Genomic DNA, 71,170 nt, shown 5'->3' on the forward strand with positions numbered 1-71,170 from the left:
GAAAGGCTTTTTAGACGTATGAGGGGTTACCGTTGCTCTACTTGTGCGTGTGTGTGTGTGAGTGTGTGTGTGTGTGTATGTGAGTGTGTGTGCGTGGACAAGGCTCTGGTCTGTGCTGCCTGTTTGCTCAAGGCGGCATGAGTCAGCTTGACTCAAAAACAGGAGCCTGTTTTTGTGTGGCCCGCCAACTGCCTGTCCGTCAGCTCCCTCTCTCTCTCTCGTGCGCGCACACACGTGCACACTCACACGCACGCAAGTCCGCGTCGCTCCCCCTCCGACTCGCCACCGTCTCTGCGTTCACCTCGCAGCAGCTCTGTCATTTCTCTGAGCTCATGTTTCAACCCAAAGCAATAACAACTGCAGGCTTGTGTTTGCCTTCACATTCCTCCGTGGAAACCAAGATTCGAGTGGGCCAAAGATGTGTTGTTTTTTTAAAGAAAAAAAGAAAAAAAAGACGGTCAAAGTGTGGGTCCCTGCTGATGCTCCCTTACCCTGCTTGCTCCGGCAGAGTTTGGAAGGTGATGGGGGAGGTGGGCTGGCAGCTGAGAGTTGTTGAGCGGGAGGGGCTTCTCGCTTGGCCTCCTCCTCCAGTGAAGCCCTCAGAGCCACGTCGCTGTGGTCGTGGGCAGCCAGAGGGGTTTTGGCTGACGACCAGAAATTGCATAATTGTACCCGTAAACCAGCGGGGCGCCGTGCCTCCCTTCCCCTCGCTGTGCCTCCGTTTGCTTTTTTTTTATCACCTCAGCTTTTCATCCCTTCATCTTGGTGCAGCCCGCTCTTCCTTCTGTAGAACACAAAAATGCTTTTCTTCTCGTTCTGTTGATAAGGTGCGTATTTCTCTGGGCATCAGCCGTTGTTCAGAGCGTTGGACTGTTAACACCTCAATCATAAATATTGACTTTGATTTAGTTACCATTAAGTTGCCAAAATTATTACACCAAGCAATCCAATAATCAATAAATATGGCACTTTAAAAACAGGCTGTTTCTTGGTTGCGGTGACTGAAGTTTTATCACCAACTGTCAGAATTTTCTATCACCTTCATGTGAATTCTTTTATATTTTTTGCACACGCACACACACACACACACACACACATATGCATAAATATAAGAACAATATATTAAAAAGGATGGCTTTCATTTACAGGATCTTTTTTAAATTTTTCTTTCTTGTTATTTCCCCAGTTAACCCTCCAGGATTTAAACATTTTCAAAGGGTTTCAGTGGTTGTCTTATAAATCCTTCGAATGTAGTTTGACTTAGTTTAGAGTTGCTTATAAAACCGTCACTTGTATTAGTTTTTTGGCAATCACACATCCAAACTGAGCACCTTTGTTCCTGTGGTGAGTTGTTTGTCCAGTTGCAGGCCAGGGGCAGTTTTCCCTCAGGTTGCGTCATTGTCAACTAGAACGAAACATAAAATCACTGAAAATTTAGCTTTTTTTTTCCCCCTTGCTATAAAGTTTCACCTTTTCAGTTCCCACTTTTTCAGCTTTGCTTGTTGCACATTGGCGGATAAAAAATGTTTTAATGCACTAAAAACGCTTCTGTAACACAATACAGAACATGCATTTTTGCAACACATCAGACTCCAAAAGCCAGTTTCACAGCGTCTTCACTGTCTTTACTGCAAAAGCCCTGAGCAGCAGATTTCATTAAACCCCTGAGCTCCAGCCGTGCGAAGGTCCCATCATGTGCCACTACCTCCTCCAGCCACCAGTCTTTCCTGCTGCAGTGCTGCAGTGTGTGAGCTGCTGCCGCCCCTCCCCGCTGCAGCCCCCAGTTCTTGGAAAGCAGCTATCTCCTGCAGCAACCTGAGCAGTGCTCCTGTGTGCCTGGGTTGCATCACCCGTCTCCTCCCAAACTGCAGCAATCATGGGATTATTCTCCCCCAGACTCCCCCCAGTCAGAGCTGCAGCAGGCACACTTCTCTGCTGCTGCTGCTGCTGCTGCTGCTGCTGCTGCTCCGCCAACCCGTCGCGTCTTCATCCTTAACCTCCTGATCCCTGCTTCCCGGAAGGCATTTTGACTTCATCGCTTGTCTTTGATTTAAAAAAAAAATAAAAGTGTTTGCTTTGCTCTCCTGCTGTTTAACTGGTCGGCTGAAAAGCGTCTCCTCTCCGCTAACTGCTCCCGACACCTAATGAATCTGCTGTGACCCTGTTCCCTTCAGCCTGCCGAAACCACAGCTATTCCAGAAGAAATGCAACACCCGCTACACACACACAGGCACATGCGCACAAACTATAAAAGTTAATACTGCTATTCAGCGACACCAAAAACTGGGTTGAATTTTTTGCACTGGACACTTCATTTAATCTCCGTTTCTCAAATTAAAAAAAAGCACCAGTTGTAGAGGGCAAAAAAAGGTTGCGTTCTAATTGTTTACCCTTCTGACACATTATTGTCTTTTTATTACAAAATGTATTTGCGCACTTGGGTTTCAAACCGCTGCGTCCACAAATTGTAGTGCCAAGCCTCGCCACCATTGTGCTAAAGCGGGTTTTGTCTGACATGTAAAAGCTCCAGTTGGAGATCTGGAACAAAGCAAAGAAAATAGTCCCTATGATAAAAGCCCTCGGCGGAACATTACACATGTTTTATTTTTTTTCTCTTCATCTCTAACCCCCTCTTATTTTTATTTAGAATCAGTCGTGACCACATTCCACACCCACCACATGACTGCATCCAGAAAAAGAGCGTCCTCCTCGTGGCTCAGCGCTGTCGGCGAGCTACTTGACTCAATGTGACAACGAGCCTTGGAAATTGGTGACCGTTAATTATAAACTGTTCAAATAAACTATTAGGTCGGACACACGGGTTTTTCCTCTATTACCAAGGCCTAAATGCTTGAGAGACTCGAGGCTTCAAGCCAAACGACGGTACCGGCCAATGCTGCTGCTTAGCACTTTTTGTCGCACTGCCAGCACCGAGTATCTGGCATCGCCCACCCACACAGATGAAAGGCAGCTCTTAAGTGGCAGCGTCTGCTCTGAGCACCTCGCCTGTCGGACAAAAAGAAGCTGCGCATTTTGGGAGAGGAAAGCTGCGATGAAGCTGATTGTGCTTGCTAGCGACATTTTTTATGATGAATTCTGGCTGCGTTGACGCACAGCGACGATCCCCGCAGGATCCCTGCGTTTGCTCTGAATCTGGCGATAGAAACGAGGGCAAAGTGACTTTAAATCTTCGCAAGTCGTTGAAGGAGTTTAATATCAACCTCAAAGGCCATGTCTAGTATTCAGTGGCTTAAAAGGCGCTTTGTCCCTCCCTGCGCTGCCACTGTCTTTGTGTCACCGTCTCGTTTCTCTGAAAAGTTGTCATACAGTATTGCGATGCAGGGCAGAATATTCATGAGCCAACGTTCAGGTGGGCACGGCCAGCCGCGGTCCCATCTTTATCGGTTCTGCATATTGCCGAAGAGTCTGGCGGCCTGGTGGAACGGAAATAAAAGCAGCCTCAGCCTGCACTTCTGTGGGGAAATCTCCACAGTGACCTCAGATCAGCACCTCAGATTGATCGGTAATGCCCGCTGCATATACAGGTATGCATACCCATTAGGCCAAATGACTTTCCCACTGTCTCCGAATGAGATATTTCAGGTGATTCATTATCGCGGGGATGCTTTGGTGGCAGAGGGATCCATAGCTCACCAGATTAATCTAGCTGTCATTGTCATATAAGGGAGATTTGCACTCATTGTTCTGCCGGAGATGAATTAATGGAGCGGGCTTGTGTGTCACCACTGGGCGTAGGAGAACATGGAGTTCATGCGGGGAGGGGTCCTGGTGTCCGTGTCCTATGTAGAGCACATGTGTCGGGCTCAAGGCCAAGTCCTGTCCCCTCACGTCATTTTCTCAGAGGCTTAGGGAGGCGCGTGACTCTCTTCAAATCTAAGCCTTTAATCTGCTTTAAAGTGCACTCCGCTGGCCACAAACTGCATTTCCCACAATGCTTGTCAGTGACACTGCATAAGTGTTGGCCACTAGATTCCAGCTTTTCGAAATCGCCAATCAGACAATAGCTGCGTTTACGTGGACACAAATAATCGGAATAAAGGCCCAATCAGATTAAAAATGCTTCATGTAAATGCTCTCAGAACTATGCGCTCATATACAATGTGGGTTAGGTGAATAAAAAAATACAGCATGTTGAGGAATGATTGTATTGGTGCATTCTTCCATTGGGCAACAGACCCTTTGATTAGTTGCAAGTATTTAATTTTCCACTTTTAAACTCTTTTTTTTTTTTATTCCTCACATGCACAATCAGGTCGGGTTCTGCCACACCAATATTTCATTACCACGTAACATGATGTGACCATGAAAAGCCTTGTCTACCGCACTGCCAGTGTGGTCCTCAGTGAAAAGGAGTTTGACAGGGGAGATATAGAGGAAACATTTGGCCCAAGCTCTTGGTTTTGTGTTGCAACTATACAGAACTGCTGCTGCGATACCGCGGCTGCTGGGAGCTTTTCTCCTGCGCCGTCTGGTCGTCGTCTGGTGCGAAGCTCACACACGCAGCTGGTCATCTGTGTTCCGCCCAGCCCCGCTGCTGCTGGCTGGCTGGCTGGCTGGCTGGCTGGCCCACTGCTCCACTGCTCCTGCCGCTTCCGTGAGACCAAAGCAGAATCAAACGATCCGCGGCTGCCAGCTTGGTGTGACTGCGTGTTCCATGAGAAGGCCGGGCTGCGGTTCCCTTTCAGTAGTCCTGCAGCGGCAGCGGTAACTCGATACGCCGCGCGCATTTTTGCTCCCCGTCCAGCCTTGTCCGCTCGCCACGGCTCTGGGCTGAGTTTAACTTGTTGTAAAACACGGCGCAGTTAAACGGGGGGAGGGCATGCAATCAACAGCTAATGAACACAGCGTGATTGTTCTGAAAAATAATTACATGCACATCAACGTTGATTTGCCGCCGCGCGCTTCAGCAGCGAGACGTTTTAATGGATCCAAATCGCATTTTAATGTGGCAGAGAGGCAGCCCTCCAAATATATATATTTTTTTTCTTGCTGAAATTCAGCTCAACGCGCGACCTTTCCAGAGCGTTCCCCTTCTCTGCAGCTGCGCTCCTCACCGCGTCTGAAGGGAAAGAGGAACTTGCAACAGCTGCAGCCAAACACGGCTCTCGTCTCTGATTCACTACCTGGAGGAGTAACACGGTGTAATGTCGCACTGCTTCTCTGGTTATTTACAGGTGTCTTCTGGGAACGATGATTGTTGCTGCCTCCATTTATTGCCAAAGACGGATTTGGAGAGAAGATGAGACTGAATAAAGGTCATTATGCTGGTATGTTCAGTTTCACTTCCAGTAACTCTGGACTTGTGTAAAACGATGTGACTCGTACAGAAGAATAAGACATCAATGAATTAGCAGCACGCTAAAGAAAAGTGGCTTTTTATTGGTTATTCAATACCTGCAGGAAATCTGCAGCGCCGCTCATTTTGTCAGTTTTTCAAACGGGCCCTTTTCATAGGAAGTCCTATTAAAATAGCTGCGGTTGCACCTCAGCACCTCGCCATCTGAGCTGATGGATAACGTGAAGGTGCTCTGTGCTAAATGGCTGCGCTCTGAGCTTTAGTCCTGAGTGTGTGGGTGATATGTTGATACAAGTCCAGGCCTTGGCTGCTTAAATATTTAAGGAAGTGCGACGTCGAGCCCTATAAATCAACTTTCAAAAATCTCTCTACCACTTTTTAGCTACGGGCAGGAATTGACTGCAGAAACAGAGCCGGGGCCTCTTTAAGTGACGTGATTTTGGTGCATCATTAAGGTAAAAAAAATATGAGCATAACTCTATTCGTACATGCATTGTGGTGAAAAATCAAATCACTCTACGCTTGATTGCCTCAGCAGCAGATTTAGTAAGGATACATGGAAACTGAAGCTGTCCTATTCTAGCCATTCATGTTGCGTCCATCTTGATTTACACACACAAAAAGTATCCCGGCCTTGTTGATATGTTTAAAGAGCTTTTGGAAAAAAAACGAATAACATCTTTTTGAGGAGTGACTGCTTTATCGCTCCAGCTTGGCGCGCGAGTCGGTTGATATATCACACTGTCATACCATGCATTTTGTTTTCTGAGTGAGTGAGAACGACGCCAGCGCACTGCTGCTCGATGCAAATTTAAGTTTCCGTGACTTTTCAGCGTTGGAACGCCTATCAGTTCGTTTGGGAGTCTGACAGCCGCTGGGTGACAGAACAAAGTCGAACCGTAATCAAGTTTTGCGGCAGAATGTGGCGTTCTTTCCTTTGTGCGTGCCAAAGTCAAACTCTGGCTCGGCGGCGGCGGCGGCGGCGACCAAACAATCCCGCTCGACCACAATTGTCATTCAAAATCATCACAAAATATGTTGCCCAGAGCACTAATGAAAAAGGACACATTCCAGTGGATTACAAAGGAGGCTGAATAGAAGACAGTGTAATAGAGGTCCCCCGGGAACACTTTAACAATAACCCCTCTAAATAGCCGCGTGTGAAGGTTACCCTCTTGTTGTCTTTTACAATAGTGACATCAGAATAGTATCAGACATATTGTATGAGTTTTGCACGTGTTGTGGCCTTCCTTTGACCCAAAATTAATAATAAATTGAGTGTGTGTGTGTGTGTGTGTGTCCCCCTTACTTGTTTTTCCGACTTGGGTAAAGGAGGAGAGAGCAGTGTTTGGTGGGAGCCAAGGGCAAGCGGCTTGTCATGTCTGCGGTATTAATTTATGATTTCCATCCCAGCTTCTGACCTCATCACCTCCATTAGAATGCAGCCTTTGTAATTTCATGGTTAATATTCAATAGCCACTTGTCCCCCGTGCCCACTTTGTGTATGCAAAAATTTCTGCAGGGATTGTGCGTCAGTTTTTTTTTTTTCCCCCTCCTTTTTTTTTTTTTTTTTTTTTTTTTTGCAATTCAAGCCGAGGCCGTGCATGCTCGTCCTCCGGCTGGCGTGCTCGTGCAACCTAAGAAAAAAAAAGAAAAAAAACAGAAAAAGAAAAAGGAAACGGCGGCCGGCTCGCTCGCTGTCCCGTCTCCGCTCCCACCGAGCCGCTTGAATCGGGCCTCTGTCTGACCCGGCTTGTTTGAATTGCCTCCTTCATGCGCAGGGCTCTCGCTCTTTCGCACACACATTGCATACCCCGCATTTCGGAGCGAGGGCACACAGTTACACAAACATACAGTCGCTGACCTTCTTTGCATGCTCTCACTGCGGGGGCCCATGATCTGACCTGGCTATCAGCAGCAGGAGAAAGGGGGAAGGAAAAGAGGGGGCCGTCCCCCCTTACCTTCCACCACACACACACACACACACACACACACACACACATACGGCACTTTCAAGATGCGACCTCAGTGGAGACTGAGAAGGCGAGAGGCTCTGCAGTGCAGCAGCCGTCTGGAGGAGTGAGAGCTGCCTGTGTTTCTGCACACTGATGTCCTGGCTGCAGCCCACATTCCTGCTCAATGACTTTGGCGAGCCGTTCAAAAAAACACATTAAAGGCCTCTGTTCTGCATGAGCCCAGTTGTTGCTCGCTTTTTTTTTTTTTTTTTTTTTTTTTTCCCCACCCTCTGTATTCTCCCCCTTTCTGATTGGACTCTGTCTTCTCTCAGCTCGGAGGCAGATTGTCCAGAGAAAGCCGACGCACGGGCGGTTCACGGGCACGATGCCAGAGAAATTGGAAAATAGAAGGGAGGAGCAACACAGCTTTAACAAGTTGAATCTATACCGTTGCTAGCTTTCGTATTTTGGTTGTGCAGCTGTGCCGTACGGATAGTATTAGAGTAAAGAGAGTGCAGAATAGATGGAGGGCTAAAACCTCCAAAATTTGACATTTCTGTTTCAATTTCAATTGTTTATATTCAATTTATTTAGCCCGATGATAAACCCTAATTTGCCTCATTTTCAGATTATTTGATTTTACTCATTCTGAAAATGATAAAGATTGTGAGATTTACTCCCTGTGGAGCTCCTGTTAGCGCCTAGCGGTGAAGTCCCGTGTCGTGACCGCTCGTACATCAATAACTGACCAACTGGCATTCCCACACAGCAATGCTAATGCTGCTTGAGCAAAACTGCTCTACCTGTTAAAACAAATAGGATTTTTTTTTCATTCTCTTCATGCATGGCCAATATGATACAAAATAATTGTATCTGTTTAGCTCCAAAGACCATTGTCAATTCTAATTTAATGGGGAGTAAACTGGGACTCCAGCAACAGGCTGTCGACTTACCTCAACTGACTGGATTCTATCGACTGGTTCATGAAAAGTTTTTCTTCAGTCGGATGAACCTTTGAGAGCAAAATTTTTCCTTTGGTGTAATTTTGTTGCCAAAACTTCACAAAAGTGTTTGGGTCAGAGTGGGCGCCCTCGTGCTTTACTTGATAAGTGATTTCACTAGAAGGTGGTATTTTTTAAAAAGGGTAGTCGGACCATGTTTTCACCGTTTTATCTCGCCAGTAACAGAAATTTCAAAAAAGAACTTTGGACTTCGGCAAAGTCCTGCACTAGTGTCCTTGACAAATTTGCGTTGAGTCTCCTGTAGGTTCATATTAATCACCTCTCACAGCTCCAGTCTAGAATTCTGACGCCAACGAGGGTGACGAAAGTTTGGTCATTATCGTATCGTAAGAGTTTCTTCTCGTAGATTCAGATTTAGACGTGGACGTTGGCCGAGCAGTGAAAGTAGATCGGAATATAATTTGTGTGTGTTGAATTTCTGTTTGTTCAGCGCTGCAATGAATTAACGCTACTCTGTTGCTGTAGGATGCCATTTCACATGGCTGCCGTGTTACCAAGAGGCAAGACTGCTGCTTGACAGCCGTATTTATATGTCGCCATAATGCAATAAGCCGCTAATGTAATAATCCTAAAGCGGACGTGAAAAGGAAGAAGTGATACACGTGGCCTGGAGTTCACATTGTTTATTCAGTATTAAACAAAAGAGATTTTAATGTGAGTTCCAAGACAGCCATTCAAATTGACGTTTAATGGGGAGGGGTAGTGTAAACACCATGACATTATAGTGGACTAGTACTCTAGAAAGGTATTTTTTAGGCGGTCTAGCATAACGTTCAGACTACTAGCAGAGACAGCCAGCCCTTTAAAACAATATTCTGATTCCATATTCTGATCATAGGAAAATAAATCCACGAGAGTCAGCGCACAGACACGTCTGGGGTCAAGGTAATTCCATCCAAAATAATAACAATAATAATACCGAGTACGCAAAAACATCGAGATTAAACATGTTTCTCTTCCAGTATCGGTGACACAGTATGACGGAATGAGATGATGACTTTTTTAGCTACAGGAGCAACATTATATCCATGTTTCCAGAATCATCTGGTAAGTTCAGACAACGATTGATTGTTGGGACAGTGATCAGTGGGGACTCTCCACTCTGTGCCCAGATGATTTCTTCTTCTTTAAAAAGAAATGTACTGCTCAGATTACCCCGGAATGTTGCTTTAAACATCAAAATTTTGAGGGACCAACTAAATAAAAAAATAAGCTCTAAAATTAAATCAGCCTGAAGTGGTGCTTTGTTTCTTGAACCCAGCCCATATTAAAAATGCTGTTTCTATGGCCCAGGCTGTACTGTCAGACTTGGATTCCTGTCCTGCTGATTTTCCATCTTAAAAGTACCTTAAAAGTGAGATCAGTCTCTGCGTTGCAGAGTCAATTATCAAGTCAATGTTAAGACAGAGAGAAGTGTGAGAAGCCGGCAAGTTTCTTTTCCATCAACACACTGGATACATCCTGCATGAGGAGGCCTCTTTGGAACATGTTTAAGCTATTTGTGAGGCTGCAAGAGGTTCAAAAAAAAATCTTGAAATTCGAGCCGGACTGAAGTTGCGGTTGTGCAAAGTCATAAGTGATGGGAAACAACATGTCAATTAGGGCGGGCCATGAAACGCTGTAAACCTATTGTTTAGCATCTGAATGAGCCAGAAGGGAAATATGATAATATGTATTTTTAGTTCTGCTTCCCTGAATCAAGCAGCTGGCATGAGAGCGGCTCCTAAAGCGGTTTATTTTAAATCTTTTCCACTGACTTAATACAGAGATGGACGTCAGTTTTGAAACGTGAAGCCACAGTGTTTCTCAACTGGGTCGCCATCTTGCATTGCTTAGTTAGCTTGGAGCCTCAGTCTGTGCGGTCCAGAGCCCCGAGACGCAGTTTGGCTGTCAATCAGGACATTTTGTGCCTTGAGAAATCAGAACTGCCACTGCAATGAAAAATGTAGAAAAACATTTTTTTTTTTTCACACTTGTTTGCTTTATAATTTGCTTCTATGCCATTATTAGGGGCCTGTTTGAGGCTTTTACATGAAGGCGGCCGAGGAAACCAGCTGTGCTAACATTAGCGCTTCGCCACAGAGCTACATTTGGAGGCCAGTTGCGTGCTAATTCTTATGCAGGGGTGCAAAAAATGTTTTTGGGCTTGTGAGATTTAAGTCTGCACTGTCCAGTTTTTCTCCTGGCGGAAAGATTTGTCTGGTGTCATGAAGCTTATCCCTCCATGAAGCACACGTACCTACACTTGGAATGTGTTGAAAATCCCACACAAAACTACATTGCGACCGTATCAAAACACAACATTACATCCAGTATATCCAGTTCTCCCTTCATAAATCTCCCCGACGTTAATGGAAACTGCATCGTTTTCCAGTACCCTCCAGGATTCTTTTTTTTATTTTTTATCACAAACGTCCAATTTTGACATAAGCACAGAGGAATAGATGCGTCACTGGGCGCATGTGGGGAAAAACGTGCACTTCTTCTGCATTTCTTTGGCTTTGCTGCTATCACCATTTGCAACTTTATATTCATTAAAAAAATGTAATATATTATCCCTTAAAATAGGGTTTAATCGACCACAGCTACACAAGCAAAGAGCCTTCAGCGTAGAATTAGAAGTGTGGAAAGGTAAGGTCCAGTAAGATGAAAACTCTTTGGTACTTCCAAGGAAAAAAACCAAAAACAAAACCAAAACAGATTGCACATACAGTATTTGACCAGCGAGAGATTTGCATCAAGTCATTATAAAAATAAAAAAAAACGCACGGCTGATCGGGCTGACATCTCGAGAGGTACTGGGTTTGGCGAAGGAATGAATCGGAGCGGGCGACTGTGTGGGAGCGCTATCAAAAAGCTTGCCATTCATGCACCGATTGTAGATTTTTTTTTTTTTTTCATTCAAGGAATTAAATTAGGTGCTTAGCGATGTCTGCTTTGCATAGGGCCCAGAAAAACCTGATAACACAGAAATGTGGCTTTCACATTGGAGGAGGAATGCAAATGTCTTAATGAAAATCTAACACAACAAGGATTAGCGGGTGTGGAAGGCTGAGGACTCTACTGGAAGATTCGCACCACGAGCTAAGCTACGGCCATTTGTTCACCAGGCGAGAGGTGCAGACAAAGGGAGAGGAAGGGAAATTTAGATCTAAAGGATAAGGGAGACCATGCCTTCCCGCTCCTGTGCTGCCGCCGGGTGTCTGCCGGCTTCCGATGAGGGACAATCAGCCAGACAAAACGTAGCAACGGACACTCGAGGCGGAGTTGAAAATGCAACGGTAAAGTGAAGCGTAAAAAAACAAAACCCAGCGTCTGTCTCAGAAGCGGCTCTCGCCCTTCACAAGACGGGATCCATCGGGCCGACGCCAAAAACAAGCGTGTCAAGGGTGATCCGTCCTGACTGGAGATATTTGTCTCTATTATTGCCACAAGCCACCTTTTAATATCACTTAATTAACGTTTTTTTTCCCCACTTTGGGGGGGGGGAGGGAGAGGGGAATGGGGGCGCTGGTGCGTCGCCAAGGCCGCAGTTCGCAGTCCAAACTGGACGACAGTAACCTTGACGTGGGGGGTGGGGGGACGGGTTTCTTCACCACATCTAAGCGTCCCATTTTTCCCATTATTGCCGCCGCTCTTATCTGCAGAAACACTGAAAATCCAGTTAAACGGAGCCATTTTCTCATTTGCCTTTGAAGGTCACTTTTCATGCTCGGGGAACTCGTGTCATTCAGGCGGCGACGAGGGGGCCCTCACGCCGTAATGATGGCCTTGATCCGCGAAGGTCCGCAGGGGCCCCCCGGTGAGCCCGGTCGCAGCCACTCGCTCTCGGGCCGCAGCTGGAATTCACTCTGCTCCGGCGCTCCGGCTGTGCCGACCGACAGCGAAGACGAGGGAGGGCGGCAGATCGATGAAGGGGGGGGGCGGAGCCGAGCGGTCAGAGGCCTGAGCTCACAGCTTCGGCTCCGACGGCCCGACAAAAGCTCCTCGGGGGAAACCGGTCAGAGTTGGTCCTGAACGTGTGGGAGTGCGTGGCAGAGACAAACGTTCTATTCTATTTTTTCCTGTTCGCTTCCCCTTCCTCCCTCCCCTCCCCCCATTTCTTCTTCTCCTTCTCTGGCCGGCAGGGGTTCGGGGGGGTCCGGGGCGGGTGGTTGAGTTTCGGCGCTGGCTCAGGAGGAGAAGCAGAGGCTGCAGCACTCCATGCAGATCTCCAGGCAGTCGGCGGACTCGCAGCAGGCGTCGATGATGCCGCAGTCCATGTCGCAGGGCAGGTCGCAGTCGCCGCACTCCTCCGACACGCAGCAGCAGCAGAAGCACGAGTCGTCGCCCACGCACGAGCCGCAGGTGGCACAGTTCAGCACGATGTTGCACAGGGTGAGGAACTCGCAGAAGAGGCCGGCCAGGATACAGTGAACGCAGCAGTCTGGGGGAAGAGGTGGAGGGGCGGGGGTGGGACACACAGAGGGAGTCACTCAAAGGCTGATGTGGATGTAAAGATACTCTTGAAAACAGCATATTTAGCCCTCTGTTTACTGCCGTCAACAGAAATGATGGTGTTCTGGCCCCTGGTTGCAACTGTTGCTTTGTACAAAGGGCTAATTTCTCCCACTTCAACATTGTTGAGGTTAAGTTTAGAGAGTTTGGACCATTTTAAACTTTTGCCAATTAACAAATCCAAGTATTCAAGCGAGTATTTATAAGCACTACAGGCGGCACTAATTGACAATTTGATCGAACTGTCATAATATTGCCGTGATCGCCCCAATTTTTGGCCATAACAGCATACGATGGTTCAAAGACATGGACTAAAAACTTTCTAATATAATCAGTTTGGGGCGACCAATGACTGCAAGGTTGGCGGTTCAAATCCCGGTCCATCCCAGTCTGTCGTTGTGTCCTTGGGCAAGACACTTAACCCACATTGCCTGCTATGAATGTGAGTGGATGTTGGGTGGTGGTCGTAGTTGCCGTCAGACAGAAAACATGCAGCGTGAATGAATAATGGGTTCAATGTAAAGCACTTTGGGTGCCTTGAAAAGCGCTATATAAATCCAATCCATTATCATTAGTAGTAAATATGTCCAATCCTGTGTCTAAAATCCCATTTATAACGTAGGACCTTCCCAGTGATATACTGGTATCTGGCTGCCCCTCTCTCCTCCCCCCTCCTCACCGTCTTGCGCCTCGGTGGGGATCTGCGAGCTGTTGCTCTTGGAGCTGCTCTTGCTCCTCTTGCTGCTCTGGGAGGTGATGGACGGGTTGGACTGCAGCTTCTTGCTGTGCCTGGGCCCAGCCGAGGACGACGACGAGGTGGACGAGCCGCCCTTCGGCAGGGCGCCCAGCTTCGGGTGCGGGCCCCCATTCCTCACGCCGTTGGACTGCGGGCCGTGCGCGTGAGGCGGGTGGTGCGTGCCGTTTGCGTGCGGCAAGCGCGTGTGTGGGTGGTGGTGCTGCTTGGCTCCGTTGCGCATCTGCTGGCCGCCGGGCTGCGTCCGACACGGCTGGGTGGGGTGGATGGGCGTCGACCTGGCAACAGGCTGAGCTGTGGGGAGAGGGGACGGGGGCGGGGGGGGGGCAGAGGAGTCAAGACGGGTCAGAGTGCAGATTGTCAAAGATGACGGAGGTGAGCACGGCTGGTTTAGCTGTTCTAGTCGTGAAGTCATTCTGAGCAAACATTAGAATTTGAAACTTTTTGATTCAAAATAAATCCACTTAGAGTGATTATCTAAATAATGCATTAAATTGTAATGACAAGACAGTTCACCCATCTATACAACTGCACAGTCAGTGAATGCAATGCAAAGAATGTAACTATAAAGTACAAGTGTTGATTGCTGCATTGTTTGACTTGACTGAAATCCCCACGTTATTGATTCATTCTGTGAGGAGTTTCTCTGCTGTCCAACGACATCCGATTCCAATACATTTCAAACATCTTTAGGGTGACAAGCTAAAAAAAATCTCTGCAGCTCCTCCGAGGATCCCCATGTGGGAGACCAGGGTGGGTTTTCTCAAAATTCGCGGCTCATCAGGTTCTCACTCTTCAGATTTATGGACCGAAGGCAGCAACTGATATTCACCGGCTAAAAAACAAAAAACGCGCAACTTCTCGGACTCTGACGACGCGACCTCTCTCTCCTAAAAGAGAAAAACCCGGTCACGTCCACCCTCTCCTCCGCTGCCGTCGCTCTCCTCCTCCGCACCGGCCGCAGAGACGGTTTCTGCGAAAGCGAAAAAAGAAAAAGAATGTCCACGTTCGAGGCAAACTGACGCTAAAAAGAGGCTTCGGGCTTCGTGAGGCAAACATACCTCCCAGTTTCTCTGTCATAACAAAGCTCTGTGTGGCCAACTGTGGACGGCCGGGGAGCGAAAACACCGCTGGAGATTTTACATATACGGGACGACGCACGCTGCAATTTAAATCCCGGAGGAAACGCACCGAGTGCAGCTGTTACACACGGACGTGTGTTGCATAGTGGCTCCACATGTGTGAGGAGCCTTTCAAGCCTGAGGCTAATTGCTGTACGGCCTCAGTGCGTGAGTGTGTTCGTGCGCCAGTGTGCGCACACACTCGGTCTTGCACGTCACTCGGACAGAAGTTCTGCTCCGACCACCTCAAAGCCTGGGAGGAGTCGTGCGTTCGAGAAGTGACCCCTGAACTTCTTTGTCTAGACTCTTACACAACTCCGAAAAAAAAACTTTAAAAAATCAGTGGGAGACGAGATAAATGCGAGCGAGGGAAGCGAGGGGCGTGTTTGTGTCTGGAAAACTCATCTCTCCTCAGCCCGACTTCTGGGAAGAATGTCTTTTTTGATAGCGCACGAGCATTTGTTAACCTTGGCCGACGGTGGCGTTTCGGTGCGTTTTTCACCTCCGAGCGCCGCCGCCGCCGCCGCCACCGACTAACTACTCAACTCTCAGGGAGAGAGGGTTAGAGGGAGAGAGAGAGAAAGAGAGAGAGAGAGAGAGAGAGAGAGAGCGAGAGAAAGAGTGGGTTCGGGGGGGCAGAATGCACACCTTCAGCTGCCAAAGCAAACACACGCCCTAAGAAGAAGAAGGAGAAGAAGAAAAAGAAGTAGTAGTCGAAGAAGGAGAATAAAATGGAAGCCTGGTTTTTATATTATTATGTTTCCCTTTCGATCGAGGCCCCGAATACTTTCTCCACCCGGAGAAGCCGTGCAGTGACGTGAAGTGTGGTGAGAATTAGTGTGGCAAGAGGCCCGCTCAGAATCAAAGCTGAAACTCGACCACTAAGACACACACACACACACACACACACACACACACACAAGCATTCACACACGCCCGGTCGAGACAAAGAGAGTGCAGTGTGGTCCCGGGCTCTGGCTGGTCCTGACTGCGTCTGTCCGACGAGCCGCCCGGAGACAGATAACCCATCAAAGGCCTGTTTTGATTGGCCGATCCTACCCGCCTTTATTAAAGATTCTTTCATTCAGCGTTTTCTAACTCAGCTCCAGATGTTTGGCACGCAGCAGGGCCAGTGTGTGTGGGTGTGTGTGTGTGTGTGTGTGTGAGTGTGTGTGTGTGTGTGTGAGCCTGCATGCATCTGCAGTGTGCAGTTTGACTCAGCCTCGCTCTCTCCTTCCCCTTTTTAAAGGTCTCTTTACCTGCTGCTCCTCATCTCTCATCTCCCACTTTTGTCCCTCTTTCTTCATGTCTTGCTGACTTTTTTTTTACCACGTTGGGATCTTTCAATCTTTTTTTTTTTTCTTTTTTTTTTTTTTAGTTTCTTTCGCGCCAGTGCAGCTTCGTGCTCGGTGATTTATTTGAACTCCCAGCTGGATGAATGTCAGTCAGAAAAAGAAATGAAAAGAAAGGGGGATTTAGAGAGGTGAGAGGGAGCCGTGCACAGTTTTCAGCATCCACTCCGGGGCTGCGTTATTTGCCACATTGCACGTTCTTGAGAAATTCATCCTTCTTGGCAACTTGTGTGTGTGTGTGTGTGTGTGTGTGTGTGTGTGTGTGTGTGTGAGAGAGAGAGAGAGAGAGAGAGAAAAACGGAGAGAAACGGAGAGAGACAGCAGAGCATATAGGTGGATCTGGCCCAGAGAGACTGAGCGAGAGACTGAGAAGTCGGGACCGTCTCCAAGCGGAGGGTTGAGGTTAGGCCCACTCAGCCACACAAATATATGCACGCAAGAACACGTGCACACACACACATAGACACACACACACACACACACACACACACACACACACAAACAGAGGGTCTTTGTCTGTGGACAAGAAAGTCAGGACAAAGAGTGTGGAGCGGAGGAAACGGGTTTGCGGCTCGTGCAAAAGTCATCCAGTGCGGAGGGAAAGGCGCGCGTGTGTGCGCGTGTGTATGTGACTGTGACTCATAAACACGGTGATTCAGCAGTGGGAGCTGTTTTAAAAATAACAACAAGTGACAAGTTAAATGACTGGAATGGGGGTGATGAGGTCGGGAAACCCGCAGTTTGTGCGGAATTCAGTCAGAAGTGCCGGTCACACGGGGGGCCGGAGGGTCCGGCAAGATCTGGAGGGTCCAGAGTGTGTGTGTGTGTGTTTGTGTGTGTGTGTGTGTGTGTGTGCAGATGTATGAGCCTATTGAGACTGCATGAGTGAGTCATCAGCTGGATACGCCCCTCAACCCCCCCACACACACCCTCCACTTGGTCCTGGTCCTGTGGCGTCTCACAGCTACCCTGTACTTACACACACACACACACACACACACACACACACACACACACACACACACACACACACACCCTGACCCACTCACTCTCTGCTGGAATGAATCACCGGCGGAGACGGCGAGGTCTGTCCAACTCTGCAGTCGTCCCGTCCCTGCAGGAGAAGTTGCTGAAAATGCTGAGACGCAGCAAAGAGACTCGCTGGTAGAACAGAGGAAGCTGCATCGTTTCCTCCTTTATCAAGAGGCAACACGACAAGGGACAATTTCAACAAGAACGCTCGCGCGAGTCTGCGTTTACTGCATTTTGGGACGGAGAAAAGTATCTCAAGTGCTGTGGAGGCGAATGTTTTTAGGTCGTTGCGAACAGCAGTGGAATAGATTTTTAGGCCTTTAATTATTTTACTGTCATTTTAAGTGTAATAGCTTGTGAAGAGTCTCTCAGAGACAAATGTTACAGCCTGATGTTTTTCCCCACGCTGCTGCTTTATTCTGAACTAAAGTCGGTGACGCATTGGGTGTTGTTGTTTTTTTTACATGCTCGATTCTACCCACAATTCTGCACCAGTCAGCACCTCGTTAGGTACAATCAACACGGCAAGTCGGTGCAGAAATGTGTTGGTGCGTGACGGAGTCATATGTCAATGAGATGAACCGCTGCTAAGCTGCAGATTGAAAGGTTTGACCTTTTTAAATGAAAGTAAGTGAAAATACAGCTGAAACCATAGCAGGAGAAGAACCTGATTGTTTTATGGCAACTGTGTGTCTCATCATGAATCTCGCGATCACATGACTCAGTGTTCAGTCCGCAGCCAGAGCAAGTTCCCCCATTGAACTTCCTGTTTAGCAACATGGGACTTTGACCACTTGGGCGTAATTGACTGGGCGATGAGGTGGACACCTTTCACCTTCAGGTTGGCTGGCTGAGCTCGTTCCCAGCTCCCAGCCCACAGCCGCCAGGACTTGGCTCACCCGCGCAATCAACGTCCTCGACGAGTCCTGAATTGGCCATGTAGGAAGTTCCAGTCCGACCGCACAGTTAAGCAGCGTCCCGGCCTCCAGGAAATGGCTTGTGGTGACAACTGCTGCATAGTTCCGCTGGAGGTATGCAGCCCTGGCTGCCAGTCGTTGCCAGGCAGATTAACTGCGATGTGTTTAAATGGGCCTATACAGAAGAACGGTTGTTTTGGTTGTAGTTTTGCACTGCAAACTGTCGTGAATCGCGGCAGAACCAGGAAAAAACTGAAGACGTGACCGTCACCAGGAATTTGAATTCCAACATGACAAATGAAAGTTTGCCATTGCCGGCCCTGACCCATGACACTGGTTGGTTGTAGCACCTTGTTCTGCAGGTTCAATAGACTGGACTTGGTCTTTCAGGAAAACCGCCCCTAACGATCATGTTGCGAGTGCAGACAAACTTGTTTCAAAGTGCTGAGGTGTCAGAAAAATGTCATATTTGAATAATTTAGATTTTTTTTTTCCTCCTGGACTGGACTTTATCTCATGGCCCGGGACTGAAACTGCACTTAGCTGACGGCTCAGTTTAGCCCAAGAAAAACTTATAAACCATGATTTCTTCACTTGGCCAAAGAACACGAGCCCTAAAACGTTTTGCACTCGCCCGCTGTCGAAGCTGCTCTGTTTTGTTTGACTAAATTGCCTGTTTGTTGCGCGTTCTTTCCTTTTTTTTTTCTCTCTCTCTTCTTGTTTTCTTGCTGCGTCAGCTTGTTTACTGCGGCGATGGTGGTGCCGCACATCGGCTGCACATTTGTTTGTTGTCGTGCCGCTGGTGCCGAGGATGTGGCTTGATTGTGTAACGTGAGGCTTGCGCGGCGCTGCGGTGGCCGACCTGATAGCGCTGCCCGTCTCTGCGTCTCGTCTGGAAGAATTATGGGCAAAGCGATCGTTGCTGACGCTGCTCGATCGAAGCTGTCGCTCAGCGGCTTAAAGGGAAAGTTCACCCCAAAATCAATAGCAATGCCGAGGCTCACTTTTCCGTCCTTTAATGCCGCTGCTCTTCAGCGCCTCTCACTTTGAGAAACGCCTCATTATTATCTTTTAAAATCGACATAAATCTTGATTTTTGTTGAATCATTTTTTTTTTTTTTTTTTATCATTTTTTGTCTGCCGGCGAAACTTTTGTCACTGTTTCGGGTTTGACGGGGCTCCAGTCGCTGCAGAGTCTTGGGGTTGTTCACGCGCATCTCTCGCGACGGCATATTTGTCATTATAAGCAGCGTCGGCAGGAGCGTTTATGGTCTGTCATGCACGCATCACATCAACCGCACGTCTCTCCATCCATCACGGTGATTCACGGCAACAGCAACGGGTCTCGAACCTCCGACTGCGAAGCCCGCAGCCTCCGCAGCTGCGCGTCAAGCCGAGGCTGCGGACTGCAAGTCGGGGAAACGCGGCACTTCAGACTGATGAAAACAAAAATTGAAAGTGTCATAAAAGCTACCGCCGCGCTGTCGGCCCGTAAATTAAACGTCTGTTCCTTGGGCTTGGAGCCGGCTTCGAACATCTGTGAACATGCGTGTCGGCGGTGCGTTGCCAAACACCTTTGACGTCAAAGACGCGCGGCGCCTTCGTTACATCACTGGCAGCCCGCGGCGCGCGTGCGTGCGCACAGACCAACCAACACATGTCTGAGGGCTTGCGTTGCACATTGTTCTCAGACATCTTGTCACAGCTCCTAAACCAGCAGACAGCATAGTATAGCTCTGATGTCATGGCTCGCCAAATGGGGGTAGCGTCTTTTTTTTCTTCTTCTTCTTCTTCTTCTTTTTTTTTTTTTTGCTTTGCTTCTGTTTCCTCACCTTCTCACACTCACAAACGCACTCTTAAATGCGCACACAGATGTCGGGCAGCCATGACCTCACCCTCTGGGCCTGAGTCACAGCTAGCCAGCCTGTTGTGTCTCAACTCTCATTGTGAAGCCCAGAAGAACAGCCGTTGACTGACTGATTGGGGCGTGATGCAGGCGATATTTAAATCCTGGGAAGATACACAGAGTGACTCGGGGCGTGCATACACACACACACACACACACACACACACACACACACACACACACACACTCATACACACACACGTGCGCTCACAAAAAGAACAGGCAGTGACAAACGTGTTATTACTCAGACAAAACTGGCAGCTGCCTGCGTTCACCTGAGACGATAATAACGCCTCGTCCTGTTTAGGTTTGAGGTTCGGGGTCGAATAAATCAAAGTGTAATTCGCGGCACTGTGCTTGGAGCAGGGCTGTGGATGGATGGATGGATGGATGGATGGATGGATGGATGGAAGTACAGGAAGGCAACCAGAGCGCCGGTTCAGTCAAGACGGGCGAGCTCGGCAGTACATTTTGTCCTCCTTGCTGTGGTTGCGTAACTCCTTTCTCAACATATGGAGCTGGTGGGTCTCACCGGTTTTATTGGGATTTAAAATAAAGCAGGAGGGAAGGAGGGAGGGGAAGGAAGGGCGCAAGAAGAAACTCACATTTCAGTCCAAAGCCTGGAAAAGAGGCAGAGAATGAGGCAGGTAGCCTTCAGACAGCGACACACCTGCCCAGGTCCAGACTCACACACACACACACACACACACACACACACACACACACACACACACACACACACACACACGTCAGGCGCTCGTCTTCACTTCCTGACTCAACTGCTGGTTATTCAGTTACCACAAACTAGCTATTAGGAGGAGGAGGGGCTGCGTGCCGGCTGGCCGTGGATTCCAGGAAACGTGCCTGTAGCTTTCTAACACATGCTCAGATGTCAGCTCTCCCATTCGTCAAAAAGCAGCCCGCTATTCCCCGCGTTCATTCATCCGTCATTCACTTCAGCCCCCCCAAGTCCCAACCCTGAATGGCAGGAAGTGCAGATTTAGAAAAACAAAACAAAACAAAACAAAACCCTTCCAGGCAGCTTTTAAAGAAAAGTTTTACAATTGCTTCAAGGTTGCTGGTTGCTGGCCGAGCATCCAGGCAGCTCAGTGAGGCTCTTTGCGGCTGTTATTATAGCGCCGTTTGGATGTTTATGTGAATACATGACATAGCTGAGAGTTCAGTTGGGATTCTGAAACTGGAGTAAAAAAAAAAAAAAAAAAGTGGGAATAATGGCATGGATTGCATAACAGGCACTTGCAGCTTTTGTGGGAGAGAGTTGCAGTTTTCTCGCCGGGCCTCGTCCTTCTGTGTCTGAGGGTATTTTTAAAAAAACATTTTTTTTTTCATGTACATAAAACAATACAAACTCCCTCTGCACACCAGGGATGTTTTAAAATAATCTTGTCTGCGACCTGCCTGCAAGTGCAGGCAGTCGGCCGACCAAGAGGTGGCGCTAAGCCAACCATATGGAGGACGACAATGACTGAAAGTTAATGTGAAAAACACTGTCCGATCAACGTTCATCCATTTATCCAACCAGGACTATTTTTGGTGCTTTCACCTGCTTACTGAGGTTAAGCATCGCTGAGGTGAACGACTGCATTGGCACCTGCTTGAACATAAAGTCCAGCACAATTCCATGGTGGGAACACCGACTGGTTCGGATCAGCTGGAAAACAGTGCTTGCACTCGGATTCCTTCTGCAAAAAGAGCCGACTCGAAGACCCGAACAATCACAAAAACAGAACAAGACATTAAAGCTGAGGGAAAACTTGGAACGGCACCATGCTGAAACCATCTCCGTTTGTACGTTTTAAAAATGTAATTTCTCCTTTTTGTTTTCTAAACTGTCAAAGTATGACAGGACATGTGGAGAGCGTTACACGTAAACAGCCCTCGCGACTAAAATCAAACCAAATGTTTTCTAGGAACCACCTTGAAGCCCTGGTCCGCCGAGAGCCCAATGGAGACATTTGAACTGTTGACGGTTCGAATGTTTGAAACAAGGCACTGGTGAGATGAACAAGGCCTCCTTGGTTGTTCCAAAAAAAAAAAGAAGAAAAAGTCAAATAATTGCAAAATTGAATTTCTCTCCGAGCCATAAGAAAAAGAACATTAAGTGGAAATACGCAAGTCCCCGTTCTTCCATTTCCATGGAAAGCAAAGTGAAGAGCCACAGAGAAAAAAACCCACTTCAAAACAGAACAAGATTTAAAGGCCCCATTTACAGATCTTCATTTTCAACCCTGACCACAAAAGCAGCCTTGTGACTACCTGTCCCCAAAACTCTATAGACCACCAGAAAATAGTCCAATGAGCTCTCTGTTTACACCCTCCTACAAAAAAAAGCCCATTCAGTTTTACCCTTCTGATGAAACTGATTTTTAGTTGATGGAACAAACACATGAATAGTGGCATTGTCACCAACCTGGGAGAAGCATCACCACCCTTTGTGACATCACAAAAGGCTGATGTTCAGACCTAACTGTTTCAGCACACGCTTTCTTCAAAGTGGAGCTGGTGAAAGAAGCCCTAATGGGCTTTTCTCTGGTCTAACGAGTTTATTGACAGGAGAAAAAAAACAAACTGATCAAGCCAATTTTACACAATTCAGGAACTTAAAGCAGCGGAAATTAAATCATTAAATAGGAAACTTACAGAGGATGCGACGTGTGTTCCTGATATGAACACAAGACATCACAATACAAACATAAAAGGGCAGAACAGAGATTGAATTCTTCTTGACCGATCCTGGCGAATCCCAGATTAAGTCAAATATTTATCAGTTTTCAAATATTTGACTTTCCTTTCGGGAGCCAGAAGTGGAAACAGATTGAGGCAAACTAGTCCTGCTCACCTTCTATTGTAGCCCTGGTGGCCTGACACACTCAGCCTCAGCAGACAGCCAGGGTGTAAAATGAGTTGCAGATGAACGGAGCAGGATAAAAGAGGAAAACAGGTCGGAATGTGTTTTTATTTTAGGTGCAGGGATTTGGGTGCTGCACAGCTGCTTGTGTGGTTTTGTCAATCTTTTTTTTTTTTATATATCTTTTCAGAGAGCAGAAGTTTAACCTACTTTTGCCGAAAAGGCATCAATACCTCTGCCGGTGTATATGATTACCTGACCTATTTCTGCAGGGCGTGTGCAACAACGTGTGAGAGAAAGGTCAGGACGATGTGACTCACCGTGGCGCCGATCGCTCATGGAAATAAAACTTCCCCCACCTCCACCCGTCGCCCCACCCACCGCCACCCACCCGGTCCCGCTGAGCGCGTGCGATAGCGTTGTTTACTCACAGATGACGGTCTTGCTGGGCGTGGTGAGCTCGGTGTGCACAAGGCTGCCGTTCCGCCTCTCGCCGTCGTCGCCCCGCAGCCTCTCCGGGGTGCCGTTTACCCTCAATATGAGGGGTTCAGTGTAGGTGAGGGCCTCGTCTGGGTGGAGGAGGGGGGAGGGCGGGGAGAAAAAAGGGACACGGAGACAAACCCGCTCATTAGACAGAGTCTGTTTGAAGACCGCAAAATGGGACCTCCGCGTGGTGTTTGCATTTCCAGGGTCCCGAGGTCTGTTTCCCTCCTCTGAAGCAGGCGGAAGCAGATGCTTTCCACATGCGGCTTATCAGGTATCGTCAACAGCTCGCAGCGAACCGGTCCACCCCCGTGTCATTTGCCATCCACTCGCACCCAATTAAAGAAGAAAGGAGCAGTTCTGCTGACTGCAACAAAGCAGAAAATTTTGTCTCGTGCGTGTGTGCGCCTGTGTGTGTGTGTGTGTGTGTGTGTGTGTGTGTGTGTGTGTGTGTGTGTGTTGGTGTGCACGCCGTCCCGGACTTGCATCTGGAAGCAGTTAAATCCGCCCCCTTGGGACTGTTCAGGGGCTCTATGCGCTCGCTTGTGAAACCTGAAATCGGTGTGGTTCTCTGCTCGTGCTGGGACGACTGTTTTTCTTTTTTTTTTTTTGCTGTGCAAGAGAGCGAGTGCGCATGTGTGCGCCGCTGAATGAATGCGTGCACGTACGGCGCATGCAGGTCTGGGTGTTTTTGGTTTTCGTTGTTTTTAATCAATGCATTTACGGGTATCACGCAGCGCCCCGACCAAGACGCGATTATGATTCTTATGATTCATCATTGCTTTTTATTATTATTATTCTTATTATTATGCACACACATGCATAGCCTACATGCACTTTTTACACAGAGGCCTTGGAAGCGCGGAGCAAGGCTTGGGCCTCTGAGAGGTGCAGACTCATTCCTGGGTAAATAGGAGCCAGCTGGGTTTGATAAACACACACACACACACACACACACACACACATGCAATCCAAACCACGTCCTGTGCACGGACTCAACACTTCCCGGCTCTGTTTATTTACTCTTTCGACTCTCGCTCACGTCTCTATCTGTCCTCTCTTTTCTGTCCTCGGCCGCTCACGCGCTCTCTCTCTCCTCTCTCTCCCTCTCTCTCTCCTTCTCCGGCTCACGTTCCCTTTTCCGGGCCCGACAAACAAATTCTTTCACACGTGTGACATAACTTTATGCATTTTACGGCTACGCCGGCAGTTAAAAATACCCTGTTTATGCAGAGATGCCTCGGCTGCAGCGAGGTGTTTGAAAACGGGGATGAATGACGTGACAGAAAAGACAAACAGGACTACTGTACGGATCCTCTGGACGGCTGCCGCGAGCGGGAGAAACCATTTGGTTCATTCATTAATGCGGGTGGGAAAGAATAAATGTGAGTTATGCAAGCGCCGGTAGGAACATGAAGTGCTATCCAGTTGTGTGTGGATTATCGCTAAGGGGCGAATAAAACCTTTCCTAGTAATTACATCGGCATACTTTTGGAGTAAAGCTGAAACTCTGCCACGCTCAGACGTTGCTCTGAGTTTAGTGGTTGGAAGTAAACTCACTCGTCACCGACGCGGCGCACTTTTGAGGAAAAATCTGAATTTATGAGTCCAGCTACAGTTTCTGTCTGTGGCCCCTTTGAACCTGACCTGCCAAGACAGATAACCGGCCACCCAGGCAGGATCAGGAGCCTGCTCCAGGTTTCCCACTGTTAGTGGGCAGCTTTTTTTTTCTTCACTGTTCTCGCCAAATGTTTTGTGCAAGGAGGAACAGTGGATTTGTTTAAAGTACAACTTGAAATAATACCGCAGGACAAAAACCTCTGCATGTTGACCGTTTCCACCTTTGTTGCTTACTTGTGCCAAGTCAAATTAATGAAATGTTTTATTTTGGAACACAAAATGAATGTTTGGGTTGTTTTTTTTTTTTGCTGCTACTTGAAATTATTGTTTTTTTTAAACACGACTTCCCAGAGTTCTCTTTGAAGTTGTGTTACGGCAACACCCTTCCTTTCTTTGTGTTGGAGACTAATAATTTCCCCACATGTAGAGATTCAGTCAAAGTTGTTAATCCTGGAGAGATATTATACAAACATTTTTAAAAATAATATTAGATGAATCAAAACTTGAAGTGACTCGGTCGTGTGAGTTAGTTCAACTTAAATGCAAATGATTGGCGTTTAAAGCCTTGGACGGGCTGCTTTATTGCTTTTAGCTTCAGTTGTGTGTGTGTGTGTGTGTGCTTGTGCGCGATTTACCGTATGCACTGCCATTTCTGTGTGTGTGTGTGAGAAGCTGCAGACGTAAACAGGACCTTAAGGAATGGGAAGCGCTTCCTGCGCTTCCGTTCTATTAAACAGTGGTATACAAACCACACACCTGTGCTCAACACACACACGCACACAGAGACATAAAAAACACACATACTCATACTCCAATGTTTTTATATCTCCTACTACCAGCTTTCTCCGCTGACACACATGTGTCTCCGGCATGTGGAAGCCATTTCTGGGGCCCCATGTTGTATCCATTAGCCTCAATCAGGCGGCTCCACATATAAAAGCATCTTGTGAGAACTGTTGCCCTCAACACGGCTAAATGTCTAGTTTACACATACGTGAATCTGCTCATTTATGTCAGGGGCAGGCAGCGTGTGTCTCTGTCCATTTTCCCAGCACTTCACACCGTGCTGTCACTGGCAGTGTTGCCGTGCGCTGGCGGTGCTGTCAGCTTTACTCCAAATAATAAATGGGCTTCAAATGTCTGGACTCAGTCAGCTGGATTTCTTGGATAGAAATCGTTTTTTCATTATTCTTACCCTTGACTGTCCTATGCTGCTTGTATCTATCATGTAAAACGATTTGGGTCGGATCACCGTAAAACACGCGCTGCAATTCAAGTCTTTGAGACAATTGGCAGGTTTGAAAAAAAGCACAGCGCAACACCAACAGAAAGTGTTTCAGACGGCATGTAGTGGTTATACTTCTCTCTCTCTCTCTCCCTCTCTCTCTCTCTCTCTCTCTCTCTCTCTCATGTTGTTTAGCTTCTACTCTCTGAGAGCTGTATTTGGGGGCAATTATGTCGTTATCAAAGCCACATGAAAAGAAGAAAAGAAAAAGAAGCAAAAAAAAAAGGTTCAGTGGGATAGAAGAAGGGAGGAGGCATGGGAGAGAGGAGAGGGGAAAGAGGAGAGAATAGGATGAGGTACGAGGGAACGGGAAGGAAAGGAAAAGGGAGCAGGAAAAGGGAAGGGAAGGGTGAAGAGGAAGAGGGAAGTCAGCGATTGAAAGGAAAGGAAAATACCAGTCCATGGCAACTCCATGCATCAACAGCAATGGTTTCGAGAGGACATACATTATTAAGTAAAACAAGTGATTTTTTTCCAAGCCGTGTGATTACGTGTCAGCTGATCTCGGTGCTGCCACCACGGCAACGTGTCCACTTCCCTCGTCAACGCTGAGCTTCTCGGCTTGAAAGTGTAAACACTTTCCCTCTTCCGAAGGCTTCGAAAACCACAATTGTTGGAGCTGAACCCGTCTACGGCAGACCCCACAGTACCATCAGAGCGGCCCTTCGTCCATTTGGCATCACCGTCGGACCACTGAAATCACCGAAACCGCCGAAACCGCCGAAACCGCCTGACCTCAGCGCCGCCACTCTGATCTGAGAACGATGAGCCTCTAATTCACATCAGGCCAGAGCAATCAAGAGCCGCTGAGGAGATCGCTGCACCTCTGTGTTTACACGGCCGGCCGAGTGTGTGTGTTTGCATGCGCGCGCTCCGACTGTGTTTGTGTTTGTGTTTGTGTGTGTGTGTGTGTGTGTGTGTGTGTGTGTGTGTTTTCGGTGTCTTGTGTGCATACGTGTCAGCGGCCCAGAAGGAGAGATCTTTGAGGAATTTCATTTTCCCGTAAACAAACAGTTTAAACCCATTAAAGCAGAAACATATGGATCCCACAGGCTAAGGGTTACCATAAACACACACACACAGTATGTGAGCTGGCAAATGAGGTGATATATCCTGGATCACCTGAAGGGGAGCACATCCTGCTGCTCCTCAGGCTACGCTCCCCGAGGAGAAACAGGGAGCCGCGTCGAGTTTACCCGACACTTTTTCTTTTTTTGAAAGACGTTTTTTTTTTTTTTTTTTCGCTTTTCACTTGATGCTTCAGAGGCGCAGACTTCTGATGAGGGAGCGGGGTCTCTGCGGTGTGTACATCCCTTTTGGCAAAGGCGTACAGTACATGTGCACCCCGCCGGGGGCCCGGACGGGATGCGAAAACAAGGCATCCAAAATACACCGCGTGAGTTCATAACGGCAGAATCTTTCGTCATGTTGCGACAGCACAAAGGCAGGATTAACGGGGAGCCGACGCGAGAGGATGGGGAGTCACGTTTGACGCCGTCGGAGGCGATGTGAAAAGGAACCACAGCTGTGTGAAAAAACAAAGATTGCATCTGTTAACGTGGTTTCAGAGTCATTTAAGACTCGCTGGCAGTTAACTGAGCCCTAAATCAGTCAGAAAAACAAAACAATCACTGTTTAAATAGCGTCTGGCCCGTTGGAGCTTCACTTGCAGTTCAAACAGTTCAAACGCACACTCAGGCACCAATAACTTGTCTCGAAAGAAAAAACAATCTATGTTTTGATTGCCGATAGAGAGACAGGAGTCGGGGAAAACTGGAAGGAGGACACAAAGTGACGAGGTGCCGAGCAAAAAGTGAGCAGATAATCAAGATAATCAAGTTCAGCGGACGCCTCGGTAGCAGCTCTCTGGCCAGGACTAATGACTGGAACTGATTAAATACACACACAACCGCCGCGTTTCGGACAGACTGCCGTCGATAGTGGAGAAAATTCATGGAGTTGTGCAGCGATGGCATCAATCTCACTTACGTCCTCCAGCAAACAAAGACAGAAAAAATAGAGGAGGCAACTGTTCTGCTGCAACCCAGCCAAGAAGGCTGAGACACACACACACACATACACATACACACACTGCACGCAGGGTCTGTGAGTGCACTACTGGACTATGTCCAAAATCGGAGATTATAGATGCTGAGAGAATGGAGCGGTGTAAGCTCATTAAAGACAAAAAGTGTCTGCTGTAGAACAGGCTCAGGGGGGATTTAATTGTCTCAGACTTTGTCTCTGAGATTCCTCTGGTTTCTGGGAAAAGGAGCAAAGAAAAAAATGCCCTTGCAGCTGCTCCGCTGGCTGACAGCGGCAGCCAAAGCCTTCAGCGCGGGGACCACACGACCAGATATACAAACACACAAGCGCACACTGATCATAAACAAGACTTCACAGGAAGACACGGTCCTCGCGTGTGACAAAGCACATCCTGCCGGGGTTCACACGGTTGGCTGCCCGCAGAAGACCAGTGTTGGCGTGCTGAGGGGAAGTTTGGGAGGCATGCAAGGTAGCAAGAACATTCCTGGAAGACAATTTCTTTTGTGGGTGTTCTTTTGTCTTAAGCTATTTATCGAAGCTATCTATCTATCTATCTATCTATCTATCTATCTATCTATCTATCTATGTGTCTATCTATCTATCTATCTATCTATCTATCTATCTATCTGTCGCTGAACACGATTTTAAACAAGTATTTTTATATAGAACATATAGAATATCTTACGTACCAACTGCTAATTAGCTGAGCTACACTAGAAAGAGAGTACCGTAGCAGCTGCGTTTCCTGTGTTTGCGAGTTTGGTGGGAATGTAGGGGGGGGAAAAAAAGAAAAGAAGGCACACTCATTTTTATAGTTCAGAGATGCTGTAAAAAATAAAAAAAATAAAAAAATAAAAATGCCTCAAATTGCTCCAGGTTTATTTCGATCTCTGTGAGAAGCTAAATTAGACGCGAGTCTCAACAAACCTCAGAGACCCGAAAGGAAACAAGTCAGCAAACAGCGACATGGAGCAAAGACGGAGATAAAATAAACACAGTTCAGGCTGACATGTAGACAGAGGGATTATTCTGTGTGGCAGAGCAGCAGGATGAACGGAGACAATATGGTGACACGTCGAACGTGGAGAAATTCCCTCATTTGTGCCGGAAGGGGGCTGCGAATCCAGGATTTTCAGCTACAACGTCTAATGCATTTTTTGAGGACTAGATTAAACAGCACAAAGCCTCGTGCACATGCCTGATCCCAGAGTGAGGAAGCAAAAAAAACACACCCATGGTCTCTGTCAGCTGTGGGATTATCAGGAATCATCCTTTCACACATTTAGCACCAATAACTGAAACCAGCAAAACATCAGAACGCTTCCTGCCTGTTGGACCACAATTAAGAGGGATTAGATCTTCCTTGGTCTCTGAACACAACCAGCAGTTTGGCAAATCCTGCACGTGTTTGTTTTGTGGAGCATCTTAGTTCTCGGTACGCGCAAGAAAGTTTCCAAATCCACTGCTTTAGCTGCCTGAAGGTCAAGTTGCAAATTTCACACTGTGACTTGGGGTAGCTGCTAACTCTTCCGTGGCCGCTGTTGAAAGTCTGACTCGCTAACCTCCAATCGACAACAAATCTTCGGTCACTCTCAAATTGGTATCATTGTAAATCAGTGTAATTTCCTGAACAGTCAGCTTCTTTCACAGTGAAAGAGATGCAACTGCCCGAAAACGGAAAAAGCACAGAAGCGTCTCTGAGTTGGAAACAATGGCTATGGCTAAAGACATTAGCGTGCATGCTAATTTCTCCTTTTCTGGGTTGGCTGTAAATTCAGCATTAGAAAAAGACAAATAAAACTGCATTTGAAGTGGCACTGGAGGCTTTTCACAGGAGACAACAAGCTTTCTGTGACGGTGTGCCTTGTTGCTGCCAATCACAGGGATTAAACCGGCAGCGACAGAAAAGATGATTTGTCCGCTTAAATGTGACAGGCTGGTGGTTTGAAAAAATCACCTTCCAGTTTTGTCTCCCCTTCAGTAAAACTGTTGATGGGTTTGGTGAGGAGAAAAATAAAAATGTTTAACGTGGTGAAAACAGTGACGGCTCCATGCAGCTTGTAAAGTCTAATGGAGGAATGTCACAAATGTCTGGAACATCAGCCTGTTTGCGCCACAGCATGATTGCTGAATCTGCTTGAGAAATTCTCCTTATTTTTCGGTGATTGTACTCCGCTGCTCTGAGACCAGCCTCTGTGGTTTCTGGCCTCTTTATCAGGTGGACACAGTTGGATTGAGACAGATTAGATGTAAAAGATTTGCGAAATGTTCCGGGTTAGCGTCGTAGCTATGCTGGTTTCCAAAGAGCCAGTTGTGACAGAAGGAGTGCTGCCTCGCTCCCCTGCTGCTGGACTGGGCTCCGCTAATACTCCTTCCCTCATCCAAATTATGGTTTGGTTCTGTTAAAAACCCAAAGCCCGTCTGAATAAATGACCCTCCACTCCCCGCAGCAACCATTATCTCCTGCGAGTGTTTGCATTGAGACGAAGCTGGCTGATCGTCAGCGAGGCCGCAGCCATATTTTACATGTTTTTATGTGGCTGTTAAAGAGTTTAGAGTGAAGAATTAAAGCCTTGAGGCTGGCTGATGCGGCGGGTGCATGCCAGCACTGCAGCTCCAGCCAATCAAAGCACAATGAGCTTGAACTGGGTGAAACATGAGTCATGAGCGTCTCTCCTGCTCGGGCCAGAGTGAGCTGGAGCGACTCAATGAACAAGCTGCCTCCAAAGCTGCCCAGAACTCTTGAGCTCCCACTTCAAGGCTGGGGATGAGAGATATTTCAAATTTAGCAGTGCAAATGGAAAAAAAAAATGTATATTTTTTATGCTCTTCATTGGTCAAATTTGCTTTCTTATCTTTTTTTTAATTTTACCGGCACTACTGATTAAAAAATATTTGTAAGGACAGACTTGGTATCTCTGAATGTCATCAATCATTTCATAGCAACAGCCTTGGTCTGACAAACTGTTGTTGTAATGAGCGTCTGACCCCCTCCTGGCTCTGAGAAAACCTTTGACCCCTGGCAGCTTGTCACATGACCGAAACACTTGCCCAGGTCGCGGTTTCAGGCAATCACTTAAAGAACGTATCATTTTTAACTTCTGCAGGCTTTTGATGACGACATAATAAAAACAAAAAGGCCCCCATATAAACAGACTCAATGCATCTTCATGCTTGAGCCAGATCGACACTCAAGACACACACACACACACACAAACGCGCGCACCTCAACACCCCTTTACATAGCATCAGTTTTAGAGGGCCGACAGATTCACTCTGCCACCATTTACTGTTGATCCAGTGCGTTCATTGATATTTATATGCAGTATTCTCGGACTGATGGTGGCGCTACAGCATATCGAATTTCTAAAACTCGTAATCCGTGACAGCAAGTAAGTGCAGCGAGTGAGTGACTCTCGGCCCCATTCTAGCCCATAATAACGTACGATGGTTCAAAGACAATGATAAAGTTCAATGCTGTGGTCACGAGGCTGGTTATGACGATATTCACCTGAATATTCACGTCCCTGCATAAGAGGGAAACATTCGTGTCAGATTTCTCAAATGCAAAAACAGCTGAATGTCATAGTTTAAAAAATGAAAATCCTGTCCTGGACGCTGAGGTCCCTGTGAAAGCACTCACTGTGGAGCTCTGGCATCCAGGGCAGGATGATGTTCTGACTTCCTTTCTTCTCTGTGTCGGCAACATGCATGTTGACGCAGGCAAGTCGTGCGAGCGCGCCTTTAACCCGAGTGCGCGCGTGTTGTTCTTTTGGGCGACGCCATTGTGGGTAAACGGGGAGTGGATTTGTTTTGGGTTGGCACCTTGTGATTTAGATCCTCCAACCTGTTGTCTCCGTCCGCTGATAGATTTATGCCTGAAGATCTGGCTCCATCCCAAAGTTTGATCTATATACGGGTTTTGTGCCCGCCGTGTGTTTTTCCAGAGGCTGAACTCTGCACGATGAGGGAGCGGCCGAGTGCTGAAAGCAGGGCCTTGTTGTCTTGGTCAGGGCCAGTCTGACCAATCTCGCCCTCCTCCTCCTCCTCCTCCTCCTCCTCCTCCCTCGCCTCCTCACCTACCAACCCTCGGCCTGCATATCCACTCACACACACACACACACTCACACACTCACACACACACACACATGCACGCACAAGCAGACAGTCTAACTTTAGTGGCAGAAGCCACAGTCACACTCTGTGTTTGCCTCCTCGGGAGCAAGCGCAGGTAAAGGCAGCGCCGCGAGAACATGTTCAGACACAAACCGTTTAATAACTAAAAGTTTCGGCGGAGGAATTATCGTTAAATCTGATGCTACACTCACCGTGGTGAACCACAGTGCAGCCCAGAACAGAGTGGGGCTTGTGGATCTGATGCGCAGGCACGCCTCATACACTAATAATTATAGATCATAGGTTTGGGCTTGCTTTAAGAATAAAAAATAAAATGAAAATAAGAGAACGAACTCTCAGCGTGGTTCCCTCAGCAACAGGTCACTTTAATCTGTGCGCACTTCCTTAAATGCTCACCACACCCCCCACACCCGTCCTACACCCACCCGGCCGCTCTGATCTGCAGTCGGAGGTGCCGGCGTCTGGCTGCAGCTTGAGGAAACGTGAGTCACTGTTGATGAGTCACCCAGGAATCGACGCTGGCCTCGTTCTGCTCTCAGCCTTTCCCCTCTTCTCAGCCAGCGCCGGTCGACCTTCACCGTGACCAATCACACAAAGGGAGAAAGGGTCAACGGTTCACTCCAAATTTCCCAGTCCCGCTGCGGCCGTTAAGCATTCCAGTGCCGCTCGGCGGGTTGTTCGTGCTCAGATCATCCTGAGAGCCGCATCCGCCCTCACCGACCGACTGACGGGTCGCCTCAGAACACAATTGTTGTGCCTGTCAGTAAAAACAGGCCTGACCTAAAAAGAATTTCCACCCCATCCTTTCTCAGACTGGGATTAGTGCATGTGAAGGCTTCTGAAATACAAACACACCTGATGAATTTTTTTTAAAATTTTTTTTTGCTGTTTGCTTCTTTTTTTTTTTCAAATTCGGAGTCTCGCCCCGCTTCTGGAACCAGGGCAACGATAAAGAGGACGACACACGACCACACCAGTTTCCAAACCGTATCTCGAAGATCGGTAAACATCTCCAAGTTTTGCGGAAGGAAAAAAAGAGTTGCTACTCTTGCTTGCAGCGGTTTCGTGTGATTGCTGGCAGGCGGTTAATGCAGACAACAGGAGGAGGTTGGAGCTCGGACTAAGACGGGATGTCGTGAACATTTATCAGCTGTTGGGGTTGAAGTCAGGGTGAAATCATGAAACTGAGCAGACCCACAATCTGGGCTACTGTAGAAACACGGCGCCACAGTATGGCCCCTGTTACTCCAATAAAAACTCAACAGTTTTTGCTAACGTAAACTATAAAGCAACATATGCATTTCAACCACATTTCATTTGGTGTCAACGGATCAGTTTGAGTTTTTTGACACATTAGACCTTTGAAATATTATTTTAAATTAATTACTGATGACTGAAAGAAGTATTCTTTCTCCCAACTTTCCAAACTGAACACAGGTCAAAGCGTCTTGTCAAAAAAGAGCATATCAAGCTCCACGTCATGTTTTCATCGAAGCCTATTAGAGCTGAAGCCAACAAATCTGCGTCATCCGACCTGGAAAGAACCGTCGACTGTACACTTTCCCACTGACAACAACATGTTATTGTCTTTTGGGTTTTTTATTCTGCGCTGTGCTGTACGACAGAAGTGGGAGACACCCAACAAAAACACACAATTAACTCTTGGAATCAATGGGGGGGTGAGGGGGGGGGGTGCGGACCCCTGGGCTAACGTGAGGTACCGGGCGGCTGACGGAGGGAAGCGCAGTGACTCATTCCATTTTGGAAAACCGGCATCACGGGCTCGCGCGGTCGAACGAATCGGCCTTCTCCCGTTTCAGGGGTGAAAAAGTCACCTGTAGCTCGGGCGGAGAGGAAAAAGTGGTTGCACGCAGCCATACGTTCACACGCACACTCTCCATCCTTGGACTAGTATGGGGTTTGTATAAACAAAACAATCACGGAGAGGTTTCTCCCCCGTCTACCACTCCCACCGCTAATCCACCGGCTCCTCTTGACTCAATCTCTTTAGCCACGTTCAGACTGCCAGCCAAAATCCGATTTGTAGCCCATCCAGATTGAAACCGGATGGCTCTTTGTAGTCTGAACAGTCACAAATGACATGATATCCGATTTTTTTTTTTTCTCTTCAAAACAGATTGAAACCACGATTGGAGACGGTGGACGCCGCCAATTGAAGGCAGACTGAGACTCATCACGCTACACGTCTGTGTGTGTGTCTGTCTTGTTTTGCCACTGCAGCTCCCTCCTTACCTGGACCGGGACGGGGCTTCTGGCTGGGACAAGTGTTTGCTGTCTCTGCGGTGGAGGTTGCGTTTGGGTCGGGTGGCGGTGGAGCTGCTGGAGCAGGGTCCCCGTCATCAGGCGGCTCCGGGGAGACGGCCCGGGCGCTCCTCTCCTCGTCCATGGCTCTCGGGGAAGGAGGAGGAGGAGTGAGCCTGAAGTGCAGGAAGGAGACAATATTATCACAACAATGTTCTGATAGACCGCACTGGTCATCAATCATCTGTTGATGAGGGGCTGTTGGTTTTTTTCTGTTTTTTAATTGTGGAAAGGCTTTAATCTGCAAATAATTCCTCTTGCCCAAATACAAAGGCCAGATTTTCTTTTAATGATTATTATTATAAAGTGTTTCGTAAATGCACTTTGGAAGAATAAACAACAAGGCTCCCATTAATTAAAAGCCGGATACGTTTTTTTTTCCTAAAAAAAAATTTGTGCAAAGACAAAATTCAAATCCCACTCTGCAAAACGTGACCCTGTGGTCGCTCAGATCTTTGTTCTGCAAAACATCCACACAGCAGATGTCCTCCTACAACAACAGCAGCACGACTCTTTAAACACGCTATGCACGCTCTCTGCACTAAGCATTGCGTATTAAACATGTTGCAAATTCTAATTTTTTTTAATCTATTTTTGCTGAAATATCATCTGTCAAGTATCAATCCCATCGGATGGGCGAGCAAGCTGACTGTGGTTGTCTTGTGAAATACAATAGAATAGTGTGAGGCTCTTGGATCTGTTAAACTCCGAGCCTCGTCCTAAAATACTTCTGGACGTAGCAGCGTCAACTCTTTAAGGAGGAGGTCAAACTCCCTTATGAGTAATTTTCATTCATTTCCAGTGTTTTTTGTTGTTGTGTTGCTCGCGGTGTGATGACTCTTGATTTGAACATTTCACATGTTCATGTTTTTCCTTTTCTTTTCTTTTTTTTTTTTTTTGCTCTTATTCACCCAGTGCGTCAAGGCCTCTATCTTCTCACTGGCCCAAAGATCTGAGTTCGGTGTTTCGATTGTGTTTGTAGTACTGTTCAGCTTTCGCATTACAACTTTCGCAGGTGTGACAATAAGTAAGTTGCTCCCGAGAAAAACATTTTAAGGTTTTAAAGTGAATTCAAATAACAAAGTTAATATTCTAATATGATATATGGGGGGGTGGGGGTTGGGGGTGTGGGGTGTGGGGGGGCATGATGCGTAATACTTTTATATTGTAGGTTTGAGATAAAATATTCAGTCGGGGGAAACAAAAGAATAATTTCAGTTGTAAATGACAGCAAACACAATGCGGTACGAGTCACGTTGACTTTCTCACGAGGTTCATAGTTTTGTACGTGTCAGTTCTACTTAGAAACACCACAGTAACAAATGAAACAAGTAATTGCCTGATTCCGTGTGTTAAAATATTTGTGCCCCCCCCCCCCATGATTCTAGGACTCCACAGTGGAGCAGCGGGCAGCAGCCACCGATGGCCTGTCAGCTGGCTTTGGCCTTATTCTCAGCGCTGCCGGGCCCTCCGGGACTCTTCACCTGGTTCACACCTGAGCCGGACCCGTTCTGACTCACACACCGGTCGTACCGATCTGCTCGCTTTGCACGTGTGTCACGTGCCAACGTGTGTTTGGCGCGCGCCCGCGCGCTCGGTCGGACAGCTGTTTGCGCGTTCCCGTGTTTTTTTTTTCTTTTTTTTTTTCTTCTTCTTCTTCACTTCACTGCCTACCGAAAAGTTTTGACAACCTACATTTGATTTTTTTTTCTTCTTTTTTTCCTCTTTTCTTCCCCCCACCCCTGAGAAAACACTTGACGAAGCTGCGTGTTCGCTAAATACACCTTTATAAACCTCAGTCAAACTGGGACGTGCTCAGTTTGAAAGTATAAAAGTTCGAATAAGTTTCGCGACCGGAGATAAAGACGCAACTTTTAGCCGAGACGAGAGAAGAAAACACAACACCAACCAGCCTTTCAGAGCAACCTATATATATGTATATATATTAAAAAATATATATATATACCAGTTCCTCTTAGGGAAAATATATCATGCCGTGATTCGGTACAATAAGAGGGGTTGTTAGAGTTAACTAATAACGGGCGTATTCTGTTTACCTTTATTACATGTCTGCTTCCCCTAAACGAGTCCCTGCACGCTCGCTGCCTCACCGTGAAGCTCCTGCCTCGCTCTGGATTTAAGACGTAACAAAAAATAAATAAATAAATAAATAGATAAACAGATAAACTTCCACGCAACTTTGGTCAGCGACAAAAACAAAGCCCTCACCTTCTGGCTGGCTGGGACGCGGGGCAGCCGAGAAGCTCCGGGGCTAATTCATTCTCCGGCCGCTCCAGCTGGGCTTCTGCTGCTGCTGCTGCTGCTGCTGCTGCTGCTGCTCCTGCTGCTGCTGCTGCTGCTGCTGCTGCTCGTCTCTCGGCCGCCGCTTCTCACCACTTTCCCCGGTTAACAAGTCGCTCTTTCCTCGGTGTGCCACACTGTCCGGGTCCCGGTCAACGCATATTCTGTCCAGCAAGAAATACTTCACTCTCCTAAAGTTCCTCTGTGTGCCGCGTCCTCCAGCTCACCAGATGTTGGGAAGTTTGTGTGTGCGTGTGCGTGTGCGTGTGTGTGTGTGTGTGTGTGTGTGTCCCTGCAGTGCAGAGGTCTGCTCAAATGCTCTTTGTATTGGGATGTATGTTTTCTTTTTCTTCTCCTTCCCTTCTTCTGTTGCACTTCTGCAAAAACAAAGTCTGAAGACCGCAACCGTCCTAAACTCTGCTCCAAACTTCAAATACGCACGACTGCCGCTGGTCCTGTGCCTCTCCTCCCCTCTCTTCTCCTCTGCTCTCCAGCTCTCTGTTTGCCCCAGACTTGTGTGCTGCAACCATCCCATTGGACAGGAAACGACAGTCAGCCGTGATTGTGCTTCCTCCAGGCTACAAACTAGCTGGGCTGAGCTACACTGTCATATAATTACCCCTTAACCTGAACCAGACACGGCTTCAACACAGTGCGGCTTTCATCGGGAGTTTACGGGGCCAGGAAAGCATATGTTTTGTCATTGATAATAGAGCAACAACTTTTCTTTTTGTTTTTTTGGTTTTTTTTTGGTTTTTGGTATATAACTTTTTATGTGCTGCGGAGGTAATGCAGGTAACGCAAGCTCCATAAACTCAGCTCATGTTTTCAAGCTTCTATCTGGACCGTTTTCTTTAAAGCATCATAATGATGTGTGAAAAGCAAAGTGGGCGACATTTAAATGGATCTAGTGCCATTAAAATGAACAGAAAATGTCATGTTTTAGTTAGATGAAGAGGCTGAAAAGAAATAACTTGCATTTCATTTGCTAATAGCAGACTAGCATTTATATTTGCATAAACAAAGTTTTGCTTTGCAAAGTTTCTATAGTAGCGTGACTTTGACCTTGACATCACCACTGGTGCAAGTGGGACGTCAGGCTTTGTTTGCAGTTCCCTTTCTTACTTGTAGGTGCTGCTGTCTCTCTCGCACCGGGCCTTTAATTGCAGGAGCCCTTTTGACCTTAATATTCTGCAGTGATTTGATGGATGATTCAGAAAACGATTCTTCTCATCCGCTCGTATCTCCACACAAAAAAGATAAGAGGTCTAATGAATCATGATGACTTGAGTCAACCGGGACTTTTGTCGTTCACGTGCGCGGCCGCTTCTTCTCCTTTAAATTCTGTGACTCATGGTGGCGCAACCTTTTTTTTTTTGGTGAGTTTTTGGGTTTTATTTTTGCACGCGGCCCCTAAAGATGTCCCGGTGCGAAACCAAACTAGGTCATTTTGAGCGCTGATGACTCATCTTTCATCCCCACGATAGTGATCCAGCACGGCGTGCACACGTTGCACACACACACACACACACACACACACACACACACACACACACTACCGCCATCAGATGGTCAATTACAAACGTTTCGAACGTCGATGCTTTCATGTGCGGACGGCGCCGTGTGTTCGAATGATTCCGTTCCGTCCGACATCTGCGGTGACATCTGCGCAGGATCATCCACCTGACAAACAAACAAAACCGTGTTTGGCCCAATGTGTTTTACCAGGAGGGCCCTCAAACCTGTGTTTACGCGCACATGTCGAGACAGTTGACAGTCGCAGCCCGCTAATACCATCGACCGGTTTGACCTCCTTTTTTTTTTAAAAAACAACTCTCCGTTTTCCATGAAAATGTGGTTGTTGGACGGGGAGTCAGATGTCAGGCGCTTTTCGGACGTCACTTAATCTGATGTTTGCGTTCCCGTAGAGATTTTTTAACACCGTATTTCTAACAGATATCAGTGGACTTATTAATGCAGGCTTTACTCCAATCTTCAAACACTATCAAATGTTTGAATTATAAAAAAAAAAATACTTCTGTGGCCATAAATCAGATTGAAGGCTTGGAAATCGGATGACTCACGACACTTATTGCCGATCACTTTCTTATGTTTTTAAGTGAAGTAATAAGTACCATCATAACTTTTTATTGTAAAACAGATATAACTATATCAGATTTAAATGTCAACAAAAAATGTAGCAGAAAACTGTGTCGTTGATTGATTGTCAAAATGTAGTTTCAGCCGTCACGGCCAGCAATGCAAGAACCTTCGGCACTGACTCGTGCCGCGTTGACACCTGGTGCTTGAGACTGTTGAGGGCGGGTGTTTCTTTTTCTTTCTTTTTTTTTTTTTTTCACCCGTGATTGATGGTTTGAGGGAGAGTCGGGAGCGGAGGGTAGTTCTGGGCAGCAAATCTCCTGACAAGCCTCACTTTTTACCAATAAGTCGATAACCTCCCTCTCCGTTTTGGCGAACAATCACTCGTGTGTAACAGTCAGACGTTCACGCCGAGGTATTTGGTGGGCTTTGTGCTCCGTGGGAGCTCGGCGTCAGTCTGGGCAACGGGGTCGCAGCCTGTGTGGGCAGCAGCGGCAGCGTTACAACCAGCCTCCTTCCAGCAGAGTTTTTTTTTTTTTCATTTCGCCTCTGTTTGTTTTTTGGTGCGTGGAAGAAATCCAGACATATTGTATTTTACTCAGGACAGCTGGTTACTTACAGTTCAGCAGACCTGACCCACTTTATGATCCAAATACTTCTGTTACACATAATTCTTACAGATAGGCTATAAAATGAAGACGGATTATTGGGAGAGCTCGTCCCAAAATAACCCGCAGAGGATTTGAGCAAAAATCTACCACTGGAAGGATCGGTGACAGCAGGGCTGCGGCCACACAGTGATTCACATCAGCTACCTGCCAACATTTGGGGGCTGACAAATCCAGCCCGAAACGGAGGTTATAAACATATTTACAGCCTGGTACAAAAGCAGCTCGCTTCTCGACAGCCAATGCTGTTTATGACGTTTCAGGAAACTTCAATCGGCCAACAAAGGTTGCGTCCGCGGCTCCAGGCGAGCCAAAGCTTTGACCTCAGTTATTAGCCGTGGATGAGAGGCCTTCTGGGATTGTTGGAAATGTCCCAGTCTGTACCTATTTACACATCTTCATTTTTCTGCCTGGAGTGATTTTCTAAAAAAAAAAAAAAAAATAGCCCAAGAGATCTTCACATATCTAACAAAGTTTTCTGGATTTCTGGGGTTTAACTTCTTTCTTACCTTGATCGTGCAGTCACTCATATTTGTTTGCGTGTATGTTTATTATTAGGCCAAAAACACATTCAGATTTATAACATTCCCAATCACAAACCATGTTTTGTAACCACTTAAAGGTTTCAGGTTTCAGGTAAATTCCCGGTTGGTACCTGTCAGAGATAAAAATGCGACTGTTCCAAAAGATGCTGACAGACGGTGTGCTGCAACTAAACAGTCTCTGCCGGATCCAGAAGCTCTGAATAAATCTCCAGGAAAAAGGAAAAACACATTTCCCCCTGTGTTTACTGCTAAAACTTTTTGCTTCCTGTTCAAACTGATGCTTTGTCAGACCTTGCACATGTTTGCACCATGACAAAAGCCAGGAGATGGTCTCACTGGGTGGAGGAAAACCTCGCTACTGTTGCCACTAACCTGGAGGAGATATTCGAGAGGCTTGTGGGCCCTTAGTGACATCACCAAGGGCCGATGTACAGAACTTTTTTCTAGCGCACATATTCAGAAAAGGAGAACAAGCAAAAGAAGGAAAATGTGGACAAAAACAGACAGAGCATTTGTAGAAATCTTTATGGTAACGTCGATTTTGCACAATGGCAAAGAGGCAGAGCGGCAGACGTCAGTTAACATCTGTGCCCAGATGTGGGAAAGGTAGAAGATTATTTCCCAAAGTGCAGCAAATAAATGCTGCTTTGATTTAGCTGTTTATTCCTCCGCCGGTGCCAGATATCCGTTTACACCTCCGTCCTGCAGGCAGAGCCAACTCGCAGCACACTTTGTCAGGATCCTTTGGAACGGTTGAGGCTGTGAGAAGAATTCTCTAATAGGCACCGACTGTGGGATTTAATTAATGTCAAAATTTGCACAGATGATCCATAACAATGAAATGAACAATGTGGCCAAGTGCGCAGAGTGGTTGTCGTCCTGCTGTGCAGCTGCAAACCTTGGAGGTTGTGACTGGCGTTTTGCTGGTGAACAGGCCTGCAGTGAAAAAAAAAAAAAAAGAGCGAATAAATACACATAAATTCACAATCTAGTCTGCAAGTTAGATGATGGTGTGAATCAGTTTTGAGCCTATAGTGTGTCTGTGTCTGTGTGTGTCTGTGCTGTCCTCATTTTCTGCTTTAAATCGTGATTGTGAGCATTTTCCAGCGACAGCTGCTCTTCCTCCACCTGCTGGACCTTTTTCTTTTATACTTCATGACTAAAGGCCTCAGTGAGGCAGTTTCCAGAGCTACCCAGCAGATCCTTTAAGACCTGTGGGTGTTGTCATTTTCCGCGGCGGTATCAGCATGCTCCGAGCAGTTGCCTTTTCCTGCTGCTTTACATGCATAACTTCACAATTTTGTCATCTGCTGCAGGGGATCCCACCGTTCCCCCCCCCCCCCCCCCCACCCCCTCCCTCACCCCTTCCCCCCCACCACCTTTTTGAACAGGGTGGAACAGGAGCACTGAGAAGTTGAGTCAAATTGACAAGAAAAACAAGAGTTCTCCAGTAAATTAAATGATTTTAAAGAAGAAGAAGACCTTGCATGTGTAAAATCACGACAAAAAAAAAAAAAAAACACAGTGCAATTAGAATGTCTTTGAACGGCGGACCGTACCTGTGGACTTAAACCAAATGCGAGCTTCAAAAGACTGTGAATAGTGTTGACATTGAAGTTTCGTGTGTTTGTATAAGACTTACACACACGCCTGTGCACGCACACACAAACACACACACACACACACACACACACACACACACATGCGCACACTTAATCCGGCGCTCGACAATAGGAGTGGAGAAATTTCCTTGTGGTGGGCTTCCTGAAAAGCTCGGCACGCTCTCTCTCCTCTCCTTTCGCTTCTGTCCATGACTCACACCCCACTCCACCATTCAGCGCAGCCACAAAGCTCTCCACACTACGCTCGGATAGCTTCCCTTTCAATTACTTGCTATTTATAATGATTTAAATAACTCAGGGGCGCTCGGCGAGTAATTTAATCAAACCTTATTTAACGGCCATTTAATGATTTTTTTTTTTTTAACACATTTGTCACAGAGGGTTGCTGAAGGCCTTATAGATTTGCTGCCTCTCTTTGTTCTGGTTCTGAGCGGCACCTTCTTGAGCTGATCAGGGACTCTTTGGACCGTCCAAGGTCTGTTGCACTAAGCAGATGAGTATGGCAGCATCTTTTCATATTCCTCGGCCCCGAACTGAGTTATAAAACCAGCTTCCAATTATGAATGACAAGCTTGGTTGGTGCACACGCACAAAGACACAATGGTATTTTTGTGTGGCATCCAGGGCGAAGGAAATAACATCAGAACACACTTTGTTCAGAATCTTGAATCAAAAGAATCAACAGCCTTCATTTGCTGAGTTGAAGGCAGCTGGAAGACTTTTGTTCAAAGTGCAGAGGCCCAGAAGTCCAGAGGTTTTTTTTTTTTGAGAAGGGGTGCACGTACTCTGTGGAACATCCTGTTCTTGAGGCTATTACTCCGATGGCGCGGAATGTTAACGAATCAACACGGACCATAAGTAAAGAGCCCGCTCCTCTGCATTCCTGGAACATTCATTTAATTGCACGTTAATTGACCTGCAGGGTTGCAGTTGTTTCCTCACAACGGTGTTAAGCATGTAAAAACTAAAGGGAAAGGCCTCCTGGGGCGCAGTCAGTTTTGCAATTCAAGACATTTACATTTTATATTTGTATTTGTAAAAGTCAGGGTGCGTGGCGGCCGCTTTGACTCATTACTTGCTGCTTGGAGAGGTCAGTAACAGGAATAAGCGCCTCATTTTCCTCTAATCGCCTCCTGAAGTCAAGCTGACTCACTTTCGGTAACTGACGTATTTCATGTGAGCGCAATTTATCAAGAGTGCTCAATAGCCGCTCGGCATGAGTCGCGCAACGGCGCCGGAAAAAAAACGGAGATCCGTTTTCATCTTTTCAGGCTTTCTCATGGAAATACATAATGATTTTACGAAAATGGTCCTGTGCCGTGGCTGGTCAGGAGTGATTAATATTAGCGGCCTACTTTGGAGAAATTCATGAGAATCTTTAAAAAATATTTCAGCTTTGCGATGACATGAACCAAAAGTGATTTTTGAAAACAGCCGAGCTGAGCAGTTTTCAAACGGGGTCAGAGGATGACATGTCCAGTCAGTGTCCTTAGAGAAGAGAGTAATGGCAGCTGTGACGTAACAGGAAGGCTACTCCTGCATGGATGCTGCTCGACTCTTCAGTATGAAGAGGAGACACATCACTTAGACAAGAGTGGCTCGCATCCAGCATCACCCCTAACGCCAGCAGAAAAACTCTCAGGCTGATAGAAACTCACTCAGCCAGCAGCCAAGAAATGTGCCAAATGAGACGTGAGCAGCCTGGAGAGGTCTGACAAAGTAACTTCTCCTTTCTCAGCGCTTTCGTCGAGGTTTTCTTGTATGAATATGCGGGGAAAAAAAGGTTTCTTTTTTTTTTGCCAAGCTAAACTGAATTTGCCCGGATCAAATAAAACCCATCTTGTGCCTGTACATCAAATACGAACCAGCCTGTTTGGCTCCGTCGGAAGCTAATAAAGTCCACCTCATGGCTCCTCCAAAGCTCATTAAATAAGGCGTTAAATTCTGCAGAAAGCGAGACATAAGATTCTCCACGAGGCGACAGAACGGCAACTATTCTGATTTTGAGGTGATTACGCGTCAATGAACACCTTATTAAGGCTCTTTTATTCCCTTTCTGCCATCGGATGCCCCGCAGATGCCAAACGCGGAGCCACTAAAGGGAACTGATGCGGCCGCTCTCGTAAAAACAGACAAGGAGAATAAAACCCCCAGTGGCTGCAACCAGGCAGGCGGACGGAGGAGTCGAGGCAGAGCCAACGAGATATTAAAGAAAAACAAACCTTTGCTTGTGCCTCTGTGTGTGTTGTGATTCAGTGGCTGAATCACAACACACACACACACACACACACACACACACACACACACACACACACACACACAGCATATTCATTTTCTTCTCATTTTTTTTAGCACTGAGCCTGAGTCACAGCTGCAGCTCAGGCTTGGATTTTTGCCTGCGAATGCTTAATGGTGAGTCGCGCCGCTTGCACACAAAGACAAAGTTGTTCCTCACAGGGGCGCCGACGCCAGAATCCAGCGGCGCTGTGGTTCTGCCTTCACCTCGGCCTCGCCGATCGAAATCCATCGCAGCTCTTGTTTTGGCCTCCTCCGGCTCGTCGCTCCGCTGCCCTCCCTGCCTGCCGCTCCACGATTCCCGAGCACGTTGCCTTGAGACGCCACCTGGAGACCCTCAGCCGGCACCGGACCAGGGCACCGGCTGGGTGGGAGGGCCTTGCAGGGGTGTGGGGGGAATGTAGAGCATTGGGGGAAGGTGGGGGGGGGGGGGGGGGGAGTGTGGTGTGGTGAGGTGTGTGCTGCTTACAGACGTGTGAGACCAGAGCACTTCTCTCTCTCTCTCTCTCTCTCTCTCTCTCTCTCTCGCTCTCTGTCTTTTTTATGAAGAAAAAAGATACACACACACACACACACACACACACACACACACACACACACACACACACAGAACAGAAGTTACCTGTTGAGACCCGTCCACTCCCCCGGCCGGCGTATTATTTTAAACTTTTGACGTGGAGTTTTGATTTTCTGAGTTGTTTTGAACGGTAAGTGACAGGAAGATCGAGTGAGTGAGTGAGTGTGGGAGAGAGAGAGAGACAGAGACACAGAGAGAAGGAGAGGGGAGGACGAGAGAGAGAGAGAGGGAGAGAGAAAGGGGGGGGTGAAAATGTGGTTCCAATCACTCACAAAGATGCTTTTGTTCTGTAGCCGGGGCCTCTCTCTCTCTCTCTCTCTCTCTCTCTCTCACTCTCTCTCTCTCTCTCCCTCCCTCTCTCTCTCTCTCTCTCTCTCTCACCCCTGCCCCTCCCACACTTGTTGTTCTGCAGTTTCATCCAGGTCTTCATCAGACTCGTGGCTCACTTTCTTCCAGGAGGAGAATTTAAATTCACTTCAATTCACCAGCGTGACGACTCGACGGCAGCAGCATCCTGCTCTCCGGGGTCAAGCTTGGATACAAACAACCATCCACGCCTACAGCAGGTACAAACTCTAGCACAGGAAGGGAATCAAACCCACAACCTCGTTGCCGTGAGATCACAGTTCAAACCTGTGCGTGTATGAATTCAAAATGAGACAAGTGCAGTGCTGCCGAGCGGTCGCTGGAAGAGGTGGAAGAAGACTGAAGACAGATGCACTCATCAGGAGGCTCCCAGTTCTGGGCCAGTGCAGCTGGCAAGGTGCCATCTTCTGGGACAGTGGTGTCCAAAGTGGGGGCCGGGGTTCTCCTAGGGGGCCGCAGAAAACCTGGAGCGAAGACAAGATAAAGAAGATAAGATTAAAAAAATGCAAATACACACATACATTCATACATACATGAATCAAATTATCTTTCAATTATTATTAGCAGATCTTCCATCCACGACAAGTCTGGCTTTACAGCCATACAGAAAAAAAGGCCATGATTATCAACATGTTAGTTGATAGCATTCTTAAAAAAAAAAATTCAAAAAAAAATGATAATAATTGAATAGCAAATAAAAGTAAGAAAAAATAGATTTTTCTTTACATATTTTGTAATATCTGTTGGTTTGCACAAGGGGTCCCTGGCCAGATGCTAATGCTGTTTGGTTCAATGGCAATTTTATTAGAATACCGGTTTGGTAGAACGGAAACAGCTGTTAGCTGCTCTATTAGTTTATTTATTTATTTATTTATTTTTTAGAGTTTTTAATATATTTTTTAAATCTTTTTTAAAACAATCCGTTACGGCCGCCACCATAAGGACAATTTCTTGAGCCGCCAGAAACGGTTTGATCCAACGGGAAGGAAGAGGGCAGAGTTTTTTTTCTGGTATTTTGGACATGTTGAGATTTTGCGTTCTAACACTTTTTTCCACGTTAGACTATGATTGAACAGTTATTCTTGCGAGTTTTGGGCTGATATATGACTTTTATTTTTTTTGGCCCCTGAAAGAAACAACAGTGTAAAATATGACTTTTTTCAGATTTGGGTTTTCAAGTTTTCAAGAATTTCAAGTCCAACATTCACAATATTTTTTTTCCATCGCTGCCCACTTTTATTTAATTCAAATAATTTTTTAAAAGAAGAGAGAGGGAGCTAGCTGGCGCTAGCTCCTCTTACCTTTTTGCTGCTGATCCTGCTGCTCCCCGTTGAAGGAAATTCGAAATGCTCGGAAATGCTCGGAAATTCGATGAATGCAACGCAACGCAAGTTTTTGGTTTGGTTTGTTTTAGGTTTTGAGTTTTGGGTTTTTGGTTTTGGTTTTGAGTTTTGGTTTAGACATTCACACCAACACACACACACACACGTGTTGTACCTCTGGTCCGCACTGAGACTTGAACCGGCGATCTCCTGGTTGGGAGTCGGTGTTGTTCCCCACCAGGCCGTCTTCAGCGCTGACAAACAAAGGAGTGTGACGGCCTCAGTGCTTCATCTCTTTCTTGCTGGTTTGGAAAAAGACATTGATAAGTATTTCTATTACTATTTCTGGAATTTCTATTTCAATTCCTGTTTGGGGCAACTGGAATTTACCAAAGAGTTAGTGCCTTCTCTACACCTGACTGAGGTACTTATATACCTCTGCGGTCCTCAATTAGGAGGAGTGTATAGCTCAGTGGGCTAAACCAACAACCATTGGTCTGTACATGGGTGACATGGGTTCAATTCTTGCTCCAGGCAACAGAATCTTATGGAATTTTAAGGTTTATATTTTTTGTAAATGAGATTTTCTGAAATTATTATTTATTTTTTTTCTCTCCCTTTTTTTTTAATTGGTTGATTGAACAACATTTCGGACCAGAAATGGGATGATATACACACATTTATTTATGCATTTTAATATCACTATGTTATTCATTCAGGCAGGTTGTGACAGCAATATAACGAAGTAAGACAAAGGGCTGTCTTTCAATCAATCAACTTCTTCTTTCCTTCCTGTCAACTTTAAAATAGATATTTCATTGGCATGATGATCAGAGCAGCGATCACCGGGTCACACTGCAAAAACGTGTTGAGCCTTTTACGCTCCATCAAAAACTGACCCCGACGTGATTTGAACACGCAACCTTCTGATCTGGAGTCAGACGCGCTACCGTTGCGCCACGAGGTCCGGTGTGTGTCTCCGCCCAGAAAGCCGGAGTGGAAGGTGGGGAGCTGTAACTGTCCTGCCCTGCAGCGTGGGTCGCGTCGGGCTGCTGTCCGTCCACCGAGCGGTCTTTGCCGCACAGAAAATGTCACTTCTGTCATTCTGTCATTACTTCACTCTGTCGCCAAAATTCGCTGACTTTGCGGAACGGACTCGCCCCGGATTGCGCAACACCCTCGCGCAACCGGCGCCATCAGTGGCATGCAACGTTTATTCTGACGCCTTCATGTGTGTGCGCCATTGTGTATCTCAATTCAAATGACACTTTTGCGTTTTTGCTGATCTGACTTGGGTCGACCCGCCTCTACTGGCTTCTGATTGGATTGGACTGTCGGGGTGTGGGTGACGTGCACTGACCCAGCAGCTGCGGCTGAAAGGCACGGTTTGTTTGCGGACTTCCTGACAACAGGTGAAACAAAGCGAGAGCCCCCAGGTGACGCTCAACTTCTAACAGCGTTGCGTTTTGTGCCTGCGGCCGTGTGACGACCCCACACTTGGGTGAAAAGAAGTGGTGCGTTTTGATACAGCAAGCCAAGAAGATGGTAAGTAGGTGAGTAAGTAAGTAAGTAAGTAAGTAAATAAATATTTTTGTTATTCACCACCAAAAGCGGATAGAAGTGCATAATTAAATGACTGTCGACAAACAGTCAAGTAAATAATTCCGTAGTTAATTCTTTGGAAATTTCAATTGATTTAGTTAAAAACCTATTAATTAATCTATTTATTTACATATTTATTTCATGCTTCTGTGTGAACACGTGATGAGAAGCCTTTTATGAGGCTTGCAGAAAAAAAAAAACCCATCAATTTCCCAAGTATTGTCTCAAATTACCCAAACCCAACCCTAAGACTAAGGGTTAGTCTTAGCATCAGAAAGCAAGGGAAAGCAAAGCTAAACAATGGTGCTTTTCAAACACATAAATAGTTTTTTAGATAATATATGCACTTATGCACTTTTCAATTAAATTATATAGACCTATTTAATTAATAATGGCACTTTAAGTCCTGTTTAGCTCGCAGAATCAAAGCGTAGTGGGGATTGATTAGTCACATGATGTTGACTGTGGACCAGACACAGTGACGCACTCATTGTCATGACCAATTTCACTACGCCAACTGGACCATTCTTGCATTTTAGATTTGTACTACAGTCCAACCCACAGCCTCCTGATTCACAGAGCAACAGCCTGAGCTATTTATCCTGACGGACACAGGCTTTTGTTTCTATGTTTCTAAGCTGCCAAGCAGTGAACAGTGAAGCCTCTTTCTAAATTTGCGAAATAACACCTGCATCCACTCTATGGTTTCAGCTTAGTGACAAAATTGTGTCATTGACTTTGTCCTTGAAACAACACAAAAATGCCCCCAAAAAATCTCTTCTCTTCTCTGATAATTTTTCTGTTTGCCATTTGATGTCCTCATGGTTGCAGCCCTGACTAAATTAAAGGGTGACACACACACACACACACACACACACACACACACACACACACACTGTGGTGTTGTTCCCTGCTGGAGGGACGGCCCACCCACTGGGCCTCGCCCAGGGTGAGGAGGAGGGTGACAGTTGACTGAGGGGAGAAGCTGAAGATGTTTGAATGGCACGGCGTGGATTTATTTAGTGAGTCACAGGGTCTGCCTGGACCTCAGTGCACCGCAAGCTACAGGTACCAGCACGCACACACACACACACACACACACACACACACACACACACACACAATTCCATAATATAAACTTAGCATTGCCCAATCAGTGAATGCACGCACCAAACACACAAGCAAGTATCCGGAATCTTCCGCTAAAGGTTCGCTAAAGTGCAACACACGGGCTCGGTCCAGATCCAGCGTTGTTGAAATATATTCAGGGCCTGACTGAGACTCGGGTCGGTGCCAAACAGGGCCGTGGCACGCCAAGAATAACCTCTGTGTGTGTATGTGTGTGTGTGTGTGTGTGTGTGTGTGTGTGTGTTGCTGTGCACCCTGGCTCACCTTGCACAAGTATAAGGCACGACTTTTCTGCTTGGTATTCATGCAGCTCGCACGCCATCCAGTGTGTTCCTGTGTCTGTCTTTGCGTGTGCGTGAGTGAGTGTGTGTGTGTGTGTGTGTGTGTAGTAGGCTTAAGATGGGGGTCTCTCCCAAAACCAAATGTCACAGGGATTTAAGCGTCAAGAGTGAGTTTCCCAGCTGACAGAGAGAAAAGTTCACTAAAGCGAGATTAAAAGAAGATTAAACAAAGTTTCAACTTTCAGAAGAAAAATCAAAAATCAAAAAAACTTCAGCCACTTTACACTCCCCCCCCCCCCCCCCCCGCCCCCCGCCCCCGGTGGCAACGCGCTCACAACGCAGCGCAAAAGTTTAAAGATGAGCTGTAGGGCATGATGAGGCGCACCTGCGCAGTGGTGGAGGCAGGCGGGGGAAGACCAGCGGGGAGGAATCTGAGGGCTTTTCAATAAGGAACTACTTTTTCCTTACCACAGTGCAAGCAAAAAGTAGTTCCTCGCACGGTGGCATCAGTTCCGCACTCTCACGAGACTTCATCCGCCTGCATCCACTGTGTTGTGCACAGTACACAGTGTGCACACCCCAGTTTGCGCTCCCAGCCGGGTGCTCGGCGTTCGGCACTCTCTGGCCCACCCTGTCGGTCGCAGCGCGTCAGTGTGCAGCCCCCCCCCCCCCCCCCCCCGCCTTTGCGGTTTGTGTTTGTGAGATGCAGCTCGTGTTGTCCTGTTTGTTTACTCCTCCTGGTGGCCGCTCTCTGTATCACAGCTCACGCTGAACCGTCTGAAGGGGCCCCGCCGGACCGACAGGCCGAGGGTTGGATCGTGTTGCCGTTCTGACCTGCACGTCAGCGTGTTTTGCAGGATTTGTGCAAATCTGGCAGAATGTCGTCCGGCTGCGTAACAGGTGTTTTTGGATGAAGACTCCACACAGTGGAAAAGGCTGAAAGGCTGATTGATGATTTATACACGTATCTTGCCTCGGGAACTTAAGCCTCCTCTTGTCTTTTAGGTTCCTAGTTGGTTTTTTTTTTTTTTTTTTTGAGAGCTGCCAAATCATTTTTCAAGATTTTCATGATCATTTAAAATCATGAATTTAACAAACGTCTCCTGACTTTGAGATGTTCAATAGCATTTCAAATGAAGGCCGAGATCCGTCTGAGATATTTGATGCAGCAGTGATCAGCAGGTATTAGATTGAGACGATAGAAATACATATTTTTTCCACATTACTAATATATGTATACAATTTATGTTTAATTACATGGTCAAAATATTTTAGAATAATAAGTTTTTTTTTCAGTTTTCTTCATACTTTTGAACTAGAAAATACTGTATTATTATTATTATTATTATTATTATTATTATTATTATTATTATTAAGTGACATCATTTATAGGGATTTTTTTAATCAAAATCTCTAAGGTTTTGTAATGGAAATTTGGGAAGTGAAAAAAGAGCATATTGTAAATATAAGAAATCTGTCTGACATTTTGTCGCCTTCCTCCCCTGACAAAGAAATTCGAAAAAGATGACCAACCAAAGGACAGTGTAATAAGTATTTTTATTGCATTTTATAATGCCATTGTCAATAATTAGTACAGATTACATGCAACTAGACCTACTGTACAGTTTTTTATTGTCTGCATGGACAGACACAAGAAGATTCAGGTTACAAATACACAGATATATGTTTGTGTGTATGTTTGTGTGAGTGAGTGTGTGTAAGTATGTCGGTGTGTGTGTGTGTGTGTGTGTTTGCGTGTGTGTGTATGTGTCTATGTGTGTGTGTGTGTGTGTGTGTGTGTGTGTGTGTGTGTGTGTGTGTGTGTGTGTGTGTTTTTATACAGCATGAAGGAAAGGGCAGTGACTGGCATTAACATGGCTACCCGGAGTGGAGGGTCAGAGGGCTGGGCTCCACTGTCTAAAGCCGCCACCCAGTCCTTGTCCCCGCCTCTTCCTCTGGTCACACGTTCAAATAAGAAGAAACAGAAACAAAGTCCAAAAGGATAAAGAGAGGTAAACAGGTAAACTGAAACTAAACAAACAAACAAAAACAAAAACAAAAAAAAACCCAACAAAATCCACTGCTGAAAATGTACACACATTCCTAAGGTTTCACCAGAGGAGGGCTGAAGTGGTAGTTCCATCGGATTCTGGCTGTCTACGTGATAATACCATCAGGCAAAAAAAATAAAATAAAATAAAACAAAAAAAGCAAAACAAATGTTCCACTTTGAGAGTCCCCCCCCCCCCCCCCCCCTCTCAAATGACACCTCAGAACTGTCCAATCACGCCTCAGGATGTGCGCTCCCTGTGTCCTACGAAGTCAGCGGCCAGCTACTGTGATACAGACTGGTCCTTAAACAAAAAAAAAGGATGATAATAAAATATATATATATATTTATATATATCTGTGTTATGGAGGATGTGGGAGAGCTCAGTGAAGTGGCTGGAGGGTTTTGGAAGTAGCTCTGCTCATCGTTTGGTTAAGGTCGTGGCATTGGTTTGATTACAGTTTGGTTACAGTTCAGGAGTTTGGACCAAGCAAAAGGCTTTTTTTTTTTTCTTTTCTTTTTTTTTTTTTTTTTTTTGCCTGCGATGCCTTTGGTAGTCAGACGATGAAGTGCATCTCTGAGAGCCCTCCAATGTTTTGGTTTTGGGACTACACGAGAGGAGGAGAATCAAGGAAATGATCAGCAAAAACAAAAACAAAAAAATCAAATGTCGGGACAGGGAGCGCGCGGGCGGGTCGTCGCTGGTCAACACCTGGCCAGGTGTGTGTGCGCCTCAGCGACGCCCCCTTCTGCACCTGCGGATGACTGACAGCTCTGGGGGGGTCAAAGTTCAGCACAGGAATGACAGGGGTCAGAGGGAGCTGGACACATATTGGCACCTGAGAGGACCAACAGCAATACTTCTTCTTCTTCTTCTTCTTCTTCTTTTTAAAGAGCTCCACATTTTTTTTTTTAAAGCAAGAGAGGGGCTACATATTCTTACTTTTTTCCTCTTTCTGTTTATCTCTCTCTCTTTTTTTTTGGAGGTTTTGGTCCTGTCTTTGAGAAAGTCCTTCTGAGGTATCAATACATATTGAAGAAACTTTTTAGTTTGTTTTCCATTTGTTTTTTTTTTCTTTCCTTAAAAATGCATAAATGCAGTACAGAGACAAAAAAGTATCAAAATAGACCTAGCTAAGATAAATATACAAACAGGTGTTACCTAAACCACTGATCTAACTTTTATTCTTTTAATTTTTTTATTTTTAGAGATAATACACTTTAAAAAAAATCAGCGTCCCAGACGTTTCATGAAGAACTGAAAAAAAAAAAAAAAAAAAACGGAAACGAAACAGAACTAATAGAACCAACATAACCTGCAGCACTTAATATGATAAATACATATACTTTAGCATTAGCAGTACAGTATAGTAATCAAGAGCTGAAAGCTTTACCATCGCTAAACAGGTGCAGGAATAAAAGAAATCAAGGGGGAACAAATTGAGAGGACAGAAACAATGGGGGAGGGAGAGAGAGAGAGAGAGAGTGAGGGAGAGAGAGAGAGAGAGAGAGAGAGAGTGAGAATGCCCTGGAGAGATAAGTCAAGCATTAATATACAAGAAGAAGAATACATCATGTTATGCCAAGCTCGTGGAAAACAAAAAAAACAACAGAAACAAGCGTTTACATGGCGACCTGTCAACAATCTACATCTTTTTTTTTTTTTTTTTATAAAACAACTTTGTTTACAGGTGTACCTTAAAGCACGAGTCAGAAAGCGTCTGTGTTGCCGTGTGCAGCAGTTCCTCTTGGGTTTGGATGTTTGCTAGGACTAGTGGTGACTTGCTGTCTGAGTGTGTGAGTGCGAGCGTGTGTGTGTGTGTGTGTGTGCGAGTGTTTTCATCCTCTCAGCGTCTCTTGCGGGTGTTTTTTTTGGGTGCTTCTTTGGATAATTCAATCGCTGGATGTTTTCAGAACTGTTGCACTGACTCACAGTCGTCCATTTGCGTGTGTGTGTGTTTGCGTGCGTGCGTGCGTGCGTGCGTGAATCCAGCCGTCATGCAGCGGCCCCAGAGCACGTGGTCGAGATGCTGGTAACATTAGCTCGGCGCTAACCGGGTGGCTGCAGGCAGACTGGGCGAGTTCAACACACAGGGGGGAAACCTTTCGGTGCAGAGTGAGCACGACACGACACGACACGACACAACACGACACGACACTCCGCGGAGAGACGCGGAGAGTGCTGCTGCTGCTGCTGCTGCTGCTGCCGCTGCCGCTGCTGTACATGTGGTTTGAGGAGAGGTAGTCGTTTTGAATCCCACCGATCATGAAACGTCTCAATGTGTGTGTCTATTTTTGGGCTCAAGCAGATGGTTCAGGGAGAGAGAGAGAGAAAAAAAAAAGGATCTTCTTTATTTTGTCGTTGTGTTTAAATGTAGTAGGTTGTAGAATAATAAGTGTAACAGCAATTTTGGCATTCTTTATCGTCATCCAGGAAGAATGGAGGAGAAGAAAAACGAAAAAGCAAATACTAAGGTTCAGTCTCAACGTGGCTATGTGTTGAACCGCTTTGAAAAGGAGGTAGTGTTATTTTTGGTTTTCATCTCGTTTCACGATGCCTGTCTGCCACTTTGTACTCCGTCAGAAATCAGCCTCTAATGTGACAGCAAACAGTTGCCGTTTGAACACAAAGTCGTCGGAGAGGTTTAAGAAAAGTCGTCTGAAGTGCAAGTGGGAGGTGTGTGGGGGGTGGAGGGGGGTGGAGGGAGTGGGGGGGGGGAGGAAAAGTGTATGAAAAACGTGAGCCCAACTCTTTTTGATTACGCGCTGTCCCTTGGTCGTGTTCCTCAAACATGGGTTCTAACAGGAGTTCCCTCTTTGTTTAAAGCAGGAGCACTTTGTCTTCTCTTTTTTGGAAAGACTTGTTGTCTTTTTTTCCCCCAGTGACTTTTCAGTGCACTTCCTGTTCCTGCAAACAGAAATCTATGGAGCACCGGAACCGTCTGTCAGATCAATGTGTCTTGTGTTTATCCGTTTCTCCCCGGCGCTGAAGATTCTGGGTCGGTGTGTTTGAAAAGCCTCGGAGAGCCTCAGTTTGAGCTCTGCCAACGTCTGTCTCTTCTAAGTGCTTCAAAAAAAAAAAAAAAAAAAAAAAAAAAGGTGAGTCTTTTTTTTCTCTTGTTATTTCTGAGGAACTGTGCAACGTTTGTTAAATCTAGTTGTGTAAATTTGTTTTCTTTTTGGCCTTGAACCTTTCGTGAGTCTCACTGGTAACCACTTCGTCGCGTCAAAGTTTCGACGTCTCCAAATTTTAGTTTGCTTTTCACGCTTTGGTTTTGGGAACGGCCAGCGCTGTGAGTCACGGGTCGTTTCTGGGGCAGCGGTTGAATGAAGAGAATAAAAAAGAAAAGAAAAAAGAATTCCATCCTCCAGTTTGGTGTCTTTTGGCCAATTCCTCAATAATAATAAAATAATAATAACAGTAATAATAATAATAACAACAATAACAACAAAGCAACTCAAAAGAGGGCAAAATAAACTACAGGGTTTTTGGTTTTCTACGTATTTCTTTGGTAACCTGTAACAAAAATAAAATGGGAATAAGCAGGTTCAGACTAAAAAAACAAAACAAATATGCGTTAAATTTTGGTATGGCACTGTAGAGAGAAGTAATGCTTTTATGCTCACAGGAAAGAAACAAAATCATAGTAATAAAGAAAAAAAAAAAATCTCACGTGCTAATCCTCGAACACAAAACTCACACAGTGAATTGCAAATAGCTTCAACACAGTAACTATCACAACCATAGAGCTTTTGAACCGAAGCCGAGCAGAGTTGCCGCATTTTGGTGTCCCACAGAAAGAATTCCCCCCTTTTTTTTTTTGTTTAGCAATTTGGACACAGTTCCAGGCGGAACCTTTGTGGGATGAGGTATTCTCCGACTGCAGTAATAATAATATATATATTCTTTTCTAAAGCATCACTGATATTTTTTTTTCCCCCCAGGTAAAATACACAAACAAAAAAAGAAGGACAAAGTGAGTGACAGAGAACTGAAAGGAATCAGCTGTTAAATAATCTGTCTGGTTCATGGCAACTTTTAAGTGCTATTTCCAAATTTCTGGCCTGCTGGACTACTGAGGAGGGGCGGGGGCAGAGTGGGGTGGGGGTGGGGGCAGGGGAGCTGGGGGAGGGGCGACGAGCCGGGACAACACTGTTTTTCTTTTGTTTGTTGTTGTTTCTTTAGCCGATGCTCATGTGGAATGGTGCGAACAGCCAGAGGAAAAATAAAAAAATCAAACAAATCACAATACGAGGAGAAAAAAAAGAGAAGAAAACGATGCAACAGAACGCCACCGTGGAAATATTCATCCTTGGAAAAAACGGGGAAAAAAACAAACAGAGATAATAACTTGAAATAAAAAAAAAAAAAGGAAATGACATAAGCTACCACATTTTTTTTCCTCGTTATACTCCGTGATCGACGACAGTTTTTTTTCTCTCTTTAAATCGCGATGCCTCTGCAGTCACGTCCCTCCCTCGCTCCTCTCCGCTTCTTCTCTCATCGTTCACAAAGTGTTCCCAGCTCATCCCTCCATCCATCCGACAGATGGAGGGGAGGAGAAGGACAGCGCCGCACGGTCCTATTCCTGCAGTCATTTTGGGTTTGGGTGGGAGTGGTGGTGGTGGAGGAGGAGGAGGAGGGGGCGGGGTTAGGAAAAAAAAGTCTCCTTTTTTCATCGCTTGGAATCAAAGATTTTCAAAAGATGTCTGTCACTAGGTGTCTTTGCTTGTGTGTGTGTGTGTGTGTGTGTGTGTGTGGTCGGGGAAGGGTTGGTGTTTGGTCTCCGTGGGTGGGTCAGCCTCGCGAGGGGTCGGAGGTCACCTGCGATGAGCTCGCTGCCTCTCTGCCCGTCCTGAAGGTGAAGATTTCAGTCAAATCAAAAAGAAGAAAATAAAAAGCAGGTGACTGAGGCGAGGAGGAGGAGGAGGAGGAGGTGGGGCGGGGGGGCGGTCCCTGGTGACAGCTCCGTATCTATATACACAGAATCCCGTGTGAGTGTGTGTGTGTGTCTGTCTGTGCGCGTGGGTCTCGCACACACGCACAAGTTGTCATCTCAAACGATGGAAAACCGACAAACGGAGCGGAAACGGCCGGAGGCGGGGCTGAGCTGCGAGTGGGCGGGGCCTCCGCACGGAGGCTGACTTCGACGACGCAGGGGCTCGTCAAACAATGGCGTGCGTGTGTGTGTGTGTGTGTGTGTGTGTGTGTGCGTGTGTGTGCGTGCGTGCGTGCGCGTGTGTGTGCGTCGAGTGGTGTTACACCTCTGAGCCAAGTGTTGGAAAACATAAAGAAAGAGATGGAGGTAAAGCAGTGCTCCACAGTCTTTGTTTTTGCGTCAGAAAGAGAAGCGGAGGTCGCCGAACCCTGTTTGGAACTTCCTCCACGTGGTCCTCGCTTTTTCTCTTGCATTTTTCTTAAAAACAACGAACTTAAAACAAAAAAAAAAACTAAACAAAAACATTCTTTTTCTCTCTTTTTCTGGCGAAGCGTACTGTGGCTGTCCGCTCCCTCCTGCGTCTCGTGCCGCTGGCCGCCGTCCTACTCCAGCTCCTCGGTGGGCAGGTCCTCCTCCAGGTCGCGCTCGTCGCTCGGCAACGCCAGGCTGTGTGTGACGCCGGCCAGGAGGGACACGGGCCGACTGTCCTCCTCCACCTCGGTGGGCTCCTCCTTCACGTGCACCTGGTGGCTGCAGGGGGGAGGACGGGGAGGAGAGGAGGGGGCGGAAGCCGTGTTACAAAAGCCTTCCCATTTTGAAATCATCATTTCTCCCATCAGTCATCATTAAAGGCTGCGGCCGTATTCAGATTCACGTCTCCTGTGGTCCTTGAATGATTAATTGGGCAAAAAAAAAAAGGAAAAAAAAAGGAATAGATCCCCAGAGACCAGTGGATTTAGCCCTCTGTTTACAGCCCTTTATCCTCATTTATTTTGCGTAACTGTGCAACGTTCACTAAAACCATTTTTTGAGATTTACTTTCAGAAAAATTGAGAAAAAACAGAGAAAAACGAGCTTCAGCCTTGACATGGCCTCAAAGTCCAGTGCCCTTTGTGACATCACAGAGAAGCCCGTCCGTCTTAGAAGACGCTTTCTAGGAAAAAGGATACAGAAATGAGAGAGGCGCTCCTACCTGTACTGCTGCGGGCTGAGCGTGGGGCTGCAGCTCCCGTTGCTGTTCACCTGCTCCACGGTGGAGCTGACATCATCGTGGCCCACGTGCAGCATGTTGAGGCTGGCCGCAGACGTAGGGGTCAGCAGGGAGGGGCTGTTCAGCAGGGACAGGCTGCTCTCGGCCAGAGCCGCCTGCACACACACACACACACGCAAGATTAGGGAATTTTCATTAAAAAAATGTTGTGTAAATTAGCAAAATGTTATTATTTATTATTTATTTTTTATTATTATTATTATTATTATTATTATTATCATTATTATTATTATTATTATTATTATTATTATTATTATCATTATTATTATTATTATTATTATTATTATCATTGCGTCCTCTCCCTGTGCACTCCATTTGAACCACAGTGGAATCCACTAACTTGCCAGTGAACTTGAGACGCCACTAGGGGGCACTTATACACAATGCTTCCCCATCGGCGGCGCGTGCGCTTGTACATTTGAGTCCCTGTTGAAGTGCGTCTTGTGTGTGTGTGTGTGTGTGTGTGTGTTGACATGAGAGTCTCCATGGCAGTTTGTACTCAATGCCACACTGAGCGTGCACACACACGCACACACACACACACATGCAGAAAAGAGCGAACCAACAGCTTCCAAACTCTCCGGTGCAGCTGTTTGCAGATGAGAGGACGGACGCTCGAGAGTCCTGCCACTCCTCCCCTCCCTCCATCACAGGAGTAAAAAAAAAAGAAAGAAAGAAAGAAGCCAAAAGTAGGAGAATGCTGGGCGTGCACGGATGGATTTTTCTGGGACAGCCCATAATTTCATGCGCTAACCTTAATTGACAACTACTTGACGCTATAAATCATCTCGGCGTTCATGTGTGGGCTTCGCTGGGAACGTCGTGCGCAGGGAGTCAAGAGACGGAGGTCTAGTGTGCGTGCGTCCCTGAGTGCGGGAGGTGGTGGAGTGTGTGCGTGCGCGCGCGCGTCTGCTCGTGTGTGCGGCGCGTAGGTCTCTTTGTGTAAAAGTGAGGTGGGAGGTGAGAGTGAGGGTGAGAGTGGGAGGAAGAGGGGAGGCGGCGGGAACGTCGTTAGGGAATCTGCTAATTATAAGAGGGAATTGATATTAGTGCCCTTGATTGCGATTGGTTCTCTCACTCCCCTCTCTCCCTGTGTGTGTGTGTGTGTGTGTGTGTGTGTGTGTGTGTGTGTGTGTGTGTGTGTGTTACTGAGAGAGAATTGGGTGGAGGAAAGGTTGTTTTTCATACCTGGTAGCTGGCGTTTAGGGATCCAAAGCCCAGGCCTGAAATCATGTTTTTCACCAGAGTGGGGCTTCTGCACACACACACACACACACACACACACACACACACAAGGGAAAAGAGAAAGTGCAGCGTTACAAACGAAGCGCACATGTGATGAGACATCAGTCCGTCAAAGCCGCTCTCTGAATCTCACAGCTGTTCATGACACCGGCAGAAACAAGCAACAGCGCTGCAAACACGCTAAAACAAACACACACAGGCACACACGTACAAAAGTGTCTAATATGTAGCACGCGGGGTCGTGTGTGTGCATGTGTGTGCGTGTGTAATTATCCCTGGTTTCTCTGGCGGTTGCAGAGAACATCTGTTTACACACACTAACAAGGTTTTTCCTCTTGTGCATCTCACACAGCTGCTTACTAATGGTGTCGACAAACAGGGAAAAACACACACGCAACGCCTGCGCGCACAAACACGCAAAGGGGAACACACAAACGATAAGGCAGCAGCTTTTCTTTTTTCCTTTATTCCATCTGATGACTGAGTCGGCCTGCTGCTAATAGCACAAAGTCAATTCAGCCAATCACGGTGCCAGAAGCCATCAGCTCACAGTCACATCAGCCTCAGTAGAGCGCTAGGGAAGTGAGTGTGTGTGTGTGTGTGTGTGTGTGCGTGTGTGCGTGTGTGTGTACTCACCCGGTCATCTTTGGTGGTCTCCTCTTTTGGTATTCGACTTCGTCCACGGTCCACACGGCCCCCTTCACGTTCTCCACACGGACAAAACACTTGTGCAGACTCAGGTTGTGGCGCACAGCATTCTGGGAAGACAAAGTGTTTTTTTTTTTGTTTGTTTTATAATGCTCGACAGTGAAACGTGCTTTATTCTCATCTTAACATCTGGCGAATTAAAAATGAATTCATTTTCATTCATTTTAATAAATGAGCCAGAAAGTTTTTTTTTTTTAGGATGTTTTTGTACTGATAAAATCCCTAAAATAATTAAAAAACAAACAACACAAAGGCCAAACAATTCTGACCCTTTGTGCCTGAAAATCACTTTGCTGCATTGTGAGTTAAAACTCAACCACAACATAGAAAATTGCAACGTTTCAGTCTAATTCTTCTGGAGGAAGTCATCTTGGAATGGAGGCGAAGTTCCAGCAGGAATATTCACAGCCAGGCTTGCGCTCAGTGCAAACAGCACTTTTGCAGCCTGGTGTTAAATTACCTTTAAAGTAGTGTGACCTGAGGATAATCCTATTTATACGCGTCACGCATGCACAGCGCCACTCCACGCACGGCGCCGACGCACGGCGGCGGCGGCGGCGGCTCTCCAATAACGCAGCTTTATCTCCGAGTTTTTCTCATCAGTTATCATCAGCGCACGCACACACACGCGCGCACACACACACACACTCATCCACAGGCGAGCGGGCAGACACACTGCTATCTGCGGCTCACCCCCCCCCAGGGACAGGCCTCCCTTTTCATCTGCTATTTGTAGTTTGTTCATGCCCAATTTCATTACCAATTTTAATTCGTCTATAATTAAATCCTGCATATTCTCTCTGACACGCTGCTCTAAGCTGAGAGGGAGGGACAGGCCAGGCATGCATCACTCCTCGCCATAATTACACGCGGAGACGCACACATACAGCGGCGTGCGTGCGTGCGCGCGCGCACACACACACACACACACACACATAATTACACAAGCCATAATCAGCGGTGGAACCCTTTTCTCCCCCGCATCCCCTCAACCCCCGAGCCGCGATGCTAAGTTTTGTAAATGAGTCTGACCCCAATCTGTGCCCGCCACCCTGACAGTGCAAACACACACACACACACACGCACACACACACACACACGCATGCACGGCACAGCCAGACAGCGCTTTGCTTTTGCTGTGTTATTTGCATTCGTCTCCGTGATGAAAGCCTAATTCTCCTAGTTAAAACATTAGCAGTCATTTACAGTGGGTCACAGCACATGTGCCACTCATCTGCGCTCCCTGTGGGTGAGGCGGGAGGGAGATGGGGGGGGGGGCAAACAGGAGGCAGACTTTTTCTGTTTTTTTCGTATTTTTTAGTGAAGAAAACCATTACGCTGTGTTTCACAAACAAAAGGAGAAGCGAGGAGAGGGGAGTTTATTTCCGAGCTCACAGTGCTGACTGGAGGTGTGGACGTCTCTGTGCCAGTCGCTCCAGATGTGATGGTGCCTGTGAGGCCAGCCTCCCTGCACAGGATCCCAGTCAGACTATATGTGCGCAATAAATGTCCTGCGTGAATGCAGATTTTGAAAAACGAAAGAGTCTCAGAGGACCGACTGAAAATCTAAACTGTTTCCTTGTATTTATACTAATTGGGCTCGAATCGGTAACGCATTTCAAACGCTTACTATGTTTATTTGAGATCAAAATCTTAATTTTACAGCTGGACAAGATGTGAAGCACATCATGTTTTTGCAACAGCGAATATTAGAGAGATGAGTTTAATTCAAAAGGTTTTTTTTTTGTGGCACCATCACCTTCCTCCTCTTCCTCCTCCTCTCCTCCTCCTCCTCCTCCATCTCTTTTGCCGCCGTCTCTCTGCCGCGCGTCATTTCCCTGATCAATGCCTCCCCGCACCCTGACACCGGCGCTGTCCTCATGAAATATAACGGCTTATTAAAGGACATACATCTCCGTGGCCCTGTTTGACTCACCCGGCCGCTACATAAATACATAAAAGGCCACGTGGAGCTATATTTAAAGGTCTGCCGGGCCAATGGCACGGGAGGCAGACGCCAGGCATTAATAGTTAAAATTCATAAAAGTCAGATGAGGTGGAGGGTGGGTGAGGGGTGGGGGGGTGGGGAGGGTGAAGATATTCCTGAGTGGCCCCCCGTCTCTTAACCTTCTCAGCACCCCTCCCCTCCCCTCCCCTCCCCCGCTCCATCACCATCGCCATCATCACCATCCCTCTCCTTCAGTTTAGGGCTATTAGAGGGAGGATGATGTCCCTCCTCACCCCTCCCCCTCCCCCTCCCCCTCCCCCGTCCAGTCCACACGTCGCTCCTCTCGGGAGGAACTTCAAATTAGCGCTGGGTTCCTCTGGAAATGGGTCAGCGCCTACAATGGCGGGATCAGGCCAGGTAGGGGACGTGCGAGGGGGAGATAGAGAGGGATGAAGAGGAGCGGCGAGAGAAGGAGGTGACGTGCGAGTGTGACGATGAGCAGTCAGCGTGTGTGCGCCTCTGTAATGAGGCTGTCTGACGGCCGGTTGTGGGTCTTCCCAGCTAAATGGGGCTGACCTTCCATGTGTCATGTCGGATGTGAGAGACATTGTGAGGGTCCGACTGGGAGGGAGGAAGGGAAGGGCTGGACGGTTCCAAAGTGTCTGATAAAGGACGGAGACGGAGGTTCTGGTGCGTCCGAGTGTCATCGCGGGAGAATCTGAGAATGTTTGAAACGAAAAGGGCGGCGGAACCCTGCTGTGAACCCTGTTTTTCTTACTGCGGTCTACCGAGCCTGAGGTGGCATCTGTTTGGGTCAGGGGCTTAAGCAGGGGACACCGTGCGCTGACCATAATTACACTGCAGTTTGCTGGAACGACCCTCACGCCTACTCACCTCCACCTCCCACGACATTCACAAAGCGGAGACGACGGCCGGCCGAATTGTCTCCGAAAAAGTCTCTTTAAACGCTCCCTTCTTTTTTCCTTTTTTTTTTTTTTTCCGATCAGGCTTAACAAAACATATTCTTAGATAATAGTGGTGTAAACAATAGCGTTTACTGGATAAAGGATTTGAGCCATAATACGACCTTTTTTTTCTCAAGTTTACAGATAATCAGGGTGTGCAAACACCGTGACTCCATTATTTTACCACCAACTAACTAAGCCTGTCACCAAAGATTGCTGAGCGGGGAGCAAAACAATTTTCCAACCTTGTTAAAATCCACGAAGCAGAGAGACTCTTGGACGGCTGAACTGCAGGGCGGCCCGTCGTCCGTATCGGCTGACCCTTAATTCACTCTTTACGGGGAGGTGCAGTGTCACAGTCAGCAATATTTCATTACTTCTCCTAACAAGTGCGGTGTTCCTCAGGGGCGACGGTTTGGTCTATTTTGTTTTTGTTTTGCTTTCTATTCATTTACTTCCAGAGACGAGGTGTTTTTTGTGTTTTTTTTTTCATTGAATTTCATTAAAAAGATTCTCAAATGTATCTGCCTGTTAGTCATAGAAACTCAGGCCAACTTGGGTCTCTCAACAACTCTGTTGTGCATACGCTTTTGGGGTGAAGTTCAGTCAAGGTTGCTGCAAAGAATTTTTTTTTTCTTTCCCAATCTTATTTTCAGTCATTAAACCAAACACCTATTGCTGGTTTTGGGTTTGTACAGAACTTACCTGCTAGTCACAAATCAACATAAACAGCAGGAGGCTTTTGTTTGTGAGTGTGTTTAACAGTCAATTCTAGACTCTTTTTAATGCCTTTCATCTCTGGCAGCCGCCACCATCGTAGCACAAATCTTAGCCCCCTGCTCAGAGCTCTTTTGTTTGTCCCAAAGTCTGGGCTTCAAAGCAGCGATGACAAAGACTTTGCAGTCAAAAGCCCGAGGCTCTGGAACAGTCCGCCTCGAGTAATCAGGTCGGCTGAGTGTGTGATCTCTTTAAAGCACCTTGTCTGAGCAAACATACTTGTACTAGCAAACCATTTTCAAATTTTTCTTCCCTAAATTCTCTTTTGAACGCTTTTTCTACAAAGCTCTTGTAAAAAAAAAAAAAAAAAAAAAAAAAGAACCTGCTAAAAGCTACATTACTGTCCTCATCGTGATCATCTTCATTGCATAATTGCACTCAATCCAGAACTTAATGTTGGAGCTACTGTAGGTAGGTGCCAATAGTGCTCTGAGCACTTTCAGGAGGAAAAAGTTCACGCCGCTTTCGGCAGAACTGACGCCAGTGTTCTGAGGGGGGATGAAGCATTGGCAGGAGAGCGTTTCCAGTTCTTACCTTCCACGTGGCCGTGTTTCTCCTGAAATAGGCAAACTTTCGTGTAAACCAGTTGTAGATCTCGTTGAGAGTCAACTGTCTGTCTGGAGACTCCAGAATGGCCTGAGGGCGGCAAACACAAGTTTAGAAGGATAAACCCTCGCAGGCGGAGAGAGGAGACGGAGAGCGGAATCGCTGGAGAGACTCACATGACGTATAAGAGAGGCGTAAGTAAAGGGAGGCCTGACATCAGCATTCTTGTAGAACTCACAGTTCTGAGCAAGCTCTGCAAAAAAAAAAAGAAGAAGAAAAGAACGTCAATTTCAGATTAGCTGGTGTGAAATTGAAACGTCTGCGATCACAAATTAAATTTCGGCAAAAGAAAAACAAGGCGTAAAGTCGTATCAACTCTTGTTTTGTATGTATGTTGTAATTAAATAAAAGATATTTTGAATTAATAAATAAATCCCCCTCAAAAAAGATTGTCAAAATCGTTTTTTTACTTTGAACAAAAGTTTGCTCTCAGTTATCACGAAGTCAAGACTTGCAAGATGCAAAACCAATTTTTAAGAAAAAAATATTAAGAAACAGAGAAAATTAATTATCAAAACTGGGTTATTACATCAATACAAAAGGATCAAGCGTGCGTGTGTGTGTGTGTGTTGAACTCTACCTGAGGCGATGGGCGTGCAGTACTTGTCGGAGTTGCGCCGACGTATGGGCCCGACGCCGTGCGTGTGGGAGTGTGAGTGTGTGTGCAGGCTGGAGGAGCTGATGACCGAGGGTCCCTGGCGCAGTGGGGTGATGGGCGTGGCGGCTGAGGTGGGTGGGTGAGGGAGGCCCTCCGGGTAGGCCTCGCTGTCCCGCTTTAACAAAGAGCCGCTGGAAGCCAGGTTCAACTAGACACACACACACACACACACACACACACACACATATATATGTTAGAGTAATGAGTCATATTTTTTTTTTCAAGCTGGTGAGACCCCAGACTGGGATTATCTGTTATCATATCAGGATTAACAGTCTCTGCGCTGGGGAGGGGCACAGAATGGATTTTCTTTATGGCTAATGTCTCCCTCATGTTTACTCTAAAGCTCCGACATCTGCTGCCATTTACAGACACTCGCCCCGTATTTGAGAAGGGATCGGGCGATATTAGCGCGTTGGAGAAACGATTTGAACCGTAGCTAGAAGCAGACGTGGTGCGGGACGGCGACTCCGAAACCCGAGTCCTCAGCCGCGTTCAATTATAGACGCACACGCTGGAAGTTTGGGCCTCCTTCACGCCGAGCAGAACCGGCGAGTTCCCTCCGACTGACTCACACTCGGCCAGAAGAGGAGAGGAGAGGAGAGAAGAGAAGAGAAGAGCGACCCAGCGCGGAACCACACAAACTGGCGCGCGCGCACGCACGCACACACACACACACACACACACAGAGGTTTACAAACACACCACTGGCTGCAATTAACCCCGAGCTTACAAATACAAAACCACGCGACAGCATGTTTGTAAGTAGGGAACACACACACACACACAAACACACACACACACACACACACACACACACACACACACACACACACACACACACACACACACACGCGCGCACACACACACACGTGCACGCGCTCTGCGGTGGCAAAGTCTTCACGGACCAATACGGCCCAATTAGGCAGAGCCTTTGCACACCACACCACACCACACCGAACTACACACACACACACACACACACACACACACACACACACACACACACACACACACACACACACACACACACACACACACACAGGCTGGCGCCCGCAGTCTCTCCGGGACAGTCGTTGTTGGGCTGCTAGTTTAAGACTAATTAAAAGCCCTGTGCTAGTGCGTGTGTGCTAGTGCGTGTGTGCTAGTGTGTGTGTGTGTGTGTGTGTGTGTGTATTCTATACGTATGTATATTGTGGCCCCCTCGCACCCCCTCTGACTGCAGGGGCGGGGCTGTTTAACAGGTACTTCATTAACGCCGGCGACCGCGCCGCATCGCCACGGCAACAGTCGAACCCTGTTAATTGAGGCCAAGCTTTGTTTCCACTCCCGAGGCCCCTCCCCCTGCCCCTCCTCCTCCAATCCCTGACCCCCGAGGCTCGTCTGCGGCGGTGACAGAACACGCCTCTTCCTGATTTCCCATTAGATGTTAATAGCAGCTGATCCCCCTGCGATCAACACATCACCCAGACGCACGGCGCGCACCAACACGCACACGCACGTAGACACACACACACACACACGCGCGCGCACGCTGGCACCGCCACTCGGCTGCGCCCATTTATATTCCCTCATATTAAGACACTCCACCTCTAATTGACAATTAATTTCAACATCTTCATATTTTAATAAGACTCCTTGTCAATCTGAATAATGAAATATTCATTAGATACCTAATAACAACCTTGCCAACATACACGGACGCATGTGCGCGCACAAGCATATGGCGTGTCTGCACCTCGCCGCCGACACGCGTGAGACGCCGCGGCTGATCTGACGGGCCGAGAAAATCTGCAGTTTTGTGATGTTGAACGTGCAACACAGCGAGTTTGAGTGCGACGCGGCCTGAATAGCTGCAGTTCACCGCCGTCTGTGGAGCGGGATCGCGACAACAGCAAAGGTTTCTGGGAACTGTAACATTAAAAAACTGTGGAGGTGGAAGGCAGAAGAAAAGTGCTGCTGCCTGTGATTTATTGCTGACAGTTACTCTCATTGGCCAACAGGGGGCGTCGGTACCAAGCTAGACAGGGAGAAAGTCGAGGGACCTGAGTTCCAAGATGGTGCTGCTGGCGCTGCTGGGGAATTGCGGTGAAACGAGAGGTATGGGGGGGGAGGGGGGGGGGGGGGTCAGAGGAGGAGGTCAGGTGACGGCGGGTGGGCGGAGCTAAAGGTGAACTCACCGGTTGGTTGAAAGGCTTTGGCTCCGAGGGGCGCATGTGCAGGTGGGCCATCATGGCCTGGAGTCGCTCGCTCTCCTTCGCCAGCTGCAGAGGAACGCGAGGGAAACATGAACAAACACAACAAACACAAACAAATCTCAGAGTTTAGACTCAGACTGACGGGGTGAGACGGTGACTCAGGGTGAGAGTCACACCTGAGCCGGAGTGAGACGCCTCCTCACCCGCAGCTGTCTGCCGCACTCACACCCGGCCCACTCGCAGACACACTCGCCCCTGTTTGACATTGCTAACTGCCGTTTAATGGAGGGCCGCCGCCGCCGCCGCCGCCGCCGCTGCTGCAGCCTGTGGAAATGCTGCATCCTGTGCACGTGCGAGTGCACGTGTGTGTGTGTGTGTGTGTGTGTGTGTGTGTGCATGTGCACAAAATGTGTAGCCTGCAGAAACAACGGATGCACACTGCAGACGGGCATCGTGATTAACACGGTTGCGCTGCTGCTGCTGCTGTGTGTGCGTGTGCTTGTGTGCGTGCGCGTGTGTGTGCGTGTGTGTGCGTGTGTGTGTGTGTGTGTGGAGTGGTGGGCTGCTAGTGGCACGAGGTGCCACGTCGGAGGCCGAGGGACGGGGGTCCTGATGTGATGTGACACCAGCTGCCTCTCTGTCACTTTGCGTTGGCTGGCGGCGGCTTCAGGGCCTCAGATAAACGCTGTTTACCAGCAACACACTAACACCGACCTACAAACACACTCGCACGCACGCACGCACGCGCACGCACACACACACACACACACAAAGACTGAACTGGTTCAGGAAACTAAGGCAGGATCAGAGGAAACCTTTGCCTTCCTCTGCAGAAACTTTCCCTGGAAGCAGCTTTGCACTTTTCCCCATCGTGCGAATACTTTTTGCAAATCATTTTTTAAAAAGTTTTATTTTCTGAACACAGAAACAACAGAAATAAATCCCAATCAGCCTACGAGTGCGTCCACTCCCCTTTCCCCCCAACCACTTTAAGAACAAGAGAAACCGACTTCTCCTTCACTTTTCTGGCTCCTCCCCTCTCTCCTACTCTCTCTCTCTCTCTCTCTCTCTCTCTCTCTCGCCGGAGCAGCTTTATAATTGGGGCAGCGATGGCAGCTTCCCTGCCGACTTCTCCTTTTAAATTACAAGCTCCACTGCTCTCCATAAACTCTGGCCTGCCTCGGAACAAGAGCGGCTCAAACTGTCTTTTTTTCTTCCCGCCTCCCTTTGGTTGCGAGCAGATGAAAATTAAGACTCTGTGTGTGTGTGTGTGTGTGGGTGTGTGTGTCTGTGTGGGAGTGAGTGTATAACTTACCTGTATCTCCAGCTGCTGAACTACCTGCATCTGGACTCTGCACTGAGCTGTGCTGCGGTCATCGAGGGCGTGCTCGTTGTTCAAGTGCCTGAAAGTGGAACGACAGGCATTATAGGAATTTCTTTTTGTATTGCTTCATTTATTTATTTATTTATTTATTTATTTTTTTTTTTTACCAAAGATCAAAAACAAGTCACACAAGTCAAACATCAGCAACATTTTTTTATTTTTTATTTTTTTGAAGCTAAACCAAAAAAGGCTGTTTAAACAGTTCGCAGGTCGGGAACGAGGCCGTCGCGAAAGTCGAACCTCTTTTTCTTTTAATTAAATTGAGTTATGAGCTGTTTCGGGCTCCATAAAAATAAACCGCAATCTTGGAAGTTTATTTTGTCTAGTGAAGGACGCGGCAGCTGTGTTTAGTGTGCGGGGGTGCGAGCGCGTGCGCGCGCGCGTCCGTGCGCTCGCTCGCGTGCGTGCGTATCCTTCATTGGCGCTCAGCGAGCCGTGATCCAAGAAAACCACCTGGATATGAGCTCATGTGTTATCGCACACGGCCTTATCTTAAGACGTTCTCTTAGCTAAAACTCACTTAGTATTAGCGAGTGTGTGTGTGTGTGTGTGTGTGTGTGTGTGAGAGAGCTGCTTCTTTCCTCCCCACCAGTGTGGGAGGACCTGGGACCTTGTGATCTTTCCCAGTCGGGCCGTCCTCATCGCCTCCTCTCGGCTCCTCCGTCATCAGCCAGAGGTTATTGCCCTGCTGCCTGCCTGCCTGCCTGCCTGCCTGCCTGGCCTGGGTGTGCGTGAATACACGCACACACACACACACACGCGTGGGCGGGTGTGACTCCGTGTGTGTTTGTGCGTGCTCACACAAGACCCGGTGCGTTGAGCCTGTGAGACTGTCGCTATCCCGCGATATTAACTTGTAATCTGAGCGCTCTTCAGAAAGCCGCCCTCTTCCCCGACTTTGTTTGTTGCCAAAACCTATGTGTCGTGTGTGTGTGTGTGTGTGTGTGTGTGTGTGTGTGTGTGTGTGTGTGTGAGTGTGCGCGCGTCTTTAAGAAAGCCAAAAAAAATTCCCCCCTCAAAAAAAAAAACTTAGGCAATATCTGCAAAGACGAGAAATGAAAGGAAAACAATGATGTCATGGCATAGCTAATCCCAGCCGATAGACAGCTCAACACAAGTGCACGATAATAATAACAAAAACATGATCTCATCCTCACTCACTCACTCCCTCCATCCCTCCCTCCCTCCCTCCCTCTCCCCCTGTCCACTCGCCCCTCTTCCCCCGCAAACGCCCCCAGATGCCACGATGATTCAGACTGGTCCTGTCCAGATCTGCGCCCCCTCCCCTGTACCCTCCTCTGTCCCACTGGCCAGGCCATAAACAGTAGCACAGCTTTTTTTTTCCCTCTCTCTCTCTCTCTCTCTCTTTCTTTTCTTCCTCTGTGTGTCCCGACAATGAGGCTCTGTTTACTACTCCCAGCGCCGGCAGACGAGGCTTTAACCCACATTACGCCCAGCGCCGCCGACCGCAGCCAAAGTATTATACCAGAGTGTTATGAGGGGAGAGGGGAGGGGAAAGAAGAGGAAGAAGAAGAAGAAGAAGAAGAAGAAGAAGAGGAAGAAGAAGAAGAAGAAGAGGAAGAAGAAGAAGAGTTCCTTCCTTCCTCTCCTGAGGCGACGACTTCTACTGGCTGGAGGGTTGAGCACCGTCGGACTGATGGCATTATCTGTCACTGCCTTTATTTTTTCCCATCATCCCCCACTCTCTTACACACATTCACTCACACACACACACACACACACACACACACACACACCCTCTGTTACTCCGTCTCCCCCTCTCCTTCCATCTGCCCCCAGGCTATGTGAAATGAGACACCAAACAACAGCTTTCCTCTCCAAACTTTCCCAGCGCCGCCTGCGCGCTTTGATCAGGCTGTCCGATGCCATCACAATTACCATGCGCACTTCTGCCGTTATGGGCGTGGGCGCGCACGCACGTGCCCGTGCGCGCAGGAGTGCGTGTTTCATCACCCCGGCTTATTAATATCTCCATTATTTAAAATAGCTCCAGAGTTCCGCGTCGCTAATTAGAGCGCCAGTTTGTTTAGGGCTTCATTAAAGGCTCGCGGAGGCTTCGTTAGCGGCCGCCGGAGCCGCGGCGAAGTCGGCCGCCGTGCGCTTGGTGACAAAGAGGGCGGAGAGAGAGAGAGAGAGAGAGAGAGAGAGAGCGAGCGAGCAGAATGTCAAGGCCCGACGACCGCGTCGCCAAGCCTCCGCGACGTCGCGCAAATTGGCAGGAAAAAGTGAAAACGTGCTCCCCCTTCGAACGGGTCGGGATTAGACATTTTCTCCTTGATTAGGGAAAACAATCAGTTCTGACGCTTCCAAATCAGCCGCCGTGCTTCGAGCTCACCTGCCGCAAGGGGACAAATGAATGCACGCCAGCGCGGCTGGCAAATTGAAACGTGAACTGTTATTGTTGGAGGCCCAAAAGCAGGGGAAAAAAAAAAAAATAGAAAAATTACAGAAAAATTCTCAAACAGGGAACCAAACCGCACGTCGAGTGCCTGCATGTGTGTGTGAGTGTGTATGTATGCGTGCATGTGCCCCGGAGCAAATGTGATGTAACACGTTGCAACGGGTGAATTAGCAAGGTAATGAGAAACACTGACGCTGATGTACGGCGCGTGACTGACGCTCCAACATCCCGCAGGAAAAAAAAAGACAGAAAAAAGTTCCACCTGCGGGTTCCCGCCGCTGATACGCATCAGGAGGAGGAGGAGGAGGAGCCTCGGCCAGCAGCACAAGCAGCCGCAGGATGTTTTCTAATGCGGTCGTACACCTGGCTTGTGCTTAATGAGTGGGAAAAGAGTGTGACGTGCTGGGGTTTCACCGCCTCACAGCCTCACAGCCTCACAGTCTGTCTGAAATGTGTATGCTGATACTGACACTCAACCGTCTTTCAGCCTTTTCTTCCATAATTCAAGATGCCAAACCCATGAGAGGCCCAGAGTGTAATCCTAGAGATTACGCCGG

General features: G+C 47.2%; 2 protein-coding genes and 1 non-coding gene across 6 annotated transcripts in view; all 3 read right to left on the minus strand.

Annotated features, from left to right (window-relative positions):
- Positions 1-10,841: 10,841 nt before the first annotated feature.
- On the minus strand, positions 10,842-34,720 carry mdfi (MyoD family inhibitor). The gene is made up of 4 exons (XM_076050166.1): positions 34,567-34,720; positions 23,174-23,311; positions 13,471-13,839; positions 10,842-12,720 (listed from the first exon to the last, which is right to left on the minus strand). Exons 1-4 carry the CDS (start codon positions 34,718-34,720, stop codon positions 12,467-12,469), a joined length of 915 nt encoding a protein of 304 aa, XP_075906281.1. The 3' UTR covers positions 10,842-12,466.
- Positions 34,721-47,326: 12,606 nt separating this feature from the next.
- On the minus strand, positions 47,327-47,398 carry trnaw-cca (transfer RNA tryptophan (anticodon CCA)). Its single transcript has one exon. It is a non-coding gene; the product is annotated as a tRNA-Trp (tRNA).
- Positions 47,399-50,980: 3,582 nt separating this feature from the next.
- foxp4 (forkhead box P4) overlaps positions 50,981-71,170 on the minus strand; it is a 63,063-nt gene continuing 42,873 nt past the window's right edge. For all 4 annotated transcript variants that reach the window (XM_076050190.1, XM_076050188.1, XM_076050192.1 and 1 more), the window contains 9 exons: positions 68,123-68,210; positions 66,790-66,873; positions 64,532-64,757; positions 64,068-64,144; positions 63,880-63,981; positions 59,584-59,705; positions 58,891-58,957; positions 57,625-57,797; positions 50,981-57,182 (listed from right to left, as the gene is read on the minus strand). In XM_076050190.1, coding sequence (XP_075906305.1) covers positions 57,035-57,182; positions 57,625-57,797; positions 58,891-58,957; positions 59,584-59,705; positions 63,880-63,981; positions 64,068-64,144; positions 64,532-64,757; positions 66,790-66,873; positions 68,123-68,210 — 1,087 coding nt within the window. In that variant the 3' untranslated portion in view covers positions 50,981-57,034. The remainder of the gene's footprint in view (positions 57,183-57,624; positions 57,798-58,890; positions 58,958-59,583; positions 59,706-63,879; positions 63,982-64,067; positions 64,145-64,531; positions 64,758-66,789; positions 66,874-68,122; positions 68,211-71,170) is intronic.

The sequence above is a fragment of the Nelusetta ayraudi genome, unplaced genomic scaffold (genome assembly GCF_046127955.1).
Source record: "Nelusetta ayraudi isolate G7.1 ecotype Tasmania unplaced genomic scaffold, CSIRO-AGI_Nayr_v1 ptg000124l, whole genome shotgun sequence".
In the NCBI taxonomy this organism is placed as follows: Eukaryota; Metazoa; Chordata; class Actinopteri; order Tetraodontiformes; family Monacanthidae; genus Nelusetta; species Nelusetta ayraudi.

Bases quoted from the DNA above. Each gene is read 5' to 3' on its own strand.
- mdfi (XM_076050166.1), bottom strand. From the start codon at position 34,720: ATGGACGAGGAGAGGAGCGCCCGGGCCGTCTCCCCGGAGCCGCCTGAT. The intron at 23,312-34,566 runs GTAAGGAGGGAG...TCCTCCACCCAG, and splicing joins GAAGCCCCGTCCCGGTCCAG to ACGAGGCCCTCACCTACACT. The intron at 13,840-23,173 runs GTGAGTAAACAA...CTCTCCCCACAG, and splicing joins GCCCAGCAAGACCGTCATCT to CTCAGCCTGTTGCCAGGTCG.